Source organism: Oncorhynchus mykiss, chromosome 11 (assembly GCF_013265735.2).
Source record: "Oncorhynchus mykiss isolate Arlee chromosome 11, USDA_OmykA_1.1, whole genome shotgun sequence".
NCBI lineage: Eukaryota > Metazoa > Chordata > Actinopteri > Salmoniformes > Salmonidae > Oncorhynchus > Oncorhynchus mykiss.
In genome coordinates, this window is record NC_048575.1 from 78,440,145 (window position 1) to 78,509,085 (window position 68,941).

At 42.9% G+C, this 68,941-nt stretch overlaps 2 protein-coding genes across 2 annotated transcripts; both read right to left on the bottom strand.

The window, feature by feature from the left end:
* Positions 1–28,388: 28,388 nt before the first annotated feature.
* Positions 28,389–36,176, bottom strand: LOC110536449 (C-C motif chemokine 19). The gene is made up of 4 exons (XM_036936451.1): positions 35,875–36,176; positions 31,032–31,155; positions 30,546–30,660; positions 28,389–29,879 (listed from the first exon to the last, which is right to left on the bottom strand). Exons 1-4 carry the CDS (start codon positions 35,939–35,941, stop codon positions 29,841–29,843), a joined length of 345 nt encoding a protein of 114 aa, XP_036792346.1. The 5' UTR covers positions 35,942–36,176; the 3' UTR covers positions 28,389–29,840.
* Positions 36,177–44,971: 8,795 nt separating this feature from the next.
* On the bottom strand, positions 44,972–47,058 carry LOC110536450 (C-C motif chemokine 4). Its single transcript, XM_021622215.2, has 4 exons — positions 46,843–47,058; positions 46,152–46,275; positions 45,694–45,825; positions 44,972–45,434 (listed from the first exon to the last, which is right to left on the bottom strand). The coding sequence occupies exons 1-3, from the start codon at positions 46,901–46,903 to the stop codon at positions 45,723–45,725; spliced, it is 288 nt and encodes a 95-aa protein (XP_021477890.1). The 5' UTR covers positions 46,904–47,058; the 3' UTR covers positions 44,972–45,434; positions 45,694–45,722.
* Positions 47,059–68,941: the final 21,883 nt, after the last annotated feature.

The following is a 68,941-nucleotide window of genomic DNA, read 5'->3' on the forward strand; positions in this document are numbered from 1 at the left end:
CTATTTAGGCTTATATAGAATTTGCTGTGTCATCAACAGCTATTGTTTCAATTCAACCCAGAATTCACCTAAAAATAGACAGTACAATAGGCCCTAGAGTTTCAAGCTCTGGTTGATTTAAAATGTAATGATATAGTGATATTGAATTGTGTTTGGTTGTCAACACAACCAAAAATCTAAATTTGAAGGATTTACATCTCCTGATTGGATAGTTCTCTCTGTGTCACAAACTTAATATATCTTTAATTCCAGTTTGTCTACAAATTAATTGTTTTTTTATTGCTTTGGTACTATTTTCAGAAGATTGTGGTGAATTTTCAAAACTCTAAACTGGTAACTCTAGTAACACAGCCAGTCTAACATTCAAAACTCTAAACTGGTAACTCGTGTAACACAGCCAGTCTAACATTCAAAACTCTAAACTGGTAACTCGTGTAACACAGCCAGTCTAACGTTCAAAACTCTAAACTGGTAACTCTAGTAACACAGCCAGTCTAACATTAAAAACTCTAAACTGGTAACTCTAGTAACACAGCCAGTCTAACATTAAAAACTCTAAACTGGTAACTCGTGTAACACAGCCAGTCTAACATTCAAAACTCTAAACTGGTAACTCGTGTAACACAGCCAGTCTAACATTCAAAACTCTAAACTGGTAACTCGTGTAACACAGCCAGTCTAACATTAAAAACTCTAAACTGGTAACTCGTGTAACACAGCCAGTCTAACATTCAAAACTCTAAACTGGTAACTCGTGTAACACAGCCAGTCTAACATTCAAAACTCTAAACTGGTAACTCGTGTAACACAGCCAGTCTAACATTCAAAACGTTTCACTGTGCTTTCATTTTGTTTGTAGACATCTTTCACCACACAACCATTGATCCAAAATATATGTTTACTGTGAAATATAATGAGTACATTGGTTTAATCACCAAAACACAACATAATGATACAGTATCTTCTCAATGTAGTTATTTTAACAAGCAGTTAATCCAAAATTGCCCATTGAATGTAGTATGCTACAGTACTGGAAATGACTGTTTTCACATTAGGCAATACACTAGCACAACCTTTAAAAAATGACTGAACATTACATTTCCATATTTTCTATGTGTGATATAGATGTGTGATCAAAGGTGTGATAATTGAAGACATGTAATCAAATGAAGTAAATAAAAGATACTATCTTGAGCATTTGGCCAGAGGTTCTCATCAACATCACAGTAAATATCCACATTGTCCATTCGCCAAAACATCCATGGTGAATCCAAGAATGACGTAGGCGTGGATCTAAATCATTGCGTGTGTCACGACTTCGGCCGAAGTTGGTCCCTCTCCTTGTTCGGCCGGTGTTAATTTTTTGTTTTGTTTTGTCTTAATCATACACACCTGGTTTCCATTCCATTAATTAAGGGATAGGGGGCTGCGTTTTTCGCTTTTGGATAAATAGCGTGCCCAATTTCAATTTCCTGCTACTCATGCCAAGAATATGAGATATGCATAGTATTAGTAGATTTGGATGGAAAACACTCTGAAGTTTCTAAAACTGTTTGAATCATGTCTGTGAGTGTAACAGAACTTATGTAGCAGGCAAAACCCCGAGGACTAACCGTTCAGAATTGGGTTTTTTGAGGTCTCTGTCCAGTGAGTTCTCGTTGGCAAACAATATTTCTAATGAACTGGTTTTCAGTTCCTACAGCTTCCACTGGATATCACCAGTCTTTGGAATGTGGTTGAGGTTATTCATTTGTTCAATGAAGAAGTAGGCCAACTAGGACCTGGGTAACACTGTTGAGAGTTACGCAAGATGTGAAAAGTAGCGTTGGTTTGTTGTCTTCCTGTATTGAACACAGATAGACCCGTCTACAATTTGATAGATTATTAACGTTTAAAAATACCTAAAGTTGTATTACAAAAGTAGTTTTAAATATTTTGGCAAAGTTTATAGGCAACTTTTGAAATATTTTCTAGTGACGTTGCGTTTTTTGGAAGCTGTTTTTTTCTGGATCCAACGCGCTTTATAAATTGACATTTGGATATATATGGATGGAATTAATCGAACAAAAGGACCAATTGTGATGTTTATGGGACATATTGGAGTGCCAACAAAAGAAGCTTGTCAAAGGTAATGCATGTTTTATATTTTATTTCTGCGTTTTGTGTAGCGCCTGCAGGGTTAAAATACAGTATGTTACCCTCTTTGTTTACTGGTTGTGCTATCATCAGGTAATAGCTTCTTATGCTTTCGCCGAAAAGCCTTTTTGAAATCTGACATGTTGGCTGGATTCACAACGAGTGTAACTTTAATTGAGTATCTTACATGTGTGATTCACAACGAGTGTAGCTTTAATTGAGTATCTTACATGTGTGATTCACAACGAGTGTAGCTTTAATTGAGTATCTTACATGTGCGATTCACAACGAGTGTAGCTTTAATTGAGTATCTTACATGTGTGATTTAATGAAAGTTTGATATTTTTTATTTGTTTTTGCCACGCTGCATTTTCCCTGTTTTTTGCCCAAGTGGGACGTGACTGTCCCGCCTATACCATATTAATGTTCCTTATTTAATCCTCTGGCTTCCCTCTCTGTTTTGTGAGTTATTGTTTGTCGATGTGGGTTCGTGTTTTGTGCTCTGGGATATTACGTTTTTCCTTCTTGGAACATTACTTCTATTTCTGAGTAAATTTTCGGGTTATTACTCATATCTGTGTCCTGCGCCTGACTCCACATTTTTCCATTCACCGACACCCTCACAGCGTGGCCATAAGGAGAGTGGTAAAGTTGTTGGGATCATCTTCCAACTGTATTGTAACCGCGTATTGTATTTTACAGTATTATATTGTACTTCTTTATTTTAGTGGTCCTATATACAGCACATTCGGAAAGTATTCAGACCCCTTGACCTTTTCCACATTTTGTTAAATTACAGCCTTATTCTAAAATGGATTAAATAGTTTTTTTTCCCACATCAATCTACACACAATACCCAATAATGACAAAGTAAAAACGTCGGTTCAACCATAGGTTAACTACCTTATCTGTTTACTTAATCCACAACCCATTAGTTTCTGCCTAGTTGGAATGGTGTTCATTAACTTTAATTACTCCTTGTCCGTGTCACACAATCCCTTCTTATGAACTCATATAGTTAATCAGATATAATAAAACAGAGTATAAGTTTACTTAGTTACAGTTCCATTTAAAATGATTAGTTCAGTCATTTAATCATAATTTTCCCAACAAGTGGCTTCCGTCTAGCCACTCTACCATAAAGGCCTGATTGATGGAGTGCTGCAGAGATGGGTGTCATTGGGATCACGCACCAAAATGTGTGGACTGTTGTCACTTTGGGTCAAAGCGTATGCTAGGTAAATGTGGTATATTACAGATTTACAGTACTGTATTTGCTAATGTAATATAATTAAAGCCACATTTTATAAAATGGTATTTGTCACACGCGCCAAATACAACAGGTGTAGATTACCGGGAAATGCTTGCTTAAAAGCCCTTCCCAACGATGCAAATAACTTTTTACTGCAGTGGGCTAAATCAGGGTCACACAGAGTGTTTCTTGGAAGTCTTAACTAAATCTACTTTGAAAGTACACATCTCACACACATGGTTATCAGATTCAGAAAACTAGACACCTGTACGTTGTCAGAGAGTTCAAATGTAAAATATTGAGTTTGGATACGAATAATACACTTCATATACATCACAGAAGACTGAAATTGTAACAACATCAAAACATGTTGACTATTTATGAAATAAGGAAAAATATAAATAATATTCCACCCGTGAGGACACTTGACTGCAGGATTAAAAAGTAAAAACAGTAACAAAAAGGGACTAAAAATATATATACAAGAACAGAGCGTATATACAGGAAGTAGCAGATCAATGTGGAGCTATATACAGGAAGTAGCAGATCAATGTGGAGCTATATACAGGAAGTAGCAGATCAATGTGGAGCTATATACAGGAAGTTCCAGATCAATGTGGAGCTATATACAGGAAGTACCAGATCAATGTGGAGCTATATACAGGAAGTAGCAGATCAATGTGGAGCTATATACAGGAAGTACCAGATCAATGTGGAGCTATATACAGGAAGTACCAGATCAATGTGGAGCTATATACAGGAAGTACCAGATCAATGTGGAGCTATATACAGGAAGTACCAGATCAATGTGGAGCTATATACAGGAAGTACCAGATCAATGTGGAGCTATATACAGGAAGTATCAGATCAATGTGGAGCTATATACAGGAAGTAGCAGATCAATGTGGAGCTATATACAGGAAGTACCAGATCAATGTGGAGCTATATACAGGAAGTAGCAGATCAATGTGGAGCTATATACAGGAAGTACCAGATCAATGTGGAGCTATATACAGGAAGTACCAGATCAATGTGGAGTTATATACAGGAAGTACCAGATCAATGTGGAACTATATACAGGAAGTAGCAGATCAATGTGGAACTATATACAGGAAGTAGCAGATCAATGTGGAGCTATATACAGGAAGTAGCAGATCAATGTGGAGCTATATACAGGAAGTACCAGATCAATGTGGAACTATATACAGGAAGTACCAGATCAATGTGGAGCTATATACAGGAAGTAGCAGATCAATGTGGAGCTATATACAGGAAGTAGCAGATCAATGTGGAGCTATATACAGGAAGTAGCAGATCAATGTGGAGCTATATACAGGAAGTACCAGATCAATGTGGAGCTATATACAGGAAGTACCAGATCAATGTGGAGTTATATACAGGAAGTAGCAGATCAATGTGGAGCTATATACAGGAAGTACCAGATCAATGTGGAGCTATATACAGGAAGTACCAGATCAATGTGGAGCTATATACAGGAAGTACCAGATCAATGTGGAGCTATATACAGGAAGTAACAGATCAATGTGGAGCTATATACAGGAAGTACCAGATCAATGTGGAGCTATATACAGGAAGTACCAGATCAAATCAAATTTTTTATTTGTCACATACACATGGTTAGCAGATGTTAATGCGAGTGTAGCGAAATGCTTGTGATCAATGTGGAGCTATATACAGGAAGCACCAGTACCAGATCAATGTGGAGCTATACACAGGAAGTACCAGTACCAGATCAATGTGGAGCTATACACAGGGAGTACCAATAGGGAGTACCAATACCAGATCAATGTGGAGCTATATACAGGAAGTACCAGTACCAGATCAATGTGGGGCTATATACAGGGAGTACCAGATCAATGTGGAGCTGTATACAGGGAGTACCAGTACCAGATCAATGTGGAGCTATATACAGGGAGTACGAGATCAATGTGGAGCTATATACAGGGAGTACCAGGAACAGATCAATGTGGAGCTACAGTGGGGAGAACAAGTATTTGATACACTGACGATTTTGCAGGTTTTCCTACTTACAAAGCATGTAGAGGTCTGTCATTTTTATCATAGGTACACTTCAACTGTGAGAGACGGAATCTAAGACAAAAATCCAGAAAATCACATTGTATGATTTTTAAGTAAATCATCTACATTTTTTTGTATAAGTAGGAAAACCTGCAAAATCGGCAGTGTATCAAATACTTGTTCTCCCCACTGTATATGTATTTTCTGATATAATTGCAACATGTGTGCTGTCTGTAATCAAATTTAAGAAATTACATGAATGAATGAAATGAAATGAATGAAAATAAAACATTTAGCATGCATTAACTTGCATCAAGCCTGTACTGAACTTTTGGCCATAAATTCTCATTCACAGTGAATGTCCTCGTTATTCAACCACCGCAGGAAAAACATTTGGCGAATCCTGCTCTGTCTACCCTACCTGCCCTCACCTGCTCTGTCTACCCTACCTGCCCTCACCTGCTCTGTCTACCCTACCTGCCCTCACCTGCTCTGTCTACCCTACCTGCCCTCACCTGCTCTGTCTACCCTACCTGCCCCCACCTGCTCTGTCTATCCTACCTGCCCTCACCTGCTCTGTCTATTCTACCTGCCCTCACCTGCTCTGTCTACCCTACCTGCTCTGTCTACCCTACCTGCCCTCACCTGCTCTGTCTAACCTACCTGCCCTCACCTGCTCTGTCTATCCTACCTGCCATCACCTGCTCTGTCTAACCTACCTGCCATCACCTGCTCTGTCTAACCTACCTGCCATCACCTGCTCTGTCTACCCTACCTAACCTCACCTGCTCTGTCTATCCTACCTGCCCTCACCTGCTCTGTCTATCCTACCTGCCCTCACCTGCTCTGTCTATCCTACCTGCCCTCACCTGCTGTGTCTAACCTACCTGCCCTCACCTGCTCTGCCTATCCTACCTGCCCTCACCTGCTCTGTCTATCCTACCTGCCCTCACCTGCTCTGTCTATCCTACCTGCCCTCACCTGCTCTGTCTACCCTACCTGCCCTCACCTGCTCTGTCTATCCTACCTGCCCTCACCTGCTCTGTCTATCCTACCTGCACTCACCTGCTCTGTCTATCCTACATGCCCTCACCTGCTCTGTCTATCCTACCTGCCCTCACCTGCTCTGTCTACCCTACCTGCACTCACCTGCTCTGTCTATCCTACCTGCCCTCACCTGCTCTGTCTAACCTACCTGCCCTCACCTGCTCTGTCTATCCTACCTGCACTCACCTGCTCTATCTATCCTACCTGCCCTCACCTGCTCTGTCTATCCTACCTGCCCTCACCTGCTCTGTCTACCCTACCTGCCCTCACCTGCTCTGTCTGTCCTACCTGCCCTCACCTGCTCTGTCTACCCTACCTGCCCTCACCTGCTCTGTCTATCCTACCTGCCCTCACCTGCTCTGTCTATCCTACCTGCCCTCACCTGCTCTGTCTATCCTACCTGCCCTCACCTGCTCTGTCTATCCTACCTGCCCTCACCTGCTCTGTCTACCCTAACTGCCCTCACCTGCTCTGTCTATCCTACCTGCCCTCACCTGCTCTGTCTATCCTACCTGCACTCACCTGCTCTGTCTATCCTACCTGCACTCACCTGCTCTGTCTATCCTCCCTGCCCTCACCTGCTCTGTCTATCCTACCTGCTCTGTCTATCCTACCTGCCATCACCTGCTCTGTCTATCCTACCTGCACTCACCTGCTCTGTCTATCCTACCTGCACTCACCTGCTCTGTCTATCCTACCTGCACTCACCTGCTCTGTCTATCCTACCTGCACTCACCTGCTCTGTCTATCCTACCTGCCCTCACCTGCTCTGTCTATCCTACTTGCACTCACCTGCTCTGTCTAACCTACCTGCACTCACCTGCTCTGTCTATCCTACCTGCACTCATCTGCTCTGTCTATCCTACCTGCACTCACCTGCTCTGTCTATCCTACCTGCACTCACCTGCTCTGTCTATCCTACCTGCACTCACCTGCTCTGTCTATCCTACCTGCACTCACCTGCTCTGTCTATCCTACCTGCACTCACCTGCTCTGTCTATCCTACCTGCCCTCATCTGCTCTGTCTATCCTACCTGCCCTCACCTGCTCTGTCTATCCTACCTGCACTCACCTGCTCTGTCTATCCTACCTGCACTCACCTGCTCTGTCTATCCTACCTGCCCTCACCTGCTCTGTCTATCCTACATGCACTCACCTGCTCTGTCTATCCTACCTGCCCTCACCTGCTCTGTCTATCCTACCTGACCTCACCTGCTCTGTCTATCCTACCTGCCCTCACCTGCTCTGTCTATCCTACCTGCCCTCACCTGCTCTGTCTATCCTACCTGCCATCACCTGCTCTGTCTAACCTACCTGCACTCACCTGCTCTGTCTATCCTACCTGCCATGTCTACCCTACCTGCTCTGTCTATCCTACCTGCCCTCACCTGCTCTGTCTACCCTACCTGCACTCACCTGCTCTGTCTAACCTACCTGCCATCACCTGCTCTGTCTATCCTACCTGCCCTCACCTGCTCTGTCTATCCTACCTGCACTCACCTGCTCTGTCTATCCTACCTGCCCTCACCTGCTCTGTCTATCCTACCTGCCCTCACCTGCTCTGTCTATCCTACCTGCCCTCACCTGCTCTGTCTACCCTACCTGCCCTCACCTGCTCTGTCTATCCTACCTGCCCTCACCTGCTCTGTCTATCCTACCTGCCCTCACCTGCTCTGTCTATCCTACCTGCCCTCACCTGCTCTGTCTATCCTACCTGCCATCACCTGCTCTGTCTAACCTACCTGCACTCACCTGCTCTGTCTATCCTACCTGCCATGTCTACCCTACCTGCTCTGTCTATCCTACCTGCCCTCACCTGCTCTGTCTACCCTACCTGCACTCACCTGCTCTGTCTAACCTACCTGCCATCACCTGCTCTGTCTATCCTACCTGCCCTCACCTGCTCTGTCTATCCTACCTGCCCTCACCTGCTCTGTCTAACCTACCTGCCCTCACCTGCTCTGCCTATCCTACCTGCCCTCACCTGCTCTGTCTATCCTACCTGCCCTCACCTGCTCTGTCTATCCTACCTGCCCTCACCTGCTCTGTCTACCCTACCTGCCCTCACCTGCTCTGTCTATCCTACCTGCCCTCACCTGCTCTGTCTATCCTACCTGCACTCACCTGCTCTGTCTATCCTACATGCCCTCACCTGCTCTGTCTATCCTACCTGCCCTCACCTGCTCTGTCTACCCTACCTGCCCTCACCTGCTCTGTCTACCCTACCTGCCCTCACCTGCTCTGTCTATCCTACCTGCACTCACCTGCTCTGTCTATCCTACCTGCACTCACCTGCTATGTCTACCCTACCTGCCCTCACCTGCTCTGTCTATCCTACCTGCCCTCACCTGCTCTGTCTATCCTACCTGCCCTCACCTGCTCTGTCTATCCTACCTGCCCTCACCTGCTCTGTCTATCCTACCTGCCCTCACCTGCTCTGTCTATCCTACCTGCCATCACCTGCTCTGTCTATCCTACCTTCCCTCACCTGCTCTGTCTATCCTACCTGCCCTCACCTGCTCTGTCTATCCTACCTGCCCTAACCTGCTCTGTCTATCCTACCTGCCCTCACCTGCTCTGTCTATTCTACCTGCACTCACCTGCTCTGTCTATCCTACCTGCCCTCACCTGCTCTGTCTATCCTACCTGCCCTCACCTGCTCTGTCTATCCTACCTGCCCTCACCTGCTCTGTCTATCCTACCTGCCCTCACCTGCTCTGTCTACCCTAACTGCCCTCACCTGCTCTGTCTATCCTACCTGCCCTCACCTGCTCTGTCTATCCTACCTGCACTCACCTGCTCTGTCTATCCTACCTGCACTCACCTGCTCTGTCTATCCTCCCTGCCCTCACCTGCTCTGTCTATCCTACCTGCTCTGTCTATCCTACCTGCCATCACCTGCTCTGTCTATCCTACCTGCACTCACCTGCTCTGTCTATCCTACCTGCACTCACCTGCTCTGTCTATCCTACCTGCACTCACCTGCTCTGTCTATCCTACCTGCACTCACCTGCTCTGTCTATCCTACCTGCCCTCACCTGCTCTGTCTATCCTACTTGCACTCACCTGCTCTGTCTAACCTACCTGCACTCACCTGCTCTGTCTATCCTACCTGCACTCATCTGCTCTGTCTATCCTACCTGCACTCACCTGCTCTGTCTATCCTACCTGCACTCACCTGCTCTGTCTATCCTACCTGCACTCACCTGCTCTGTCTATCCTACCTGCACTCACCTGCTCTGTCTATCCTACCTGCACTCACCTGCTCTGTCTATCCTACCTGCCCTCATCTGCTCTGTCTATCCTACCTGCCCTCACCTGCTCTGTCTATCCTACCTGCACTCACCTGCTCTGTCTATCCTACCTGCACTCACCTGCTCTGTCTATCCTACCTGCCCTCACCTGCTCTGTCTATCCTACATGCACTCACCTGCTCTGTCTATCCTACCTGCCCTCACCTGCTCTGTCTATCCTACCTGCCCTCACCTGCTCTGTCTATCCTACCTGCCCTCACCTGCTCTGTCTATCCTACCTGCCCTCACCTGCTCTGTCTATCCTACCTGCCATCACCTGCTCTGTCTAACCTACCTGCACTCACCTGCTCTGTCTATCCTACCTGCCATGTCTACCCTACCTGCTCTGTCTATCCTACCTGCCCTCACCTGCTCTGTCTACCCTACCTGCACTCACCTGCTCTGTCTAACCTACCTGCCATCACCTGCTCTGTCTATCCTACCTGCCCTCACCTGCTCTGTCTATCCTACCTGCACTCACCTGCTCTGTCTATCCTACCTGCCCTCACCTGCTCTGTCTATCCTACCTGCCCTCACCTGCTCTGTCTATCCTACCTGCCCTCACCTGCTCTGTCTACCCTACCTGCCCTCACCTGCTCTGTCTATCCTACCTGCCCTCACCTGCTCTGTCTATCCTACCTGCCCTCACCTGCTCTGTCTATCCTACCTGCCCTCACCTGCTCTGTCTATCCTACCTGCCATCACCTGCTCTGTCTAACCTACCTGCACTCACCTGCTCTGTCTATCCTACCTGCCATGTCTACCCTACCTGCTCTGTCTATCCTACCTGCCCTCACCTGCTCTGTCTACCCTACCTGCACTCACCTGCTCTGTCTAACCTACCTGCCATCACCTGCTCTGTCTATCCTACCTGCCCTCACCTGCTCTGTCTACCCTACCTGCCCTCACCTGCTCTGTCTATCCTACCTGCACTCACCTGCTCTGTCTATCCTACCTGCACTCGCCTGCTCTGTCTATCCTACCTGCCCTCACCTGATCTGTCTATCCTACCTGCCCTCACCTGCTCTGTCTACCCTACCTGCCCTCACCTGCTCTGTCTATCCTACCTGCACTCACCTGCTCTGTTTATCCTACCTGCACTCACCTGCTATGTCTACCCTACCTGCCCTCACCTGCTCTGTCTATCCTACCTGCCCTCACCTGCTCTGTCTATCCTACCTGCCCTCACCTGCTCTGTCTATCCTACCTGCCCTCACCTGCTCTGTCTATCCTACCTGCCCTCACCTGCTCTGTCTATCCTACCTGCCATCACCTGCTCTGTCTATCCTACCTTCCCTCACCTGCTCTGTCTATCCTACCTGCCCTCACCTGCTCTGTCTATCCTACCTGCCCTAACCTGCTCTGTCTATCCTACCTGCCCTCACCTGCTCTGTCTATTCTACCTGCACTCACCTGCTCTGTCTATCCTACCTGCACTCACCTGCTATGTCTACCCTACCTGCCCTCACCTGCTCTGTCTATCCTACCTGCCCTCACCTGCTCTGTCTATCCTACCTGCCCTCACCTGCTCTGTCTATCCTACCTGCCCTCACCTGCTCTGTCTGTCCTACCTGCCCTCACCTGCTCTGTCTATCCTACCTGCCCTCACCTGCTCTGTCTATCCTACCTGCCCTCACCTGCTCTGTCTATCCTACCTGCCCTCACCTGCTCTGTCTATCCTACCTGCCCTCACCTGCTCTGTCTATCCTACCTGCCCTCACCTGCTCTGTCTACCCTACCTGCCCTCACCTGCTCTGTCTATCCTACCTGCCCTCACCTGCTCTGTCTATCTTAATTGATGTATTTTTACTTCATGGATAATATGTGTATTGTTTGGTATTACTGCACCGTTGGCGCTAGAGTCACAAACACCTGCGATAACATCAGCAAATCTGTTTATGCGACCCAAAAACTTTGATTTGATTAGATTTTTGATTTTGCATTGACCTGAGGCTGGTAACCCTTAACGACATCGCTGAGGAATGATCTCTTTTTGACAAACAAAACAAGTAAACACCCAGACAAAGAGAAACAAATATTGTTTCAAAAGTTGTTATGGAGAGAGAAAGAGAGAGACGTTTTGAGAAAAATAAAGAAAAATTGGGGGATGATGCAGCATTTTATTGACAACAGAATAGAGAGGAGGAGAGAGAGAGAGAGAGAGAGAGAGAGAGAGAGATCATTATTGAGGGAAAGAAATAAATATTTGGATATAAGACAGCATTTGATTGACAACAGAATAGAGAGGAGAAGAGAGAGAGAGAGAGAGAGAGAGAGAGATCATTATTGAGGGAAAGAAAGAAAGATTTGGACATCAGACAGCATTTTATTGAAGACAGAAAGAGAGGGAAGGGAACAAAAGACAAGCTATGTGTATTATTATTGCTGAGAAATGTATTGCCTCTTTGAGAGCATTAATGTTTTATGTATCTGAACCTCTATGGTATTGTATATTGTATATTGATATAAAGAAGGAAGGTCAAGGTCAAGGCACCTAATGTAATTGTCAAATCTTGCCACTAGATAGAGCCATTATTGCACTCGATGGAAATCAATACACTCCAACAACACTGCTGCCAAGGAAAAGAAAGTCAGGTCCAACATTTTTGGCACCCTTGATAAAGATGAGCACAAAATACTGAATCAAATAAATCATACAAATACTGAGAGATATTGTTTTGCTACTTGTTATATTGTTATAGTATTTTATACTTATACAATTGTTCAAACAAAGATATTTTGTTCAACAAGTATTTCTTGAACTGCACTGTTGGTTAAGGGCTTGTAAAGTAAGCATTTCACAGTAAGGTCTTAAACCTGTTGTATTCGGCGCATGTGACTGATAAAGTTTGATTTGATTTAATATATACAGTATATCACAAAAGTGAGTACACCCCTAACATTTTTGTAAATATTTGAGTATATCTTTTCATGTGACAACACTGAAGAAATGCCACTTTGCTACAATGTTAAGTAGTGAGTGTACAGCTTGTATAACAGTGTAAATTTGCTGTCCCCTCAAAATAACTCAACACACAGACATTAATGTCTCAACCGCTGGCAACAAAGTGTCATTTCTTCAGTGTTGTCATATGAAAAGATATACTCAAATATTTACAAAAATGTGAGGGGTGTACTCACATTTGTGATATAATGTAAATAATATTCTCCCCAAAAATTGCATACGATATAGCTCAGTATTTTTATTATTTATTTTATACAGTATTTGTTGCTCGTCTTTATCAGGGTGACCAATAATTATGGACATGACTGTACATCCAGCCAGGCTGTGTAGGTAAATATCAGAATGAGAAGAGAGCCGAGAGGCACTGCTGATTTGAAAGATGCAGCATAATGAACTGGAAGGGAAGTGGTAGAAAAAAAACACTTTCCACACCGTTTACTTGGTTCCACTTCTCTCTCTTTGACACAAGTTTTCTGTTAAAATAATCTGCTTATTCAGGATTAATTGGATGTGGGGTGCTCGGATTCTGAGTGTTTGTGTGTGTGTGCTGTGTGTGTGTTTCAATGAGTGCACTTCAGAATTTGATGGACCGTGTAAAAATAAATGTGATTTCCTCTTTATGCTACAACTCATTTTCCTCAGAATCCACACATTCTAGAAGGAAAAAGGGAAGCCATTAAATTACATTAAATTTAACATTACAGACCTGCTGTATCCCTGTACACCCAGAATGTTGAACAGCTTCTATCACCATCAGACTGTTGAACAGCTTCTATCACCATCAGACTGTTGAACAGCTTCTATCACCATCAGACTGTTGAACAGCTTCTATTACCAGACCATCAGACTGTTGAACAGCTTCTATTACCAGACCATCAGACTGTTGAACAGCTTCTATCACCATCAGACTGTTGAACAGCTTCTATCACCATCAGACTGTTGAACAGCTTCTATCACCAGACCATCAGACTGTTGAACAGCGTCTATCAACATCAGACTGTTGAACAGCTTCTATCATCATCAGACTGTTGAACAGCTTCTATTACCATCAGACTGTTAAACAGCTTCTATCACCATCAGACTGTTGAACAGCTTCTATTACCATCAGACTGTTGAACAGCTTCTATTACCATCAGACTGTTGAACAGCTTCTATTATCATCAGACTGTTGAACAGCTTCTATCACCATCAGACTGTTAAACAGCTTCTATCTCCATCAGACTGTTAAACAGCTTCTATCACCATGAGACTGTTGAACAGCTTCTATCACCATCAGACTGTTTGAACAGCTTCTATTACCATCAGACTGTTGAACAGCTTCTATTACCATCAGACTGTTGAACAGCTTCTATTACCATCAGACTGTTGAACAGGTTCTATCACCATCAGACTGTTGAACAGCTTCTATTACCATCAGACTGTTGAACAGCTTCTATCACCATCAGACTGTTGAACAGCTTCTATCACTATCAGACTGTTGAACAGCTTCTATCACCATCAGACTGTTGAACAGGTTCTATCACCATCAGACTGTTGAACAGCTTCTATTACCATCAGACTGTTGAACAGCTTCTATCACCATCAGACTGTTGAACAGCTTCTATCACCATCAGACTGTTGGACAGCTTCTATCACCATCAGACTGTTTGAACAGCTTCTATTACCAGACCATCAGACTGTTGAACAGCTTCTATTACCATCAGACTGTTGAACAGCTTCTATCACCATCAGACTGTTGAACAGCTTCTATCACCATCAGACTGTTGAACAGCTTCTATCACCATCAGACTGTTGAACAGCTTCTATTACCATCAGACTGTTGAACAGCTTCTATTACCAGACCATCAGACTGTTGAACAGCTTCTATTACCATCAGACTGTTGAACAGCTTCTATCATCATCAGACTGTTGAACAGCTTCTATCACCATCAGACTGTTGAACAGCTTCTATTACCATCAGACTGTTGAACAGCTTCTATCACCATCAGACTGTTGAACAGCTTCTATCACCATCAGACTGTTGAACAGCTTCTATTACCATCAGACTGTTGAACAGCTTCTATCACCATCAGACTGTTGAACAGCTTCTATTACCATCAGACTGTTGAACAGCTTCTATTATCATCAGACTGTTGAACAGCTTCTATCACCATCAGACTGTTAAACAGCTTCTATTATCATCAGACTGTTGAACAGCTTCTATCACCATCAGACTGTTGAACAGCTTCTATCACCATCAGACTGTTGAACAGCTTCTATCACCATCAGACTGTTGAACAGCTTCTATCACCATCAGACTGTTGAACAGCTTCTAGTACCATCAGACTGTTAAACAGCTTCTATCACCATCAGACTGTTGAACAGCTTCTATTACCAGACCATCAGACTGTTGAACAGCTTCTGTCATCATCAGACTGTTGAACAGCTTCTATCACCATCAGACTGTTGAACAGCTTCTATCAGCATCAGACTGTTGAACAGCTTCTATCACCAGACCATCATACTGTTGAACAGCTTCTATCTCCATCAGACTGTTGAACAGCTTCTATCACCAGACCATCAGACTGTTGAACAGCTTCTATCTCCATCAGACTGTTGAACAGCTTCTATCACCAGACTATCAGACTGTTGAACAGCTTCTATCTCCATCAGACTGTTGAACAGCTTCTATCACCATCAGACTGTTGAACAGCTTCTATCACCATCAGACTGTTGAACAGCTTCTATCACCATCAGACTGTTGAACAGCTTCTATCACCATCATACTGTTGAACAGCTTCTATCACTATCAGACTGTTGAACAGCTTCTATCACTATCAGACTGTTGAACAGCTTCTATCACCATCAGACTGTTGAACAGCTTCTATCACTATCAGACTGTTGAACAGCTTCTATCACCATCAGACTGTTGAACAGCTTCTATCACCATCAGACTGTTGAACAGCTTCTATCACCATCAGACTGTTGAACAGCTTCTATCACCATCAGACTGTTGAACAGCTTCTATCACTATCAGACTGTTGAACAGCTTCTATCACTATCAGACTGTTGAACAGCTTCTATCACCATCAGACTGTTGAACAGCTTCTATCACCATCAGACTGTTGAACAGCTTCTATCACCATCAGACTGTTGAACAGCTTCTATCACTATCAGACTGTTGAACAGCTTCTATCACCATCAGACTGTTGAACAGCTTCTATCACTATCAGACTGTTGAACAGCTTCTATCACCATCAGACTGTTGAACAGCTTCTATCACCATCAGACTGTTGAACAGCTTCTATCACCATCAGACTGTTGAACAGCTTCTATCACCATCAGACTGTTGAACAGCTTCTAGTACCATCAGACTGTTAAACAGCTTCTATCACCATCAGACTGTTGAACAGCTTCTATCACCAGACCATCAGACTGTTGAACAGCTTCTATCTCCATCAGACTGTTGAACAGCCTCTATCACCAGACTATCAGACTGTTGAACAGCTTCTATTACCATCAGACTGTTGAACAGCTTCTATCACCATCAGACTGTTGAACAGCTTCTATCAACATCAGACTGTTGAACAGCTTCTATCACCATCAGACTGTTGAACAGCCATCACTAGCCAGCTACCTGCCTGGTGTTCTGTCCTGCACCTTCAGACTAATGCCGCATGTATAGATAGATGTTGAAAACTGATCACTAGATATAGTGTTTATATACTGTTATATACTCACTATGTGTGTATATACTGCATTTTTCATATAACCCATCCTAATGTACCTACCATTTTATTTTCCAAATTATATTCAGTTTATACACACCACATACAGTATTTATAATGTGTCATTATGACATTTCTTCATTTCTTGTATTGTATTGTATTTGCTAGACATTCTGCACGTTTGGAGCTAGTAACATAAGCATTTCACTGCACCTGCTACAACACCTGCAAATTTATGTAATCGACCAATACAATTTGATCTGATTTAATGACATGCCTATTTCCTTTAATAATGTACATGTGTTTCCTCATCTGCCCCTCTTCCTCCTCCTCCTCCTTGTCCTCCTCCTCCTCTTCCTCCTCTTTATCCTCCTCTTCTTCTTCAATGTGTGTAAGCAACACTCATCCCTCCAGCAGAAATATCTGACGAGCGTCTGACTATAAAGAATCTGACTATAAAGTAACCAACTATAAAGTACCTGTAAAGTAACTGACTATAAAGTATCTGACTATAAAGTAACTGACTGTAAAGTATCTGACTATAAAGTAACTGACTGTAAAGCATCTGACTGTAAAGTAACTGACTGTAAAGTATCTGACTGTAAAGTAACTGACTGTAAAGTATCTGACTATAAAGTAACTGACTGTAAAGCATCTGACTGTAAAGTAACTGACTATAAAGTAACTGACTGTAAAGTATCTGACTGTAAAGTATCTGACTGTAAAGTAACTGACTGTAAAGTATCTGACTATAAAGTAACTGACTATAAAGCATCTGACTGTAAAGTATCTGACTATAAAGTAACTGACTATAAAGTAACTGACTATAAAGTAACTGACTATAAAGCATCTGACTGTAAAGTATCTGACTATAAAGTAACTGACTATAAAGTAACTGATGTAAAGCGTCTGACTGTAAAGTATCTGACTATAAAGTATCTGACTATAAAGTAACTGACTGTAAAGCATCTGACTATAAAGTAACTGACTATAAAGCATCTGACTGTAAAGTATCTGCCTGTAAAGTGACAAACTATACCTGTAAAGTAACTGACTATAAAGTAACTGATGTAAAGCGTTTGACTGTAAAGTATCTGACTATAAAGTAACTGACTATAAAGTATCTGATTATAAAGTAACTGACTATAAAGCATCTGACTGTAAAGCATCTGACTGTAAAGTGTCTGACTGTAAAGTATCTGCCTGTAAAGTGACCAACTATAAGGTATCTGACTATAAAGTAACTGACTATAAAGCATCTGACTGTAAAGTATCTGACTATAAAGTAACTGACTATAAAGTAACTGACTATAAAGTAACTGACTATAAAGCATCTGACTGTAAAGTATCTGACTATAAAGTAACTGACTATAAAGTAACTGACTATAAAGTAACTGACTATAAAGCATCTGACTGTAAAGTATCTGACTATAAAGTAACTGACTATAAAGTAACTGATGTAAAGCGTCTGACTGTAAAGTATCTGACTATAAAGTATCTGACTATAAAGTAACTGACTGTAAAGCATCTGACTATAAAGTAACTGACTATAAAGCATCTGACTGTAAAGTATCTGCCTGTAAAGTGACCAACTATACCTGTAAAGTAACTGACTATAAAGTAACTGATGTAAAGCGTTTGACTGTAAAGTATCTGACTATAAAGTAACTGACTATAAAGTATCTGATTATAAAGTAACTGACTATAAAGCATCTGACTGTAAAGCATCTGACTGTAAAGTGTCTGACTGTAAAGTATCTGCCTGTAAAGTGACCAACTATAAAGTACCTGTAAAGTAACTGACTATAAAGTAACTGATTGTAAAGTGTCTGACTGTAAAGTAACCAACTATAAAGTACCTGTAAAGTATCTAACTATAAAGTAACTGACTGTAAAGTATTTGACTGTAAAGTATCTGACTGTAAGGTATCTTTCTGTAAAGTATCTGACTATAAAGTACAGTAACTGACTATAAAGTTTCTGATTGTAAAGTATCTGACTATAAAGTATCTGACTGTAAGGTATCTTTCTGTAAAGTATCTGACTGTAAAGTATCTGACTATAAAGTAACTGACTGTAAAGTATTTGACTGTAAAGTATCTGACTGTAAGGTATCTTTCTGTAAAGTATCTGAGTATAAAGTAACTGACTGTAAAGTTTCTGATTGTAAAATACACTATACAGTACCAGTCAGAAGATTGGACACACCTACTCATTCAAGGGCTTTTCTTTCTTTTTTACTATTTTCTACTTTCAAAGTTCTTGAAATTTCCTCAGATTGACTGACCTTGAGCTGTTCTTACTATAATATGGACTTGGTCTTTTACCAAATAAGGCTATCTTCTGTATACCACCCCTACCTTGTCACAACACAACGAATTGGCTCAAACGCCAATCAGTTGAAGGAAAGAAATCCCACAAATTAACTTTTAACAAGGCCCACCTGTTAATTGAAATGCATTCCAGGTGATTACTTCATCAAGCTGGTTGAGAGGATGTCAAGAGGGTGCAAAGCTGTCATCAAGGAAAAGGGTGTCTACTTTGAAGATTATATTCTACAATGTAGAAAATAGTAAAAATAAAGAAAAAGCCTTGAATGAGTAGCTGTGTCCAAACTTTTGACTGGTACTGTATATACAGAAGTATGTGAACACCCCTTCAAATTAGTGGAATTGGCTATTTCACCCACACCTGTTGCTGACAGGTGTATAAAGTTGAGCGCATTGCCATGCAATCTCCATAGACAAACAATGACAGTAAAATGGCCTTTTCTGAAGAGCTCAGTGACTTTCAACGTGGCACCTTCATAGGACCTCAACCCCTTCGAACACATTTGGGATGAATTGGAACTCTGACTGCCAGCCAGGCCTAATCCCCCAACATCAGTGCCTGACATCACAAATGCTCTTGTGGCTGAATGGAAGCAAGTCCCTGCAGCAATGTTCCATGTCTTGTGGAAAGCCTTTCCAAAAGACTGGACACTGTTTTAGCAGCAGAGGGGGGACCAACTCTGTATTAATGCCCATGATTTTGCAATGAGATGTTCAACGAGCATTTTGGTCATGTAATGTACATGACTGTAAAGTGTCTGACTATAATGGACTGTTTATTCTGACGTAGTGTGGATGAGTATTTTGCTCAGCCCACACATGTTGTGTTTCTCTCTCATCTCTACCAAAGGAGGTGTATGAAAACTCCCACATGCCATGGCCTGGAGTTCTATGGAAAAGCCCACCTTGGGAATGTTGAAAAAAAATCCAGTTTGTGTGTTAAGATGAAATATGAGGAAATACTCCTAGTCTGTACAGTATGGCCCCGTTCCCATGTATTTTAGCCCAGATAAGGAGGATGAGCATCTATAATACAGCCAGGTCGCTCAAGATCCAAAATTAGGGGATCTATCCCATCTGTACCTCTCGAAGTTCAGCGTTACAGCGTGATTGAAATTTAAAGGCAAAATGTTCCTGTGTTGGCAGAGACTGCATTCACCGTAAACACTCGGCAACACAGATTGAGTCGAGGTGTAAGACGTCTGTCCAAGTAAGCGGGACGTCAGGAGACTACATTAAAACCCGGCCACTAGGGTCAACATTGAGAGCTATTACAATCGAGGAAACTTGTGCGTGAGCCGCGAGCTCCGGCTCTGAGGGTCTCATTGTTCAAGCCCAGTACTAGGCTATTTAGTTTTTCCCTATGCCAATCCTTAGCTTAACCATTCAGAATTAATCAATGAATTCATTTAACCTTTGAAATTTGACAAACATCTGTTGTGAGACCGGACAGCTTGTTGCTTTAACTTCTTATGGCTACAGGGGGCAGTATTGAGTAGCTTGGATGAAAGGTGCCCAGAGGTGTCCAGAGTAGACGGCCTGCTCCTCAGTCCCAGTTGCTAATATATGCATATTATTATTAGTATTGGATAGAAAACAGTCTGAAGTATGTTCTGTTGTCACAGTTTTACAAGTATCCTAACATATTGCATCTGTTTCTAAGGATATGCTAATGTCTCAGAAATGTTCATTTTTTTTGCAATCGCAACACTTGTGGAATTTGCCTCATTGTGTCATCTCAACACACAAGCCAAATAAGACACAACACTTGGAGAATAACATCTCACTTCTATGTCAAAATGAAACTCTTGTAATGGATTTCCTCCTCTTCGTCTGAGGTGTAGCAAGGATCTGACCAAAACACAGTGTCCATAATGATTTAGTCACAAAAAACAACTGAACACTCGAACAAAACAAAAATAACGTGCATAAACAAAACAGTCCCGCGACAAACACTGACACGGAAAACAAACACCCACGAAAACACAGGTGGAAAAGGGCTACCTAAGTATGATTCTCAATCAGAGACAACTAACGACACCTGCCTCTGATTGAGAACCATACTAGGCCGAACACAGAAACCAAACATAGAAAAACAAACATAGACTGCCCACCCCAACTCACCCCCAACTCACGCCCTGACCATACTAAATAAAGACAAAACAAGGTCAGAATGTGACAACTCTGCAAACAAAACCTAACAATCGTTTTTCAAAAGGGCATTTTTTGCTACAAAATGATACACACATGCACCATTTGAATTACTCTTCCAAAGCAGCAACACACTGATGTACTTTCATACAAAACACTAGCGTCTTCCGTACTTTGTATACCTTTGATGTTTTCATACACAGGCTTCTGTTAAAGATTGTTCCAGAACATCTACTCACATTTCAATGAACACAAAAATAGAAAGGCTTTACAACAACAAAAAAATACAGTAGAATTACATTACAGTAATCAATACAATACATTACTGTAAACTCACAGAAAGAAAAATAACTACAGTGGTAAACAAAAGTATTGTAAAAGGGATTGTAAGAGATGGAGTTGTCAGGGATTTCCTCCTCTTCTTCCGAAGAGGAGAGGCGAGAAGGATCGGAGGACCAATATGCGGCGTGGTAAGTGTCCATGGTTCTTTTAATAAGAAGTACTACACATGAACACGACTGAAATACAAAAACAATAAATGTGGAACGAACGAAACCCAAAACAGTACCGTGTGGTGAAAAACACAGACACGGAAACACACTGTACAAAAACAATAAACGAAATAACGACCGTGAAGCTAATGAGAACTGTGCTGACACAAGCAATCAACATAGACAATCACCCACAAACAAACAGTGCAACCCAGGCTACCTAAGTATGATTCTCAATCAGAGACAACTAATGACACCTGCCTCTGATTGAGAACCATACTAGGCCGAAACATAGAAATCCCCAAATCATAGAAAAACAAACATAGACTGCCCACCCCAACTCACGCCCTGACCATACTAAATAATGACAAAACAACTGAAATAAAGGTCAGAACGTGACAGGACAGGACGGTTTATGGATCCTGCCTTCTGTTAGGGTCTGGCCACATCACCTCATCCACGTCACAAGCAACGTCATCCCTGGATAAAATGTTGCATTGCGTGCCGTATCCAACCCTGGACTGTGTCCACCTCAATGTCTCTGCATGCCTCTTCCATTGTTTACAGAAGAGGCAGGCGGTTGTGGTTGGCGGTCAAACACTTTCCAACCCCAAGCCGAAAATAATTCCTCAATCAGATTGAGAAATAGGGAGTGAGGGGGGCAAGTATACAAATGTGAAGTTATTGTGGTTGGTGAACCAGTCCCTGACCAGAGCAGCCCGGTGGAAACTAACAATATGATTATGTGTTGCAGTATTGTAGGGACCGAGGGTGGCATGGTGATACATCCAGAAATATGATTATGTGTTGCAGTATTGTAGGGACCGAGGGTGACATGGTGATACATCCAGAAATATGATTATGTGTTGCAGTATTGTAGGGACCGAGGGTGGCATGGTGATACATCCAGAAATATGATTATGTGTTGCAGTATTGTAGGGACCGAGGGTGGCATGGTGATACATCCAGAAATATGATTATGTGTTGCAGTATTGTAGGGACCGAGGGTGGCATGGTGATACATCCAGAAATATGATTATGTGTTGCAGTATTGTAGGGACCGAGGGTGGCATGGTGATACATCCAGAAATATGATTATGTGTGCAGTATTGTAGGGACCGAGGGTGGCATAGTGATGGAGAATTCCTTGCAGACTAAAGGCGGCACACAAGGTGATATTTCCCCCCCGTGCTGCCCAGGGACATTCACAACGGCTCTTTGGCCTGTAACATTTTGGCCCCGACGCCTGGTTTTAGCTAGATTGAACCCAGCTTCAATGGAAAATAAACTCATGAGGCGGCTGCATCGAAGCCCAGGTCTCTAACAGAAGATGCTGTACCGCGGTGTAACTTAAAACACAGGACTACAAAGTCTACATTTTCACACAAGGATGGGGGGTGGGAGGTGGGTTGGGTCAGACACATTCAGTCAAAACTACAACAGGCAAGGCAAGGCAGGTGTGCCCCCCACACCCCCCATCCTTGTGTGAAAATGTAGACTTTGTGCCTAGGTCACATAATGCTGCCTGAATGTGTCCTATTGGCACTGCATTGAAACAATCTCCTGCCATTACTGTATCACAGTATAGTACAGTGACACTTACTTCCACATAATCATAGCAAAGGTCTGACTAATGCTGTTCCTCTCAGATTAGCCCTGTACAGCTACTTCATTGTAAGTTGTTGTTGACGCAAGATGCGGCAGAGTGTCGACATACTGACGCGGTTGATATTATGGAATGCTGTGGGTTCTGTGATGATTTGCTCTTGTGGTTTATGTAGGCAGATGGTATGGTTTGCCAACACTAGATTGACAACGGCCAGTTCCTGTTCATGAAGAACAGACGTCATCTTCCACCCAGTTCTGTAGAAAATGCAAGAATGTCATTGAATTGGTTAGTTTATTTTTTTTACGTACTGTAGTGTAATACTGTACACAGTAACGTCACAACGGTATTACATGTACTTCACAGCACTATACCTATTTTTTATGTTCACTGAGTATAGACCTAATATTGTAGGACTACATTATACTGTGATGCAGATTGATGTGCAACAATTCCATAGGTACAGTCTGGTGTAGAAAGTTGAAGACATATCTGTTCTCCAGTCTAAATGTCCGTATTCTGGATGCTACCGTGTAGCGACTCAGGTTGGGCTGGACTCTCATCGTAAAGGCCATGATTTATGACACGGTCCACCAAAGTTGCCCTTAATGTTGTCGGAAATATGTCTCCGTCTATTGGTGCCCTTTGGCCTCTGCCTTTGCCTCTCACTGCCTCCATGTTTGTAAAGTTCTCACCAAAGAGGTGATCTTACCTGAGGTCTATTTGTAGTGGTAAGGTTCAGACTAATTGGTGTTCAATTACTGTAGAAGTGTTTTCGTGTGTGTGTGTGTGTGTGTGTGTGTGTGTGTGTGTGTGTGTGTGTGTGTGTGTGTGTGTGTGTGTGTGTGTGTGTGTGTGTGTGCGTGCGTGCGTGCGTGCGTGCAAGCACAATTCCTGCTTTACACTCAGTTTTCAATTATATATCACACTTTTTTGCAAAACATTACACACAGTTCTCTACATGAGGCACAACATTCAAAATGAAGATCTCTTTAGTTCCTTTGGAAAGCAACACCGATCCCAATGCCAAGCTCTATATACTAGTTGGCAACACCCACTCCTCACAGGTGTAAACACTAGCTGCTAAGTTGTTCACTTAGAAATCAGAGCTTTAGCACTATAAAAGGCCACAGATGAGCTCTGCTGTTCTGGAGGAAAATGGAAGTCAATGGTGAAGAAAGAGCTGGAGGTGAAGGGAGTGAGACGAGGACAGTTGTCTCAGATGAGATCAGGGCCTCATTGGTTGACCATGTGCTCATCCATGGATTGAGTATGAGGGAGGCTGGGCAGAGAGTTCAGCCCAACCTGAGCCGCTACACGGTTGCATCTATCATCTGTACATTTAGAAATGAGATCCGGTAAGTTGCCTACTATATACTCTATGGTCTTTATGTATTTATACTGTAGTCCGACATATCAGTAGGCCTATGTTACCCAGTGGTTGTTGGCCAATGTTACGGTAATGTCATTTCATATTGAAAGAAAATAGATTATTTTATCTTACTGTAACCAATCATGTTTGGGTCTTGTTCAGAACTGAGAGATGGCCAGGCCATGATGGAAGACACCGGCTGTTCACACCAGAACAGGAGACCGGCTAGTGTGAACATGGTGGTGGCAAACAATACCATTAGACTACGAGAAATCCAGAACCACATCATTGCAGACAAAACAATATTCAATAACATTCACCAGGTGGGCTTTTCTACATTGGACTGTGTATTACAATTCAACCGAATTCGGCTGAAACCGGTCTACAGGGTGCCATTTGAGCAAAACTCAGAGGGTTAACGTGAGTTTCCACCGGGCTGCTCTGGTCCGCAACTGGTTCATTAACCACCCACAATGTATTGTTCTATACCTCCCACCATATTCCCCATTCCTACACACAATTGAAGAGTTTTTTTTCGGCATGGTGATGGAAGGTGTGTGACCGCCATCCCCTTGCACGCCTGCCTCTTCTCCAGGCAATGGAGGATGGATGTGGTGACGTTGATGTGGGGGCTTTGGGCGGCTGGATCCGTCACTCCAGAAGAGTCTTTCTCTGCTGTTTAGCCAGGGAGAACATGGCTTGTGATGTAGATGAGGTGCTGTTGAGCCAGGGAGAACATGGCTTGTGATGTAGATGAGGTGCTGTTGAGCCAGGGAGAACATGGCTTGTGATGTAGATGAGGTGCTGTTGAGCCAGGGAGAACATGGCTTGTGATGTAGATGAGGTGCTGTTGAGCCAGGGAGAACATGGCTTGTGATGTAGATGAGGTGCTGTTGAGCCAGGGAGAACATGGCTTGTGATGTAGATGAGGTGCTGTTGAGCCAGGGAGAACATGGCTTGTGATGTAGATGAGGTGCTGTTGAGCCAGGGAGAACATGGCTTGTGATGTAGATGAGGTGCTGTTGAGCCAGGGAGAACATGGCTTGTGATGTAGATGAGGTGCTGTTTAGCCAGGGAGAACATGGCTTGTGATGTAGATGAGGTGCTGTTGAGCCAGGGAGAACATGGCTTGTGATGTAGATGAGGTGCTGTTGAGCCAGGGAGAACATGGCTTGTGATGTAGATGAGGTGCTGTTGAGCCAGGGAGAACATGGCTTGTGATGTAGATGAGGTACTGTGGTCAGACCAAAATAGGAGGCAGGATGCAGCCTAATGTCTTCTATTCTTACATTTTGCATGCATTTTTGTCTTTGTTTTTAGATTTTTTTAAAGAATGAGCTACTTTCATTTTTTGTTCTTGTACAGAAAGCCCTTTATCTTACTGAATTGTTTTCCTGGTTTTCTCCTCTTGGGTAAGTGATACATAGGGTGCCAAACACAAGTGTTCAAAAATACTATATTTTGGAAATCAATTACAATGTTTTTGTTACTGTAGTGCATTTGAGTGTTTTATTTATGTATATTTGCGTAGTCATACATGACTGTAACAATATTTTACAACCGGCTACAGTGTCACACTGAAAATGCAAAAGACATAACTGATGGGATATTCATAGTAGTGGTTTGTGTTGAACACATCAGTGTGTTGGTAGACAGCTCTATTCATAGTAGTGGTTTGTGTTGAACACATCAGTGTGTTGGTAGACAGCTCTATTCATAGTAGTGTTTTGTGTTGAACACATCAGTGTGTTGGTAGACAGCTCTATTCATAGTAGTGTTTTGTGTTGAACACATCAGTGTGTTGGTAGACAGCTCTATTCATAGTAGTGGTTTGTGTTGAACACATCAGTGTGTTGGTAGACAGCTCTATTCATAGTAGTGGTTTGTGTTGAACACATCAGTGTGTTGGTAGACAGCTCTATTCATAGTAGTGTTTTGTGTTGAACACATCAGTGTGTTGGTAGACAGCTCTATTCATAGTAGTGGTTTGTGTTGAACACATCAGTGTGTTGGTAGACAGCTCTATTCATAGTAGTGTTTTGTGTTGAACACATCAGTGTGTTGGTAGACAGCTCTATTCATAGTAGTTATTTGTGTTGAACACATCAGTGTGTTGGTAGACAGCTCTATTCATAGTAGTGTTTTGTGTTGAACACATCAGTGTGTTGGTAGACAGCTCTATTCATAGTAGTTATTTGTGTTGAACACATCAGTGTGTTGGTAGACACCTCTATTCATGTGGCGTGTTGCAAAATAAAAACATTTTGTAAAGAGAACAGTTTTCAATGTAGCGTTTGCTTTTGCTAGAGATTTGTAGCGTTTTATATTTAGTGGTTTGGGGGGAAAATGGCCCAAAGATTCAGCAAACGGGTGTAAACAGTTGTGGGAAATGAATGCATTTCCTACTTGTATTTATCCTCTGTCTTTATACAGAGGATAATCTTCCATTGTGCACAGAGCCGCAACCAAAACTTCCCCACGAGGATAAAGTTATTATTATTATATTATTATTATTATTATTATATTATTATTATTATTATTATATTATTATTATTATTATTATTATTTATTATTATTATTATTTATTATTATATTATTATTATGTATTATTATTATTATTTATTATTATTATATTATTATTATTATTTATTATTATTATTATTTATTATTATTATATTATTATTATTATTTATTATTATTATTATTTATTATTATATTATTATTATTATTTATTATTATTATTATTTATTATTATTATAATATTATTATTATTTATTATTATTATTATTTATTATTATTATTATTTATTATTATTATTATTTATTATTATTATATTATTATTATTATTTATTATTATTATTATGTATTATTATTATTATTTATTATTATTATTATTTATTATTATTATTATTTATTATTATTATATTATTATTATTATTATTATTTATTATTATTATTATTTATTATTATTATTATTTATTATTATTATATTATTATATTATTATTATATTATTATTATTATTTATTATTATTATTATTTATTATTATTATATTATTATAATTATTTATTATTATTATATTATTATTATTATTTATTATTATTATTTATTATTATTATATTATTATTATTATTTATTATTATTATATTATTATCTTATTGTGTGTTTCATTTAACGGCACAACATGTTATGGACTTGTAATTAATTGTCAATCTAGATGACATGCTAGAAGGAAAACAGGATGCGTGAACCCCTTCGCTGGAAAGGAAGTCATGACATGCCGGTTTTTCCCATCCACCCCCATTCTCAAGATGTTTGCACACACCTCCTAAAGAAAAATACTATTAACTGTGTATTCTGACGTATTGTGTTCCCCAATGTTTTCTTTCATCGCTCCCAAAGGTGGGAAAACTCCCAGATGTCATAGCCTGGAGTTCTATGGAAAAACACACCTTTTAAATGTTGCAAATGTGGTATGAAGCAATACTCCTACAGTCTGGCCCAGTTCCCATTTAGTGTGTGTGTTCCAGTATTCTTTGTTGTCTCTCAGTTCACAGATTTCTAATCACAAGGTGGCTGAACTCTACTCTTGTTTGCCATAACTTCTTCTTTTGTTTGGCTGTAGCCTCTATTTTGGTAAGGCTTTAGCTTTCACATGCCTTTCTTTGTGGAATAGGGTTGGAATAGGCTTTTGGAAATAGCCCTTAGATGTAAAAAAATATGCAGCAATCTTAAACAGTGTAGATAAAGATGGATTTTTTTTTTTGATTCTGGGGACTTTTATCTGGACTCTCAAATCAATGTCTGATATCTTAATCAAACTTATCCGTATCCCAACATATTCCCTCCATAGTGCACTTATTTTAACCAGGACCCATAGGGCGCATAGGGTGCCAATTAGGATGCACTCTAAACCTGCATCAATAACTGTAGCTAGGGACCACAACACGTTTTATAAATGTTACACCCATAAATGGACCAGTCACTTTACAGTTCCTTTAATTTAATCTACTCACAGTTTAATCCATCAAAATAGACAAGAGCAAGGTATCAATGAACTACAATATTTTACCTTTTGAGGTTAGTCATTAAAGGTCTCATTTAATTAAAAAATGAATTCAAGTTCACTGAAAATCTTGATTTGACAGTCATTGTTAAAAAGATCAATGAAAAATATATATTAATTAAATGCAAAGTTCACAAAAAGTTAGCAAATGTTTGATTGTCTCTGAGTTTAATTTAAAGATGGGTGTTTGAACCAGCTGCCAGTACATTTTGACCCCTGACCTTTAACCCCTGACTTATGACCTTAAAGCTATAGGGCACTCTCCTCAGCCCAGGCGTTGCTGAAACCTTAACTTGCCTGGATAGGTATTTCACATATCAGCTAGCTAAACACGTTATAGCTTTGTGATCTAAAGGCGCCATTGAAAATGAGTCCCTGGTCTCAATGTGGCTCCCCTGATTAAATACATGTTAATAAAATAGTTGTTTTATTACTTTTCCAATCCCAGACTGTAGCTTTAAGGTTCCCAGGTGGAATCAAAGCTAATTTACTCTTTCTGGAATGTTATTTATCATTTTGTCACATAAAATATATAAAAGATATAGTACATGAATGTGCCACTGAGAAACAACATGGTCTGCTGGGTAAAAACTGAAGACAGAAGGAAACAACATGGTCTGCTGGGTAAAAACTGAAGACAGAAGGAAACAACATGGCATGCTGGGTAAAAACTGAAGACAGAAGAAAAAAACATGGTCTGCTGGGTAAAAACTGAAGACAGAAGGAAACAACATGGTCTGCTGGGTAAAAACTGAAGACAGAAGGAAACAACATGGCATGCTGGGTAAAAACTGAAGACAGAAGGAAACAACATGGTCTGCTGGTTAAAAACTGAAGACAGAAGGAAACAACATGGTCTGCTGGGTAAAAACTGAAGACAGAAGGAAACAACATGGCATGCTGGGTAAAAACTGAAGACAGAAGGAAACAACATGGTCTGCTGGGTAAAAACTGAAGACAGAAGGAAACAACATGGTCTGCTGGGTAAAAACTGAAGACAGAAGGAAACAACATGGCATGCTGGGTAAAAACTGAAGACAGAAGGAAACAACATGGTCTGCTGGGTAAAAACTGAAGACAGAAGGAAACAACATGGTCTGCTGGGTAAAAACTGAAGACAGAAGGAAACAACATGGCATGCTGGGTAAAAACTGAAGACAGAAGGAAACAACATGGCATGCTGGGTAAAAACTGACAGAAGAAACAACATGGTCTGCTGGATAAAGACTGAAGATGGAAGGAAACTGAAAAAGTGCACTAGTGGTAGGAGGAATCACATTTTTCCATTCATTTAAAAAAAAAAAACTCCCATGGACCAGGAGAAGGGGGGTGGAGGTGGCAGTGAGGTGGCAGTGAGGGTGGAGGGAGGGCGTCCAATTGGGACTTTAGGACTGCTTGGACATCAACTTCTTACAGTGTTTACCCTGCAAACACACAGATACACACAGACAGTGTTAGATCAGTTGGAGTTTGAACGTTAGGACTGGATTTGATCCGAATCACAGACGTATTGCAGAAGATCCTAGTTGATGATAGATTTAAATTTAAAAAGGCAATGTGTCTGGAGACCACATTCCCTGTAAACGCTGCATGTCTAGGCTCAATCAGAAATTACTATCACATGTTTTCTTGGCAGATCGTCCGCGATAAGGATTAAATCCAGCCCTTAGTCTTCAGGACAATGACACAACGTAAGAGTAACGTAACATGTTGCTAAAAGATAGAGTCTAAGAGACCATTTACACTTGATCTGAATATGTGGTCAGAGGCTCCCTATAGATGGCGCCTCAGGAGGCACGCAGAGGCCAAATTTAGCTCTGAATCCCCTTCGCCGTGCGCCTCTCAAATGCTGCAATAACACAGACAACTCCGCGTTGGTCACGATTGGTTGACAGAAGGTGGGGGAGGGAGGTACTGTATAAACACAAACTCACTTCCTTGACAACTTCATTCAAAACAGCTCTGCGCTGCTCGGCGAAGCGCAAGAGGTATGAATGTCCTGACTTCTGCAGAGGCCGTATCCCTGTAAATGCTGTACGGCCCAATGCAAACGTTGAACTGAGCGTGCAGTCTAAGTGAGAACAGCATACCTTGAAGTTGGTGTCATCGCACATCTTGATCAGCTTGTCCATGTGTTTCATCAGGTTAGTAACCCAGGCAGGGCCGGTGGGGGCACACAGCCTACGTCCCTTTCTGGTGTTGAAGCTGGAACACAATACAAGCACCACATCAGTACAGACCATCGTCTATATACAACCATAACGTCAGTTGGAGTTTTCACCACACTGCTTTTAGGCCAATCCAATCCTCTCTGATCTCCAGGAAGAGTTTTGGATTGGACACTGGTGGCATTCCGGGGCGACCTCATTGCAGTCGTGTGGTTACATGCCATGTCATTGGCTGTTGAGTCAGATATCCAATTGCTGTATCATCTGAAGAGTCTAGCTAATATGTTAAAGACTTATTCAGGCATTGTGAAATCTGTCAGTTGACTGCAATGTGGTCAGCCTGGAACGCGGCCTAAGTCTTTAAGCGAATACCTGAACCTCCGGTCTCTCAGTCAATAGGATACTCACACCATGGCGTCAATGGAGCAGCCTTGACCCCTAACCTGAGGCTGGTAACCAGTGACAATGCGTTGTGGGATCTCTTTTTTGTTGACCTCCAGACAGCAGTCCATCACCATCTGGCCATGAGTCACTGAAAGAGGAGAGAAAGAGAATTTACAAAAACATTGAATTCTGTTAAACAGTCAAGCAGATAATTGCCCCAACAACAACTAATGTTGTAAAGTTATAGAGAATTAGTGATGGAGAAATAAGGAGACAGCTGGAGGGATAGGAGACCGATGGAGGGATAGGAGACCGAGGGAGGGATAGGAGACCGATGGAGGGATAGGAGACCGAGGGAGGGATAGGAGACCGAGGGAGGGATAGGAGACCGAGGGAGGGATAGGAGACCGATGGAGGGATAGGAGACCGAGGGAGGGATAGGAGACCGATGGAGGGATAGGAGACCGAGGGAGGGATAGGAGACAGCTGGAGGGATAGGAGACCGAGGGAGGGATAGGAGACCGAGGGAGGGATAGGAGACCGAGGGAGGGATAGGAGACCGATGGAGGGACAGGAGACCGATGGAGGGACAGGAGACCGATGGAGGGACAGGAGACCGAGGGAGGGATAGGAGACCGATGGAGGGATAGGAGACCGATGGGGGGATAGGAGACCGATGGGGGGATAGGAGACCGAGGGAGGGATAGGAGACCGATGGAGGGATAGGAGACCGATGGGGGGATAGGAGACCGAGGAAGGGATAGGAGACCGATGGAGGGATAGGAGACCGAGGGAGGGATAGGAGACCGATGGAGGGATAGGAGACAGCTGGAGGGATAGGAGACTGAGGGAGGGATAGGAGACCGAGGGAGGGATAGGAGACCGATGGAGGGATAGGAGACCGATGGAGGGACAGGAGACCGATGGAGGGACAGGAGACCGATGGAGGGACAGGAGACCGATGGAGGGATAGGAGACAGCTGGAGGGATAGGAGACCGATGGGGGGATAGGAGACCGAGGGAGGGATAGGAGACCGATGGAGGGATAGGAGACCGAGGGAGGGATAAGAGACCGATGGAGGGATAGGAGACCGAGGGAGGGATAGGAGACCGAGGGAGGGATAGGAGACCGAGGGAGGGATAGGAGACCGAGGGAGGGATAGGAGACCGAGGGAGGGATAGGAGACCGATGGAGGGATAGGAGACCGAGGGAGGGATAGGAGACCGATGGAGGGATAGGAGACCGAGGGAGGGATAGGAGACCGAGGGAGGGATAGGAGACAGCTGGAGGGATAGGAGACCGAGGGAGGGATAGGAGACCGATGGAGGGATAGGAGACCGAGGGAGGGATAAGAGACCGATGGAGGGATAGGAGACCGAGGGAGGGATAGGAGACCGAGGGAGGGATAGGAGACCGATGGGGGGATAGGAGACCGAGGGAGGGATAGGAGACCGATGGAGGGATAGGAGACCGATGGGGGGATAGGAGACCGAGGAAGGGATAGGAGACCGATGGAGGGATAGGAGACCGAGGGAGGGATAGGAGACCGATGGAGGGATAGGAGACCGAGGGAGGGATAGGAGACCGATGGAGGGATAGGAGACCGATGGAGGGATAGGAGACCGAGGGAGGGATAGGAGACCGATGGAGGGATAGGAGACCGAGGGAGGGATAGGAGACCGGTGGGGGGATAGGAGACCGAGGGAGGGATAGGAGATAGATGGAGGGATAGGAGACCGAGGGAGGGATAGGAGACCGATGGAGGGATAGGAGACCGAGAGAGGGATAGGAGACCGAGGGAGGGATTGGAGACCGATGGGGGGATAGGAGACAGCTGGAGGGATAGGAGACAGCTGGAGGGATAGGAGACAGCTGGAGGGATAGGAGACAGCTGGAGGGATAAGAGACCGATGGGGGGATAGGAGACCGAGGGAGGGATAGGAGACCGAGGGAGGGATATAAGACCGAGGGAGGGATAGGAGACCGAGGGAGGGGTGGAGACCGAGGGAGGGATAGGAGACCGATGGAGGGATAGGAGACCGAGGGAGGGATAGAAGACCGAGGGAGGGATAGGAGACCGATGGAGGGATAGGAGACAGCTGGAGGGATAGGAGACCGAGGGATGGATAGGAGACCGAGGGAGGGATAGGAGACCGAGGGAGTGATAGGAGACCGAGGGAGGGATAGGAGACCGAGGGAGGGATAGGAGACCGAGGGAGGGATAGGAGACCGAGGGAGGGATAGGAGACCGAGGGAGGGATAGAAGACCGAGGGAGGGTTAGGAGACCGATGGAGGGATAGGAGACAGCTGGAGGGATAGGAGACCGAGGGATGGATAGGAGACCGAGGGAGGGATAGGAGACCGAGGGAGTGATAGGAGACCGAGGGAGGGATAGGAGACCGAGGGAGGGATAGGAGACCGAGGGAGGGATAGGAGACCGAGGGAGGGATAGGAGACAGCTGGAGGGATAGGAGACCGAGGGAGGGATAGGAGACCGAGGGAGGGATAGGAGACCGAGGGAGGGATAGGAGACCGAGGGAGGGATAGGAGACCGAGGGAGGGACAGGAGACAGCTGGAGGGATAGGAGACCGAGGGAGGGATAGGAGACCGAGGGAGGGATAGGAGACCGAGGGAGGGATAGGAGACTGATGGAGGGATAGGAGACCGAGGGAGGGATAGGAGACCGATGGAGGGATAGGAGCCCGAGGGAGGGATAGGAGACCGAAGGGGGATAGGAAACAGATGGGGGGATAGGACACAGAGCACTGAGTCAAAAGAACAACGTGTGACAAAGAGGGAGGACAGGAAACAGAAAGGAGGGAGAGAACCGGAGGTGAATATGTCACACATATTACAGTGTGTCCTTGTGGGAGAGATTTGGGTATCCCACAACTGAAATATGAAATACTAGTTTTGAATGGGTTTTAGCCTACATTTGAAATGTAATACTCCCTTCGCTGTGACCATGATTAGTTATGGCTTGAGTGTCTCAGGGTTGATGTAGTATAGTAGTGGGAAACAGGGTCATTGACACTGTCCAATGTTATCCTTGCTATTTCAGTCCAAAATGTGGATGTTTCTATGGAAGGGCCTTTGAGTCAAGTGCAGCGCGCCCACACACACACACACACACACACACACACACACACACACACAGAGAGAGAGAGAGAGAGAGAGAGAGAGAGAGAGAGAGAGAGAGAAATTGTTTAAGATTGATAAGAGAGAGAGATAAAGAGACACTAGGTAAGGATGGATGCTGTCTGCCTGGGGATTCCCACCATGGAAGCATTTTCTAGTGTTCGTGTGTGTGCGTTTGTGTGTGTTTGTGTGTGTTTGTGTGTGTGTTTGTGTGTGTTTGTGTGCGTGTGTGTGTGTTTGTGTGTGTGCGTGTGCGTGCAGTGTTGGAAAAAGTACCCAATTGTCATACTTGAGTAAAGGTAAAGATACCTTAATAGAAAATGACTCGAGTAAAAGTGAAAGTTACCTAGTAAAATACTACCTGAGAAAGTCTAAAGGTATTTTGTTTTTAAATATACTTAAGTATCAAAAATACATGTAATTGCTAAAATATACTTAAGTTTCAAAAGTAAAACTATAAATCTTTTAAAATTCCTTATATTCAGAAAACCAGACGGCACAATTTTCTTGCTTTTTAAATGTACAGATAGCAAAGGGGGACACTCTAACATCATCTACAAACTAAGCATGTGTGTTTAGTGAGTCTGTCAGATCAGAGACAGTAGGGATGACCAGGGATGTTCTCTGTTTAGTGAGTCTGTCAGGTCAGAGGCAGAAGGGATGACCAGGGATGTTCTCTGTTTAGTGAGTCCTCCAGATCAGAGGCAGTAGGGATGACCAGGGATGTTCTCTGTTTAGGGAGTCTGTCAGATCAGAGGCAGTAGGGATGACCAGGGATATTCTCTGTTTAGTGAGTCCTCCAGATCAGAGGCAGTAGAGATGACCAGGGATATTCTCTGTTTAGGGAGTCTGTCAGATCAGAGGCAGTAGAGATGACCAGGGATATTCTCTGTTTAGGGAGTCTGTCAGATCAGAGGCAGTAGAGATGACCAGAGATGTTCTCTGTTTAGTGAGTCCACCAGATCAGAGGCAGTAGGGATGACCAGGGATGTTCTCTGTTTAGTGAGTCTGTCAGATCAGAGGCAGTAGAGATGACCAGGGGTGTTCTCTGTTGAGTGAGTCTGTCAGATCAGAGGCAGTAGGGATGACCATGGGTCTTCTCTGTTTAGTGAGTCTGTCAGATCAGAGGCAGTAGAGATGACCAGGGATGTTCTCTGTTTAGTGAGTCTGTCAGATCAGAGGCAGTAGGGATGACCATGGGTCTTCTCTGTTTAGTGAGTCTGTCAGATCAGAGGCAGTAGAGATGACCAGGGATGTTCTCTGTTTAGTGAGTCTGTCAGATCAGAGGCAGTAGGGATGACCATGGGTCTTCTCTGTTTAGTGAGTCTGTCAGATCAGAGGCAGTAGAGATGACCAGGGGTCTTCTCTTGATAAGTAGGTGAATTGGACCTTTTTCCTGTCCCGCTAAGCATTCAAAATTATACTTTTGGGTGTCATGGTAAATGTATGGATTAAAAAGTACATTATTTATTTAGGAATGTAGTGAATTAAAAATAAAAGTTGTCAAAATTAAAGTACAGATACCCCAAAAACTATTTAAGTAATACTTTAGTGTATTTTTACTTAAGTACTTTACTCCACTGCGTGCATGTGTGTGTGTGTACCTGTGTGTACTAGTTTATCTGTGTACCTTGTCTTCCAGTAATGAACAGCATAAAAAAAGACATATCTGCATCCCATCATGATGATAAAGTAACCAACCTGTCCAGGAACAGAGAGGACTTACCCTGGTAGCAGACGTAGAGAAACAGAACAGAGAAGAGGATCTTGGCACTGTCCATGGTAGACGCCATGATAGGTCACTGATAAACTGAGCCGTACGGAGGTGTCTGGACTAACACTGAGTGAAGATGTCTTCCAGAGAACGGAGGAGAGATGTGTGAAATGTAGATTATGTCTGTTTGTGATTCTCTGTAAAGGTTTCCTCTGTCTGTCTGTCTTCTCTTCTCTGCTGTGTGATAAGACTATCTCTGCTCTGTGATGAGATTATCTCTGCTCTGCGATGAGAACCTCTCTGTTAATCTGTGTTTATAGACTCGTTTAAGTTTCACTTTTAGTCACACCCCCGTGCGTGTGCGTGTGTTTGTGAGAGTGTGTGTGTGTGTGTGCGTGTGCGTGTGTTTGTGAGAGTGTGTGTGTGTTTGTGCGTGTGTGTGTGTGCGTGTGTTTGTGAGAGTGTGTGTGTGTATGTGCGTGTGCGTGTGTTTGTGAGAGTGTGTGTGTGTTTGTGCATGCGTGCAATCTAGCTTCAGGGCAATTCCCAAGATTTGGTATGTAAATCTGTGCCTCTCCATTTCTTATAATCCATTACCTTACTTTAGATTACATTCTGTATATAATAGCAGCCGTACAATATAATACAAATTAGAGGACGTATAGTATTATACGTCTTACCTGGTCGTACAATATCACACGAATTGGATGATGTAAACTGATCATACATCTTGGAGATTTTATAGGTTTTTCTCTGAGACCAGGCTGCTTGTTGCATCATAACAAAGGAAATGTACGGGGAGAATTTATATTGGTAGTTAGGAGAACTTCTCTGCACTACATTAACTGCCTGTAAAGTATCAATCTGATGTCAAGATCTTACACGTAACTTTTAAGGCACTGCCGTGCCCCCTCTTATCTGATAGACATGCACCTTTCATACAGTGAGGGTTCTCCAATGCCAAGGAGTCGGTCTGTTTAATGTACCTAGATGCAGGACCAAGGAGTCGGTCTGTTAAATATACCTAGATGCAGGACCAAGGAGTCGGTCTGTTTAAATATACCTAGATGCAGGACCAAGGAGTCGGTCTGTTTAAATATACCTAGATGCAGGACCAAGGAGTCGGTCTGTTTAAATATACCTAGATGCAGGACCAAGGAGTCGGTCTGTTTAATGTACCTAGATGCAGGACCAAGGAGTCGGTCTGTTTAAATATACCTAGATGCAGGACCAAGGAGTCGGTCTGTTTAAATATACCTAGATGCAGGACCAAGGAGTCGGTCTGTTTAAATATACCTAGATGCAGGACCAAGGAGTCGGTCTGTTTAATGTACCTAGATGCAGGACCAAGGAGTCGGTCTGTTTAATGTACCTAGATGCAGGATCAAGGAGTCGGTCTGTTTAAATATACCTAGATGCAGGACCAAGGAGTCGGTCTGTTTAAATATACCTAGATGCTGGACCAAGGAGTCGGTCTGTTTAAATATACCTAGATGCTGGACCAAGGAGTCGGTCTGTTTAAATATACCTACATGCTGGACCAAGGAGTCGGTCTGTTAAATATACCTAGATGCTGGACCAAGGAGTCGGTCTGTTTCAATATACCTAGATGCAGGACCAAGGAGTCGGTCTGTTTAAATATACCTAGATGCTGGACCAAGGAGTCGGTCTGTTAAATATACCTAGATGCAGGACCAAGGAGTCGGTCTGTTTAAATATACCTAGATGCAGGACCAAGGAGTCGGTCTGTTAAATATACCTAGATGCAGGACCAAGGAGTCGGTCTGTTTAAATATAGCTAGATGCAGGACCAAGGAGTCGGTCTGTTTAAATATACCTAGATGCAGGACCAAGGAGTCGGTCTGTTTAAATATACCTAGATGCAGGACCAAGGAGTCGGTCTGTTTAATGTACCTAGATGCTGGACCAAGGAGTCGGTCTGTTAAATAGACCTAGATGCAGGACCAAGGAGTCGGTCTGTTTAAATATACCTAGATGCAGGACCAAGGAGTCGGTCTGTTTAAATATACCTAGATGCAGGACCAAGGAGTCGGTCTGTTTAAATATACCTAGATGCTGGACCAAGGAGTCGGTCTGTTTAAATATACCTAGATGCAGGACCAAGGAGTCGGTCTGTTTAAATATACCTAGATGCAGGACCAAGGAGTCGGTCTGTTAAATATAGCTAGATGCAGGACCAAGGAGTCGGTCTGTTAAATATACCTAGATGCTGGACCAAGGAGTCGGTCTGTTTAATGTACCTAGATGCTGGACCAAGGAGTCGGTCTGTTTACTGTACCTAGATGCTGGACCAAGGAGTCGGTCTGTTAAATATACCTAGATGCAGGACCAAGGAGTCGGTCTGTTTAATGTACCTAGATGCTGGACCAAGGAGTCGGTCTGTTTAATGTACTTAGATGCTGGACCAAGGAGTCGGTCTGTTTACTGTACCTAGATGCTGGACCAAGGAGTCGGTCTGTTAAATATACCTAGATGCAGGACCAAGGAGTCGGTCTGTTTAAATATACCTAGATGCAGGACCACGGTGTCGGTCTGTTTAGTGTACCTCGATGCTGGACCAAGGAGTCGGGCTCTTAAATATACCGAGATGCTGGAACAAGGAGTCGGTCTGTTTAAATATACCTAGATGCAGGACCAAGGAGTCGGTCTGTTAAATATACCTAGATGCAGGACCAAGGAGTCGGTCTGTTTAATGTCCCTCGATGCTGGACCAAGGAGTCGGTCTGTTTACTGTACCTAGATGCTGGACCAAGGAGTCGGTCTGTTAAATATACCTAGATGCAGGACCAAGGAGTCGGTCTGTTAAATATACCTAGATGCAGGACCAAGGAGTCGGTCTGTTAAATATACCTAGATGCAGGACCAAGGAGTCGGTCTGTTTACTGTACCTAGATGCTGGACCAAGGAGTCGGTCTGTTAAATATACCTAGATGCAGGACCAAGGAGTCGGTCTGTTTAAATATACCTAGATGCAGGACCACGGTGTCGGTCTGTAAAATATACCTAGATGCAGGAACAAGGAGTCGGTCTGTTTAGTGTACCTCGATGCTGGACCAAGGAGTCGGGCTCTCAAATATACCGAGATGCTGGAACAAGGAGTCGGTCTGTTTAAATATACCTAGATGCAGGACCAAGGAGTCGGTCTGTTTAATGTCCCTCGATGCTGGACCAAGGAGTCGGTCTCTTAAATATACCGAGATGCTGGAACAGGGAGTCGGTCTGTTTAAATATACCTAGATGCAGGACCAAGGAGTCTGTCTGCTTAATGTACCAAATTCAAGACCAAGCATAATGTACCTACAGTAGATGCAGGACCAATTAGGGGGGTTTTGCATTCTCTATTAAAGCCCCTCAGTTGTGGAAAAGCTTGACCTCAGGTAGGAGGGACAGACACCATTGAGGGTTTTAAATCGCCGTTTCAGCAGGCTGGTAATAATGGATTGTTTTACAGATCCTGTGCAACCTACCTTGTTATCCAGGCTGGTAATAATGGATTGTTTTACAGATCCTGTGCAACCTACTTTGTTATCCAGGCTGGTAATAATGGATTGTTTTACAGATCCTGTGCAACCTACCTTGTTATCCAGGCTGGTAATAATGGATTGTTTTACAGATCCTGTGCAACCTACTTTGTTATCCAGGCTGGTAATAATGGATTGTTTTACAGATCCTGTGCAACCTACCTTGTTATCCAGGCTGGTAATAATGGATTGTTTTACAGATCCTGTGCAACCTACCTTGTTATCCAGGCTGGTAATAATGGATTGTTTTACAGATCCTGTGCAACCTACCTTGTTATCCAGGCTGGTAATAATGGATTGTTTTACAGATCCTGTGCAACCTACCTTGTTATCCAGGCTGGTAATAATGGATTGTTTTACAGATCCTGTGCAACCTACCTTGTTATCCAGGCTGGTAATAATGGATTGTTTTACAGATCCTGTGCAACCTACCTTGTTATCCAGGCTGGTAATAATGGATTGTTTTACAGATCCTGTGCAACCTACCTTGTTATCCAGGCTGGTAATAATGGATTGTTTTACAGATCCTGTGCAACCTACCTTGTTATCCAGGCTGGTAATAATGGATTGTTTTACAGATCCTGTGCAACCTACCTTGTTATCCAGGCTGGTAATAATGGATTGTTTTACAGATCCTGTGCAACCTACCTTGTTATCCAGGCTAGTAATAATGGATTGTTTTACAGATCCTGTGCAACCTACCTTGTTATCCAGGCTAGTAATAATGGATTGCTTTACAGATCCTGTGCAACCTACCTTGTTATCCAGGCTGGTAATAATGGATTGTTTTACAGATCCTGTGCAACCTACCTTGTTATCCAGGCTGGTAATAATGGATTGTTTTACAGATCCTGTGCAACCTACCTTGTTATCCAGGCTGGTAATAATGGATTGTTTTACAGATCCTGTGCAACCTACCTTGTTATCCAGGCTGGTAATAATGGATTGTTTTACAGATCCTGTGCAACCTACCTTGTTATCCAGGCTGGTAATAATGGATTGTTTTACAGATCCTGTGCAACCTACCTTGTTATCCAGGCTAGTAATAATGGATTGCTTTACACATCCAGTAACCTACTATCTTTAGTAGCCTACTGTCTTCTGTATCATATTGTCTTTGGTAAACTACTGTCTTTGGTAAACTACTGTCTTTTGGTAAACTACTGTCTTTGGTAAACTACTGTCTTTGGTAAACTACTGTCTTTAGTAACCTGCGGCCTTTAGTAACCTACTGCCTTTAGCAACCTACTGCCTTTAGCAACCTACTGCCTTTAGCAGCCTACTGTCTTTAGTAACCTACTGTCTTTAGCAACCTACTGTCTTTAGTAATCTACTGTCTTTAGCAACCTACTGCCTTTAGCAGCCTACTGTCTTTAGTAACCTACTGCCTTTAGCAGCCTACTGTCTTTAGTAACCTGCTGTCTTCAGTAGCCTACTGTCTTCAGTAGTCTACTGTCTTCAGTAACCTGTCTATGGTAACCTACTGTCTTTGGCAACCTACTGTCTTTAGCAGCCTACGTTCTTTAGTAACCTACGGTCTTTAGTAACCTACTGTCTTTAGTAACCTACTGTCTTTAGTAACCTATTGTCTTTAGTAACCTACTGTCTTTAGTAACCTACTGTCTTTAGTAACCTACTGTCTTTAGTAGCCTACGGTCTTTAGTAGCCTACGGTCTTCAGTAGCCTGTCTATGGTAACCTACTGTCTTTAGTAACCTACTGTCTTTAGTAGCCTACAGTCTTTAGTAGCCTACGGTCTTCAGTAACCTGTCTATGGTAACCTACTGTCTTTGGTAAACTACTGTCTTTGGTAACCTACGCTCTATGGTAACATTGTCTTTAGTTGACTACTGTGTTTAGTAACCTACTGTCTTTAGTAACCTGTGTGTGAGGCTTAGCCTAATTCCTTCTCTTCCAACACTGATTACTACCTTTTTTTTTAGATGATTTGTAGATGATTTGTAGATGATTTGTAGATGATTTGTAGATGATTTGTAGATGATTTGTAGATGCTCAAACTGTCAACTAACAGCAGTTTCGCACAACAAAAAAAAAAACATGTTGCTGCGCCAAAACTGATCAAAAAAATAATATAGTTTTCTCAGCCAGGTCACCCGTCAGTATTCAACATCGATCTGTGTCTGAAGACGCTGGGATATTAGGTGGAAAATAAGGGCAACTGAATGCTGTTACCATCTAGTAGGTTTCCTAAGGCGTTGTGGACGTGGATGGGTGTAAGTATCTGCTTCTGATTACAAAGGTTTCAAGTTTGAGTCCAGTAATAGAATGTTATTTTTGAGATGTTTGTTTTAAGCCTATCCCAAACCTTAACCCTTACCTTAACCATTCTGAGTTAATGCCTAAATTTAACCTTTGAAATTCAGAGTTAGTGGCTGAACTTAACCTTGAACACTTTGAAATTTGACGTTCCTCTCAAGTCGAGAGAAATAAGCACAAATATTTGCTCATTCGCAGCGTGTTGCAGGATTTACAGTAAGTATTTTTTAAAGGTAATAAAACCGCAATTTACTCTACAGAGATAGTTGCATTTTCATAGAAACGTTTCTTAGAAGTGGAAGTGGTTTCTCTAAAACTGAGTTGGGTAATTCCCCAGACTCCAGTCTGTTTTGTTCTCAAACAGGATCAGATAAGCCAGTGGCTCCAACAACAGGAGAATATAACCCCAGACAAGTGTCAGGTCATGAATCTAGGTACAGTATGTGTAGGCCATATATCATATGGGGAGTGATTGCGCATAAGGGAACTGCACAGTGTCTGGATCATTGGCTCTATATCAATTTATCTTTATGCAATCCCTTGTGTCCTCTCTCCTTGTCTCCTTCTCTAAACACAGTGGGGGAGGGACCTTGGACTCCAATCAGAGTATGTGAGTGGAGCTGGAGCAGAGCATGCCCAATTTGACTCGAGCGCGGAGTGAGATTCCCAAAGGCTGGAGTGCTGGCTTTCTCTTCTTCCCCAATTTCGCTCCAATAGAGCTCACTTCACGAGCTGAAGGCATGCCTGGCCCAGCATGCATTTGTAGTCTACTTCTGTGCTGCTACAGAATAAGCGACACCTGGAGGGGGGTGGAGACAATCACAAGATCAGGTGAAACAGATCAGGGCGTGACATGAGGACCAAGAGAAAGAGAGGGAGTGCTGTGATGTAGTGTCCACAACTAAAGATGACACATCTCATTAAGTGTGTCATTGTAGCAAAGTATTTTTTAAACAACAAAAAAAAACAGATCCCTTTAGTTTCATTCATTTTTGTTCTATTACCGTTTACCAGAGGTATTGAACTCTGACCCTACGAGGTACAGAGCCTGCTGGTTTCATCTTCTACCTGATCCTTAATTGCACCCACCTGGTGTCCCAGTGTCACGTTCGTCGTATGAATCGGACCAAGGTGCAGCGTGGTATGCGTACATTCTTCTTTATTTTTTAGACTGAACACTGAACAGAATAACAAAATGAACCGTGACGCTAATATGAATAGTGCAGCCAGGCAACTAAACATAGAACAAGAACCCACAAACACAAAAGGGAAAATGGCCACCTAAATATAATCCCCAATCAGAGACAATGATAAACAGCTGCCTCTGATTGGGAACCATATCAGGCCACCATAGACATACATATTACCTAGACCTACCAAACCCCTAGACATACAAAAACCCTAGACAATACAAAAAATAGCATACCCACCCTCGTCACACCCTGACCTAGGATCATGCCTCAGGACTACCTGGCTTGATGACTCCTTGCTGCCCCCAGTCCACCTGGCCGTGCTGCTGCTCCAGTTTCAACTGTTCTGCCTGCGGCTATGGAACCCTGACCTGTTCACTGGAAGTGCTACCTGTCCCAGACCTGCTGTTTTCAACTCTCTAGAGACAGCAGGAGCGGTAGAGATACTCTGAGTGATTGGCTATGAAAAGCCAAATGACATTTACTTCTGAGGTGCTGACCTGTTGCACCCTCAACAACCACTGTGATTATTATTATTTGACCCTGCTGGTCATCTATGAACATTTGAACATCTTGGCCATGTTCTGTTATAATCTCCACCCGGCACAGCCAGAAGAGGACTGGCCACCGCTCATAGCCTGGTTCCTCTCTAGGTTTCTTCCTAGGTTCTGGCCTTTCGAGGGAGTTTTTCCTAGCCACTGTGCTTCTACACCTGCATTGCTTGCTAATTTGGGTTTAGGCTGGGTTTCTGTACAGCACTTTGAGATATCAGCTTTATAAATACATTTGATTTGATTTAGGGGCTTCATAGCGAATGGGGTGAATACATATGCACGCATCCCTTTTACATTTTTTTTTTTTTAGAATTAATTATTAACTTGTCATTTTTTTCATTTCACTTCACCAATTTGGACTATTTTGTTTAAAATGGATAAATGGGGCCAATTTTGACATTTTCACTTAGGGGTGTACTCACTTTTGTTGCCAGCGGTTTAGACATTAAAGGCTGTGTGTTGAGTTATTTTGAGGGGACAGCAAATTTACACTGTTATCCAAGCTGTACACTCACTACTTTACATTGTAGAAAAGTGTCATTTCTTCAGTGTTGTCACATGAAAAGATATACTCAAATATTTACAATAATGTGAGAGGTGTACTCAGTTTTGTGATATACTGTAAATACTGTATATACTGTATATACTGGCACTGTTATACAGTTGAAGTCGGAAGTTTACATACACTTAGGTTGGAGTCATTAAAACTCGTTTTTCAACCACTCCACAAATGTCTTGTTAACAAACTATAGTTTTGGCAAGTCGGTTAGGACATCTACTTTGTGCATGACATAAGTAATTTTTCCAACAATTGTTTACAGACAGATTATTTCACTTATAATTCACCATATCACAATTCCAGTGGCTCAGAAGTTTACATACACTAAGTTGACTGTGCCTTTAAACCTGCTTGGAAAATTCCAGAAAAAGATGTTATGGCTTTAGAAGCTTCTGATAGGCTAATTGACATAATTTGAGTCAATTGGAGGTGTACCTGTGGATGTATTTCAAGGTCTACCTTCAAACTCAAGCCTCTTTGCTTGACATCATGGGAAAATCAAAAGAAATCAGCCAAGATTTCACAAAAAATGTTAAGAACTCAACAGGTCTGGTTCATCCTTGGGAGCAATTTCCTAACGCCTGAAGGTACCACATTCATCTGTACCACCAATAGTATGCAAGTATAAACACCATGGGACCAAACAGCCGTCATACCGCTCAGGAAGGAGACGTGTTCTGTCTCCTAGAGATGAACGTACTTTGGTGCAAAAAGTGCAAATCAGTCCCATAACAACAGAAAAGGACCTTGTGAAGATGCTGGAGGAAACAGGTACAAAAGTATCTATATCCACAGTAAAACGAGTCCTATATCGACAAAACCTGAAAGGCCACTCAGCAAGGAAGAAACCACTGCTCCAAAACTGCCATCAACTTTATTATGCATACTAGACCATGTTAGTGTAAATGATTAAATGGGTCTTATGAGCTCTGGTCAGTTACTCGGAACAATTCAAACCATTTTGGAAGATTCATGGCTCAGATAAGGCAAAAGTTTTTTTTTTACTTCATCTTTTATTGAAATAGTAATTTGTACTTTTATTCACAGACAGAGTTAAAAAAAATAATAGTTTTAAAACGTCAGTAGCACCAAAAACAAATGTGGATATACACATCAGGCATTGGGAAAATCTTATCAGTTGTGTGGTCCATATTTCAGTTACTCATCACAATCAAAAACCACCGAACCATATAAACACATTTTACTACATGAATATCCAATTTTTAAATCCAGTTTGATGTATTTTCTTCCTGTTCTATGCATTTACATCATGTACTGCTGACGAATAGTCTACTACAGTATCTGGTTAAAAAAAAAGGTTGAAATGAATGTGGCTGAAGACAGGACAATTGTGTATCGTCTTCAGTTGTCCCCATCAAATAACATCCTCCATTCCTCTTCTCCACTCCTCTCCTTCATTCCTCTTCTGGTCTCAATCTGCTGTTTTCATCCTGTGTGGAAGACCGGCACAAGGGATAAGAATTCTTAACAAACAGGATATGTAGTCCTACAGAGCTGGTTAAAGGGGAGAGCTGTGAATGAAAACACTGCAGAACATTAAAACAACTATATAATTTAGCCTAAATATGAGCCTAGGGGAAAGAGACAAGAACAGAAAGCAAATAATAAAGTCTGACGTAGAAACACACTCAGGAATAAATCTCGAAAGGTTTTGTACATATTTATCTCGTTGGTATAGTAAATGCTTACCTCATTTACTGCTGAGGTGTATCAGCTATTCAGAGGGAGATGGTTCGCTCCAGACGTTTGATGTAGTCTGCCACCCACTTGCTCTTTGTGGGATGGGGCGTGCACAATCTCACCCCTGTCTTAGTGATGAACCTGGAGGGAACAGATCAGAAGTTGACAATCGTTAAGGTTCAGAGTGATATCAGACTAAGTGGTTGCCAAAAAGTGCTCCAGAGACCACATAAGGAGATCAGTGAGCCGCTGACGGAGAGCAGAATCTGGCAGGCCTCCAAACTGCTTAGGAGTGTAAGACAACACCAGAAACTTGCCTTAACTGTAAGTAATGTGGTTTCTAAACATAGGGATTGTACTACACTTGGAATCGTGTTCTTGTTATAATGTGTGTCGTATAAAAGTTGAATTCAGCCTGAGTATCAGGTGGAAGAGAAGTAATTTGTCTTAAAGAGCAAGACACTCACACAGTGGCATCGATGTCACAGCCTTTCTCTGTGGTCTGCAGGAGGTAGGAGACCATCTTGAAGTGGCGAGGGAAACGTGTCTCAGTGGTGAGGAGACAGCAATCCACGGGTACCTCAGAGAATGCTGAGGTAGGGAGAGAGGGAGAGAGAGAGAGAGAGAGAGAGAGAGAGAGAGAGAGAGAGAGAGATCAATATGAGTGACCCTCGCTGATGAGAAACAACATAATTTACCAGAAAACTCATTAAAGGCCAAACACATGTTTAATGGAACTGAGTAAAACCCTTTTACAGATATAAACTGCCTCTGGAAGAGCTGCACTTCCTCAAGGAGGTCATGTAGTTTAAGCCAATGTCCTCTTAAGTGTTGAAGATGATTTCACACAGGATTCGTCTGTGTGGAAGCCAATATAGTATTATCCTAGTCAGACACAGACCAGGCTCTATTTCTAGATTCTAAAGTCTAGCGGCAGTTTCGAAATCAATCACAGAACGGAATACTTCTCTGTGTGTGTGTGTGTGTGTGTGTGTGTGTGTGTGTGTGTGTGTGTGTGTGTGTGTGTGTGTGTGTGTGTGTGTGTGTGTGTGTGTGTGTGTGTGTGTGTGTGTGTGTGTGTGTGTGTGTGTGTGTGTGTGTGTGTGTGCGTGTGTGCGTGCGTGCGTGCGTGCGTGCGTGCGCGCGTGCGTCTATTACCTGATGCATAGCCCAAGCACACTGTCGCGACGAAGAGAAGTGCTGCCACTTGAGATGTCATGTTGCTGCTGATTGTGCTGTGTTTCAGGCAGGTCGTTCAGGTGTGTGAAGCTGAGAGAGAGAGTGAGGACGCTGCCAGGTGATGCTGCTGATTGTGCTGTGTTTCAGGCAGGTCGTTCAGGTGTGTGAAGCTCAGAGAGAGTGAGGACGCTGCCAGGTACTACAGGTGTATTTATACTGTCTTTTTCACTTTCACTCTGACTTGGAACAAAGTGAAAGTCTCCGCCTTCGTCCCGTAAATGCATCTCATCCAAGGCCGTTTAATTTCTTCTTCTTCTCTCTCTCCCTCCCTCCCTCCTTTCTTTCTTTCTTTCTTTCTTTCTTTCTTTCTCTCATGTTTTTTTCCTTCTGTGACTTTCTCTTCATTTACTGTCAATCTGTCTCGTCCGCCTCTTTAACAGTGACAGAGCATTGCACTCCTACAGTATCTGTTAAAATAAACCCTTAACCTGTCTAGGACTGGGGTTCCGCTAGCGGAAATTGCAGGGCGCCAAATACAAATCAACAGAAATCTCATAAATCTAATTTCTCAAACATACAAGTATTAGGCACCATTTTAAAGATAAAATTCTCATTAATCCAGCCACAGTGTCTGAATTCAAAAATGCTTTACAGCAAAGCTCCACAAACGATTCTGTTAGGTCACCACCAAGCCACAGAAAAACCCAGCCATTTTTCCAGCCAAAGAGAGGAGTCACAAAAAGCACAAATAGAGATCAAATTAATATCTAAACTTTGATGATCTTCATCAGATGACACTCATAGGACTTCATGTTACACAATACATGTATATTTCATTCGATAAAGTGCATATTTATATAACAAAATCTAATTTTACATTGGCGCGTTACGTTCAGTAGTTTTAAAATATGCAGTGATTGTGCAGAGAGCCACATGAATTCACACAAATACTCATTATAAATGTTCATGAAAATTCAAGTGTTATGCATGGAACTTTAGATACACTACTCCTTAATGCAACCACTGTGTCAGATTTCAAAAAAACTTTACAGAAAAAACATAATCTGAGTACGGCGCTCAGAGCCCAAAACAGCCAAAAGAAATATCCGCCATGTTGAGCAGTCAACATTAGTCAGAAATAGCATTATAAACATTCACTTACCTTTTATGATCTTCATCAGAATGCACTCCCAGGAATCGCAGTTCCACAATAAATGTTTTGTTCGATAATGTCCATCATTTATGTCCATTTATGTCCAAATAGCTTCTTTTGTTAGGGCGTTTAGTAAACAAATCCAAATGCGCGTTCAGTTCCAGACGGACGAAAAGTTCAAAAAGTTATATTACAGGTCGAAGAAACTTGTCAAACTAAGTATAGAATCAATCTTTAGGATGTTTTTATCATAAATGTTCAATAATCTTCCAACCGGAGAATTCCATTGTCTGTAGAAAAGTAATGGAACGCAGGTCGCTCGCATGTGAAATGCGCGTGTCCAGCGCGTGGCTCTCTGCCAGACCACTGACTCAAAGAGCTCTCATCCGGTCCCACTTCACAGGAGCAGCCTGAAACAACGTTCTAAAGACGGTTGACATCTAGTGGAAGCCTTAGGAAGTGCAACATAACCCATATCCCACTGTGTATTCGATAGGGGCTGAGTTCAAAAACTACAAACCTCAGATTTCCCACTTCCTGTTTGGATTTTTTTTCTCAGGTTTTTGCCTGCCATATGAGTTCTGTTATGCTCACAGACATCATTCAAACAGTTTTAGAAACTTCAGTGTTTTCTATCCAAATGTACTAATAATATGCATATATTAGCAACTGGGACTGAGGAGCAGGCCGTTTACTCTGGGCACCTGTGGGCACCTTATCTAAGCTACTCAATACTGCCCCTGCAGCCATAAGAAGTTAATAATCCATATCCCACTGTGAATTCGATAGGGGCTGAGTTCAAAAACTACAAACCCCAGATTTCCCACTTCCTGTTTGGATTTTTTCTCAGGTTTTCGCCATATGAGTTCTGTTATACTCACAGACATCATTCAAACAGTTTTTAGAAACTTCAGAGTGTTTTCTATCCAATACTAATACAACTAATACATACTAATACATCTGGGACTGAGTAGGAGGTAGTTTACTCTGGGCGCTTTTCATCCAAAAGTGAAAATGTTGCCCCCTATCCCAAAGAAGTTTAAAGTAAAAAAAAAAAATTTAAATTAATTTTTTATATCTCAAATGAGATGTTCAATCATCCATGCAAAGTTACATTGTGTGTGTGTGTGTGTGTTGCAGGTCTTTTGGAGTACAGTCATGAGAAGGGAGAGAAAGGAGGGAGCGTCTCCTTCTCAGGTTCAACCTGGTGGATTCAGAGGGCAACAAACTGATCAACCAGTCTTTCCTCGCCTGTGTACCTGTCCTTCTACATCAGTGTAGTAGGTAGGTATCAGCCACACCACACTAAGACCACCCCAGACTAGTTAACACAGCACACTGAGACTCCCCCTCCAGACTAGTTAACACAGCACACTGAGACCCCCCCCCCCACTCCAGACTAGTTAATACACAACACTGAGATCCTCCCCCCTCCAGACTAGTTAACACACCACACTGAGACCCCCCCTCCAGACTAGTTAACACAGGTCTGGAACCTGCCACTTCCCCATAACCACAGGGCTGGAAGCTGCCACTTCCCCATAACCACAAGTCTGGAAGCTGCCACTTCCCCATAACCACAGGTCTGGAAGCTGCCACTTCCCCAAAACCACAGGTCTGGAAGCTGCCACTTCCCCATAACCACAGGTCTGGAACCTGCCACTACCCTATAACCACAAGTCTGGAAGCTGCCACTTCCCCATAACCACAAGTCTGGAAGCTCCCACTTCCCCATAACCACAGGTCTGGAACCTGCCACTTCCCAATAACCACAGGGCTGGAACCTGCCACTTCCCCATAACCACAGGTCTGGAACCTGCCACTACCCTATAACCACAAGTCTGGAAGCTGCCACTTCCCCAAAACCACAGGGCTGGAAGCCTCACATGAGAACAAATTAAGACATTTCTGACCTACATCATAGACAGATAGTAGTAACAGGTTTGACACGTGAGGTGAGACAGTCTGACCCAAACAGTCAGGATGCTGATTGTCTAAAGCCCTAAAACTTCAACTCTGGACCTCGAAGCCAGTTCCACTGCTTTTGCTATTAATTATCAGGTAGAACAGAGAACCAGCAGGCTCCGGACCTCGTAGGGTCAGAGTTGAATACACCTGGTCAAGAGGTCCTTAAGCATCCCTCCAGAAGTGTGAATCCACACACACACACCTGAATCCACACACACACACACCTGAATCCACACACACACACCTGAATCCACACACACACACCTGAATCCATAGGTGAATCGGTCACAGCTTTCACGTGGCTCTGCATCACATGTTCTTGACCTAGGAGGTCAACAGCGTTTGTTCGTGTTGGTCCCTAACCAAACCAAATGGATCAAGACCATTACGGTGAAGAGGGAACCACTTGCAGCAAAGTTTCAGCCTCCTGGCAGAGCCAACCAAGTTTTTGGCTAAAATGTCCTGGTACTGGGTAAAGTTCAACAAGGGTCCCAGGACCAGTGGAAGCCCCATAACATCAAAGATCCACCACCATATTAAACAGTAGGTAATGGGGTTATTTTCTGCTCATGCATTCTCACTTCGAAGCCAATCCTAACACTGGTACGCGTGGCCATAGAGCTCTGTGTTCATGTCATCTGACCAACGCACCAGTTCCAATCCCAAGTCCAACTGCCGTTTAGCAAACTCCAGGCGTTTTACATTGGTCGGATAACTATTTTCATGTTATCCAACCAATGTAAAACGCAAAACCCACACCAGTGGTGGGTTTGACATCTAAATGAGAATGCCCTGTTCCAGAATGTCCTTCAGGTGGTTGAGAGCGGGCCGTAGACAGTGTAGTAGGGTTAGTGTTCCGTTTGGACCGAAGACTAAAAATCCAGTTTGAGTCTAGTCACACCTGCGTAGAGTCATGGAATCATCTGATTTACAGGAAACAGGGTTATTCTATTATTCTTGTAGTCTACCTGTGAACACATGAACAAATCTGTATCTCTTCTGTATCAGTACAGGGAATTTCATCAGCGCAAACACAGGAAAAACCCCTTCAGGTAATCGTGTAGAATAGAAGTGAACCAAGCATATCTTTGATAAAGCTTTCCATTGATAGCGGCTGTCTGTCTGTTTGTATTTACCTCCTACATTGGCATCACGACAAACCAGTTCCCATTCAAATAGCACACAATAACCCTGAGCCAAATAACCCTCTGATTGTTTTATGGTGGGAAGGGATGTCATCCCCAGTCTGAAATGATTACCAACAAAGGCCAAGGGAAATTCTTAGCGTCGTCTTTTACAGGAAAAGATAACCAACCGTAAACATAACATTTTAAAAAAAAAATCATAGCATGCAGGTCACAAGCAGAAATCCCCCAGATTGGTCACTGTGTCTTGGCATCTTGTTGGTACGCCAGACATATCCACTGATTATGGAGAGAGAGAGAGAGAGAGAGACAGTATTGTATTGCTGGCGAATGGCATAGTACTAGAATGACTGATTCTAATTCTAGCTTTCACATTTGTATTTGACCAAGGTCTGGTATCTGTTGACGGTCAGGGGTGAGCACATGGTCTGTCTCTCTCTCTGTCTCTCTGTCAATTCAATTTAAGGGGCTTTATTGGCATGGGAAACATATGTTAACATTGCCAAAGCAAGTGAAATAGATAATAAACAAAAGTTAAATAAACAATAACAAATTAACAGTAAACATTACACTCACAGAAGTTCCAAAAGAATAAATACATTACAAATGTCATATTATGTATATACACAGTGTTGTATATATACACTGTTGTAATGATGTGCAAATTAAAGTTAAAGTACAAAAGGGAAAATAAATAAACATAAATATGGGTTATATTTTCAATGGTGTTTGTTCTTCACTGGTTGACCTTTTCTCGTGGCAACAGGTCACAAATCTTGCTGCTGTGATGGAACACTGTGGTATTTCACCCAGTAGATATGGGATTTTATCAAAATTGGGTTTGTTTTAGAATTCTTTGTGGATCTGTGTAATCTGAGGGAAATATGTGTATCTAATATGGTCATGCACTTGGCAGGTCTCTCTGTCTGTCTCTCTCTCTCTGACTGTCTCTCTCTCTGACTGTCTCTCTCTCTAACTGTCTCTCTCCATCTGACTGTCTCTCTCTCTCTGTCTCTTTCTCTCTGTCTCTCTCTGTCTCTCAGTCTCTCTCTCTGTGTGTCTCTCTCTCTCTCTCTCTCTCTCCTGTTGCATTAGCTTGAAGCAAACCTACTTCTTTGTTTCATTATGGCTCAGATATAGATATAAATGAACAGATATTTCGGTCCCCAGAGGACCGTTTTGAAATGGAATGAATAGGTTTCAGAGGCAGACATGGCTGAGGAAGTAAGATGGCGACAGAGACGATTTGTTTCCGATGGTTTTCTGCAGAGATCACTCTCGTTTTCTATCATATGGGAACACTTTGAGCAATCTGCTGCTCATCATGCTCGCACCCTTTGGAATAACATGTGATGGGAAAGAGAAAGTATGAACTGGTGCCAACTGGCACCTCATCACAAAGGGCCATACTACATTATATTATATTGTGACACTACTAGGGGGCCTTCAGGAAAGGCTGTTCTCATGAGGAAAAAAATATTCAAACCAACAATATTGTATTATTGTAATAATATCACACTCAATGGAAAGCCTGTTCATTCAACAGATGTATTCGTATGATGAATCTCTAGAGATTATTTTTATGATATTGCTGCAGGGCAATGGCTGTGAAAATGTGAGTTTCACTTTCCTAGTGTATAAGCTGTGCCAGCACTTACAATACAAGTCAAAAGTTTGGACACAAGTACTCATTCAATGGTTTTTCTTTATTTTTTTAATATTTTCTACAATGCAGAATAATAGTAAATACATACAAACTATAAAATAACACATATGGAATCAGGTAGCAACCAAAAAAGTGTTAAACAAATCAAAATATATTTTATATTTAAGATTCTTCCAAGTAGCCACCCTTTGCCTTGATGACAACTTTGCACGCTCTTGGCATTCTCTCAACCAACTACATGAGGTAGTCACCTGGAATGCATTTCAATTAACAGGTGTGTTAAAAGTTAATTTGTGGAGTTTCTTTCCATCTTAATGCGTTTGAGCCAATCAGTTGTGTTGTGACAAGGTAGGGGTGGTGTACATAAGATATCCCTATTTGGTAAAATACCAAATCAATATTATGGTAAGAACAGCTCAAATAATTAAAGAGAAACGACAGTCCATCATTTCTTTAATACATGAACGTTGAACTTCAAGGGAAGTCGCAAAAACCATCAAGCTCTATAATGAAACTGGCTCTCGTGAGGAAAGGAAGACCCAGAGTTACCTCTGCTGCAGAGGATAAGTTCATTAGAGTTACCAGCCTCAGAAATTGGAGTCCAAAAAAATGCTTCACAGAGTTCAAGTAATAGTATCAACTGTACAGAGGAGATCAGTGTGAATCAGGCCTTCATGGTCGAATTGCTATATATAAACCACTACTAAAGGACACCAATAAGAAGAAGAGACTTTCTTGTGCCAAGAAACACGAGCAATGGACATTAGACCGTTGGAAATTAGCGATTCTTGGTTCCAACCACCGTGTCTTTGTGAGATGCAGAGTGGGTGAATGAATGAACTCTGCATGTGTGGTTCCCACCATGAAGCATTAAGGAGGTGCGATTGTGTGGGGTTGCTTTGCTGGTGACACTGTCAGTGATTTATTTAGACTTTACTTAACCAGCATGTCTACCACAGCATTCTGCAGAGATACGCCATCCCATCTGGTTTGCTCTTAGTGGGACTATCATTGTTTTTCAACAGGACAATGACCCAAAACACACCTCCAGGCTGTGTAAGGGCTATTTGACCAAGAAGGAGAGTGATGGAGTGCTGCATCAGATGACCTGGCTTCAACAGTCACCTGACCTCAACCCAATTGAGATGGTTTGGGATGAGTTGGACTGCAGAGTCAAGGAAAAGCAGCCAACAAGTGCTCAGCATATGTGGGAAAGTCATAGGTTTGATGTCTTCACTATTATTCTACAATGTAGAAAATAGTAAAAATAAAGACAAACCCTTGAATGAGTAGATGTGTCCAAACTTTTGACTGGTACTGTATATATATATATATATGTATATATGTTTTGGTCATTTAGCAGATGCATACTTGTTCTCGTACTGGGCCCCCGTGGGACTAGAAACAAACAACCCACAAGTGTCATGCTCTACCAACTGAGCTGAGGTCATGCATGGTTTGCAGCTTGCATAGGGAGCAAAAGTCCGTACTTCACACATTGTCTGCCCGTAAGTGCTGCACTTTGGGATGGAGGATCGGCTTGTCCCTAATAACAACCAGTACTAGTAAACTAGACCACTGCTGACAGGGGCGGCAGGGTAGCCTAGTGGTTAGAGCGTTGGACTAGTAACCGGAAGATGCCCGAGCTGTCATTCTGCACCTGAACAGGCAGTTAACCCACTGTTCCTAGGCCGTCATTGAAAATAAGAATTTGTTCTTAACTGACTTGCCTGGTTAGAAAACATCTAGTGGTTAATACTATAAGGAAAGGAAGCTCCTTCATAATTTTGCAAACTTGTTTCTTTTTAACAAATGTAAGGAAACGTACAGTATTATACATAGCTATGAGTACAGTATTATACAGTATTATACATAGCTATGAGTACAGTATTATACATAGCTATGAGTACAGTATTATGCAGTATTATACATAGCTATGAGTACAGTATTATACATAGCTATGAGTACAGTATTATACAGAGCTATGAGTACAGTATTATACAGTATTATACATAGATATGAGTACAGTATTATACAGTATTATACATAGCTACGAGTACAGTATTATACATAGCTATGAGTACAGTATTATACAGAGCTATGAGTACAGTATTATACAGTATTATACATAGCTATGAGTACAGTATTATACATAGCTATGAGTACAGTATTATGCAGTATTATACATAGCTATGAGTACAGTATTATACAGTATTATACATAGCTATGAGTACAGTATTATACAGTATTATACATAGCTATGAGTACAGTATTATACATAGCTATGAGTACAGTATTATACAGTATTATACATAGCTACGAGTACAGTATTATACATAGCTATGAGTACAGTATTATGCAGTATTATACATAGCTATGAGTACAGTATTATACAGTATTATACATAGCTATGAGTACAGTATTATACAGTATTATACATAGCTATGAGTACAGTATTATACATAGCTATGAGTACAGTATTATACAGTATTATACATAGCTACGAGTACAGTATTATACATAGCTATGAGTACAGTATTATACAGAGCTATGAGTACAGTATTATACATAGCTATGAGTACAGTATTATACAGTATTATACAGAGCTATGAGTACAGTATTATACAGAGCTATGAGTACAGTATTATACAGTATTATACATAGCTATGAGTACAGTATTATACAGAGCTATGAGTACAGTATTATACAGTATTATACATAGCTATGAGTACAGTATTATACATAGCTATGAGTGCAGTATTATACATAGCTATGAGTTTATGGAACTCTTATATAGTGCAAGTGAACAGCAAACCTGGTTTCAACAAACAAATAAAGCAACACCTCACGGCACAACGCCTCTCCCCCATGTGACCTACTGGTTGTCTGTACTGACATGTGACCTACTGGTTGTGTTTATGTACTGACATGTGACCTACTGGTTGTCTGCACTGACATGTGACCTACTGGTTGTGTGTACTGACATGTGACCTACTGGTTGTATGTCTGTACTGACATGTGACCTACTGGTTGTGTGTCTGTACTGACATGTGACTTACTGGTTGTGTGTCTGTACTGACATGTGACTTACTGGTTGTGTGTCTGTACTGACATGTGACTTACTTGTGGTGTGTGTGTACTGACATGTGACCTACTTGTTGTGTGTATGTACTGACATGTGACTTACTTGTTGTGTGTATGTACTGACATGTATGTGTAACTGACACACACACACACACACACACACACACACACACACACTACATGTTAACGTTTTTAAATGTATCTAAATTGTGAAGTATTTTGTCAGTAATGTATTTTTCGTTATGTGTCGGACCCCAGCAAGACTACCTGTCACAATTGGCGTTGGCTAATGAGGATCCTAATAAATCAAATCAAAAACTAATACCAGCAGCGATATCTCATTGTCGTTGAGTTCCATTACATACTGTAGGCTATACAGACAATAGATGGAAAGGACTGTCTGTGTGGTGTTTGGTTTTGAAAAAGGCACAACAGCGGCACCTGGTGGTTGTGATATCACAGCACAGCTGTTCTACACAGGCAGATGTTTATCGGCTAACAGTCTACATGTGTAAACTTATTTGTGTTTAATATAAGAAGTATCAATAAATACAAATCCATGTGTGGGTAGTCACTATGATACTGAAAGTTGTTTCACCAGTTGAGTCATTGACGGTGAGAGAAACAGGTAATTCAAGCTTATAAAGTATGTTACACCTGTCAAAACCACCTGTCAAAACCAGGTCAGTGCGTAGGAGGGAGGGAGGGAGGGAGGAAAAGAGGGAGGGAGGGAGGGAGGGAGGAAGGGAGGGAGGGAGAAAAGGAGGGAGGGGGGAGGGAGAGAGGGAGGGAGGGAGGAAAGGAAGGAGGGGTGGAGGGAGGGATGGTATTGGAAGCATGCAGGGAGGGTATTGGAAGCATGCAGGGAGGGTATTGGAAGCATGCAGGGAGGGTATTGGAAGCATGCAGGGAGGGTATTGGAAGCATGCAGGGAGGGTATTGGAAGCATGCAGGGAGGGTATTGGAAGCATGCAGGGAGGGTATTGGAAGCATGCAGGGAGGGTATTGGAAGCATGCAGGGCAGGAGTCTGTCTTTCTTAAATAACTGTTTTTTAAAGAAAATAAAGGGACCAGGTCTGTTTCTATGGCTGATGGCAGAGTGTGTATGAATGAGAGTGATGCAAATTAATTAATTAATTAATGAGTGGGCAGCACTAGTAAATAGTTTAGGATACTCAAAACCTTTTGATACTTATCTATATTTTAAACGAAATACTTGTAGACTTTTACTCAAGTAGTAATTTTCTATTAAGGTATCTTTACTTTTACTCAAGTAGTAATTTTCTATTAAGGTATCTTTACTTTTACTCAAGTAGTAATTTTCTATTAAGGTATCTCTACTTTTACTCAGAGTATGTAAATTTCATACTTTTTCCACCACTGAAAAGTACCTGTCAAACCATGGAGTCATGACAAGATAGATGCCTTCCCCTCAAAACCTCCAGGGGTTCATTGTGGATATGATAGCATGATAGAACAGGATATATTGATATTTTAGTGCTTGGACACAGCCCTTAGCCGTGGTATATTGGCCATATATGTCAAGCCCTGACCATAGAGAGCTGTTTATTGGGGAGTGATAGTGACTAGGGTGGGTCATCTAGGTGTTTAATGGTTCATGTTGGCCTGGTATGGTTTCCAATCAGAGACAGCTGTTTATTCTCTGTTGGTTGGGGAGTGATAGTGACTAAGGTGGGTCATCTAGGTGTTTAATGGTTCATGTTGGCCTGGTATGGTTTCCAATCAGAGACAGCTGTTTATTGTTCTCTCTGATTGGAGATCATATTTAGGCAGCCATTTCCCCTTTGTGTTTTTGTGGGATCTTGTCTACAGATGTGTGCACAGCAGTAGCTTCAGGTTTCGTTTGTGCTTTTGTTGTTTTGTTTGGTGAGTTTCTATTAATTAAAATATGTGGAACTCTACGCACGCTGCGCCTTGGTCCAATCATTACGACGAACGTGACAATCGAGTGGTTGGTTTTATTGTTTTATGCTTTTGGCATATTAAACAATTTGCACATCTGTGCTGCTAATGAGAAACGTTTTGGTGCAAACCATTCTTGTTTGCATAATCTTACCATCCCCGTTTTGGACACATGATTAATTCCGTGAAACATGAGTACAAGACAGGGCAACAATGTTGGTGGCACCACCTGGTGGCCGTTCTGGTGACGCCAGAGACCATCATCGCGTAGTTTGTAGCCCGCCTCCATCCAACGCCACTGTACCCTTTCAGGTGTGTCAGATAGCATTTCTGCAGCGCCATCGAGTGGGCAGATGAGGAGGAGAGTTACAGACCATCTGGAAACCCAGATGAGGAGGAGAGTTACAGACCATCTGGAAACCCAGATGAGGAGGAGAGTTACAGACCATCTGGAAACCCAGATCAGGAGGAGAGTTACAGACCATCTGGAAACCCAGATCAGGAGGAGAGTTACAGACCATCTGGAAACCCAGATCAGGAAGAGAGTTACAGACCATCTGGAAACCCAGATGAGGAGGAGAGTTACAGACAATCTGGAAACCCAGATGAGGAGGAGAGTAACAGACCATCTGGAAACCCAGATCAGGAGGAGAGTTACAGACAATCTGGAAACCCAGATCAGGAAGAGAGTTACAGACCATCTGGAAACCCAGATCAGGAGGAGAGTTACAGACCATCTGGAAACCCAGATCAGGAAGAGAGTTACAGACAATCTGGAAACCCAGATGAGGAGGAGAGTAACAGACCATCTGGAAACCCAGATCAGGAGGAGAGTTACAGACAATCTGGAAACCTAGATGAGGAGGAGAGTTACAGACCATCTGGAAACCTAGATGAGGAGGAGAGTTACAGACCATCTGGAAACCCAGATGAGGAGGAGAGTTACAGACCATCTGGAAACCCAGATGAGGAGGAGAGTTACAGACCATCTGGAAACCCAGATCAGGAGGAGAGTTACAGACCATCTGGAAACCCAGATGAGGAGGAGAGTTACAGACCATCTGGAAACCCAGATGAGGAGGAGAGTTACAGACCATCTGGAAACCCAGATGAGGAGGAGAGTTACAGACCATCTGGAAACCCAGATGAGGAGGAGAGTTACAGACCATCTGGAAACCCAGATCAGGAGGAGAGTTACAGACCATCTGGAAACCCAGATTAGGAGGAGAGTTACAGACCATCTGGAAACCCAGATGAGGAGGAGAGTTACAGACCATCTGGAAACCCAGATGAGGAGGAGAGTTACAGACCATCTGGAAACCCAGATGAGGAGGAGAGTTACAGACCATCTGGAAACCCAGATGAGGAGGAGAGTTACAGACCATCTGGAAACCCAGATGAGGAGGAGAGTTACAGACCATCTGGAAACCCAGATGAGGAGGAGAGTTACAGACCATCTGGAAACCCAGATGAGGAGGAGAGTTACAGACCATCTGGAAACCCAGATGAGGAGGAGAGTTACAGACCATCTGGAAACCCAGATCAGGAGGAGAGTTACAGACCATCTGGAAACCCAGATGAGGAGGAGAGTTACAGACCATCTGGAAACCCAGATGAGGAGGAGAGTTACAGACCATCTGGAAACCCAGATCAGGAGGAGAGTTACAGACCATCTGGAAACCCAGATGAGGAGGAGAGTTACAGACCATCTGGAAACCCAGATGAGGAGGAGAGTTACAGACCATCTGGAAACCCAGATGAGGAGGAGAGTTACAGACCATCTGGAAACCCAGATGAGGAGGAGAGTTACAGACCATCTGGAAACCCAGATGAGGAGGAGAGTTACAGACCATCTGGAAACCCAGATGAGGAGGAGAGTTACAGACCATCTGGAAACCCAGATGAGGAGGAGAGTTACAGACCATCTGGAAACCCAGATGAGGAGGAGAGTTACAGACCATCTGGAAACCCAGATGAGGAGGAGAGTTACAGACCATCTGGAAACCCAGATGAGGAGGAGAGTTACAGACCATCTGGAAACCCAGATCAGGAAGAGAGTTACAGACCATCTGGAAACCCAGATGAGGAGGAGAGTTACAGACCATCTGGAAACCCAGATGAGGAGGAGAGTTACAGACCATCTGGAAACCCAGATGAGGAGGAGAGTTACAGACCATCTGGAAACCCAGATCAGGAAGAGAGTTACAGACCATCTGGAAACCCAGATGAGGAGGAGAGTTACAGACCATCTGGAAACCCAGATGAGGAGGAGAGTTACAGACCATCTGGAAACCCAGATGAGGAGGAGAGTTACAGACCATCTGGAAACCCAGATGAGGAGGAGAGTTACAGACCATCTGGAAACCCAGATCAGGAGGAGAGTTACAGACCATCTGGAAACCCAGATGAGGAGGAGAGTTACAGACCATCTGGAAACCCAGATGAGGAGGAGAGTTACAGACCATCTGGAAACCCAGATCAGGAGGAGAGTTACAGACCATCTGGAAACCCAGATGAGGAGGAGAGTTACAGACCATCTGGAAACCCAGATGAGGAGGAGAGTTACAGACCATCTGGAAACCCAGATGAGGAGGAGAGTTACAGACCATCTGGAAACCCAGATGAGGAGGAGAGTTACAGACCATCTGGAAACCCAGATGAGGAGGAGAGTTACAGACCATCTGGAAACCCAGATGAGGAGGAGAGTTACAGACCATCTGGAAACCCAGATGAGGAGGAGAGTTACAGACCATCTGGAAACCCAGATGAGGAGGAGAGTTACAGACCATCTGGAAACCCAGATCAGGAGGAGAGTTACAGACCATCTGGAAACCCAGATGAGGAGGAGAGTTACAGACCATCTGGAAACTCGTTACCATCTGGAAACTCGTTACAGACCATCAATTCGTTACCTAATGAAACAACATCCTGACCACAGCTTCACGTTTGATTATAGCTAGTTCTCTGGGTAACTGGATGCTTTCTAGTAATTGCCCAATATACTGTGTGTTTGCTACTTTGTTTTTACCCTGAACTGGTAAGGAAAACTCTCTCCTTCCAAATCATAGACCTCCAAGCATAGCGGGAGTCAGTAAAAATGTGTGCAATTTTGTCTTGGGAGAGAGCACAGGCTCTAGTGAGAATAACTAGTTTAGCAGCTTGTGTATGTCCTAAATACATGTTCCATGTCCCCCTTGTTACACCTGTATACGGTGAGAATGTCGTTTGCCCATTCAAAGCATTTGGCAGCTCCGTCACGGAGCTGGGCCATGTTTTGTTTAAACCCCATTGACTCAGAAAGGACGACTGGATGGTGTACTAATCTCTCCCGTGCTTCATCTATAGAAGTTTCATCCGCTTGCCGGACAGCTGTGACTGACACCTGGTAATATGCTCTATGGGTGTTGAGACAGTTTTTCCTCGTGGGGATTTGCTAGATAGTATTACACGGTCTGGGTGTCTTGTTAGTGCTGCCTATTTGTGTTGTAACTTCTTCCAGCTGTTCATTGAGTTGTTTATGAGTTCTGAATGCCGTCACAGTTTGGCTGGGGATCTTTTTATTTTGTTGTTTTATTTTTTGGGGGGGCTTGGGATATTTTAATAGCTCTAGGTTTGGATAGACTGATGGGATTTCCTCTCATCATGCTGCCTCGTGGGACTGGAGTAGTGCTTGGTGTAGAAACGGATCCCTGTTTGGAACTACATCTCTAGCTTGCCATAAGATCCTCTGTTGCTGGGGGAGAATAGTCAAGGGGGTGCTATTATGGGTGGAGAGCTGAGAGCCTGACACATGTTTGTCACGGCGTCTCTTTTTCTGTAGGAACTAAACCTCTCTTCGCTGACATTTATTTTGTTCACATTTCACACTGACTTTATCTACGGATAAGTAGTCCAGAGATGTGGAGCCTTTAGTTTCTGCGTTGTGTTTCTCTACGGCTGTTATATCTTCCTGTCTTACAGACCTTTTAGCTGGCCATGCGGGCCATGCGGGCCAGTTTTATCCATGCGTTTGGACCACTGTGTTACATCTGTGTTGGCGTATCGTAACACAGCTTTTATTTATTCCTGCTGGGATGTCGGATGTTCCTGGAGGAACTCCCCCCCCCCCCCCCCCCCCACACACACACCATTATTCCGAACAAAACAAGGAGAGGCATTGATTATCAGTCCATATGGGAATATCACTCCAAAAAAACAGTTATCTTTCTTTCAGGACACATATATTCTTCGTTTTGTTTTACCCGTTCTGTTAGCTCTCTGCTATCGGCCTACTTACTCTAACCTTCAAGTGTCGTTTAATCCTGAATACATTTCCTTAGATTCCAATGTAGGAGCCAATAAACGTTCAGCTTCCTAATCCTGGAACAAATGTCCTTATGTTTCAAAATAACTAATTTCTTTATGTTCTAATAATCTGAAATCTATTTCCTTAGATTCCAATGTAGGAGCCAATAAATGTTCAGCTTCCTAATCCTGGAACAAATGTCCTTATGTTTCAAATATCCGGAATCAATTTCTTTATGTTCTAATAATCTGAAATCAATTTCCTTAGATTCCAACTCAGGAGCCAATTAAGCTAAGGTTTCCTATCTGATGAACCAGTTAATATATATATATTCATATATATACAGTGCCTTGCGAAAGTATTCGGTACCCTTGAACTTTGCGACCTTTTGCCACATTTCAGGCTTCAAACATAAAGATATAAAACTGTATTTTTTTGTGAAGAATCAACAACAAGTGGGACACAATCATGAAGTGGAACGACATTTATTGGATATTTCAAACTTTTTTAACAAATCAAAAACTGAAAAATTGGGCGTGCAAAATGATTCAGCCCCCTTAAGTTAATACTTTGTAGCGCCACCTTTTGCTGCGATTACAGCTGTAAGTCGCTTGGGGTATGTCTCTCAGTTTTGCACATCGAGAGACACATTTTTTTTCCCATTCCTCCTTGCAAAACAGCTCGAGCTCAGTGAGGTTGGATGGAGAGCATTTGTGAACAGCAGTTTTCAGTTCTTTCCACAGATTCTCAATTGGATTCAGGTCTGGACTTTGACTTGGCCATTCTAACACCTGGATATGTTTATTTTTGAACCATTCCATTGTAGATTTTGCTTTATGTTTTGGATCATTGTCTTGTTGGAAGACAAATCTCCGTCCCAGTCTCAGGTCTTTTGCAGACTCCATCAGGTTTTCTTCCAGAATGGTCCTGTATTTGGCTCCATCCATCTTCCCATCAATTTTAACCATCTTCCCTGTCCCTGCTGAAGAAAAGCAGGCCCAAACCATGATGCTGCCATCACCATGTTTGACAGTGGGGATGGTGTGTTCAGCTGTGTTGCTTTTACGCCAAACATAACGTTTTGCATTGTTGCCAAAAAGTTCAATTTTGGTTTCATCTGACCAGAGCACCTTCTTCCACATTTTTGGTGTGTCTCCCAGGTGGCTTGTGGCAAACTTTAAACGACACTTTAAGAAATGGCTTTCTTCTTGCCACTCTTCCATAAAGGCCAGATTTGTGCAATATACGACTGATTGTTGTCCTATGGACAGAGTCTCCCACCTCAGCTGTAGATCTCTGCAGTTCATCCAGAGTGATCATGGGCCTCTTGGCTGCATCTCTGATCAGTCTTCTCCTTGTATGAGCTGAAAGTTTAGAGGGACGGCCAGGTCTTGGTAGATTTGCAGTGGTCTGATACTCCTTCTATTTCAATATTATCGCTTGCACAGTGCTCCTTGGGATGTTTAAAGCTTGGGAAATATTTTTGTATCCAAATCCGGCTTTAAACTTCTTCACAACAGTATCTCGGACCTGCCTGGTGTGTTCCTTGTTCTTCATGATGCTCTCTGCACTTTTAACGGACCTCTGAGACTATCACAGTGCAGGTGCATTTATACGGAGACTTGATTACACACAGGTGGATTTTATTTATCATCATTAGTCATTTAGGTCAACATTGCATCATTCAGAGATCCTCATTGAACTTCTGGAGAGAGTTTGCTGCACTGAAAGTAAAGGGGCTGAATAATTTTGCACGCCCAATTTTTCCGTTTTTGATTTGTTAAAAAAGTTTGAAATATCCAATAAATGTCGTTCCACTTCATGATTGTGTCCCACTTGTTGTTGATTCTTCACAAAAAAATACAGTTTTATATCTTTATGTTTGAAGCCTGAAATGTGGCAAAAGGTCGCAAAGTTCAAGGGGGCCGAATACTTTCGCAAGGCACTGTAAATAGGACAAATTAGCTACCAAGTGCAAGCTAACTAGCTAAATTGCCATAAATGTTTAATGCATTTCGACCTGTCCCCAAATTAATATAATTGGTTCAGAGTTTGTTTTGATATTTTAACCTGCGTATCGTGATCGCGTTTGGTGTGGGGGGACAAAATACATTCATGCACGATGGCGCAACCGTGCAGTCGGTTTGGGTTCCGTGTTAGGCTTCCTAACCCTGGAACAAATGTCCTCATGTTCCAAATATCCAGAAAAAATGTTCTTAGATTGCAATTCAGGAGCCAAATGTACCTTAGGCTTACTAACCCTGGAACATATGTCCTTATGTTCTAATAATCAGGACTACCTAATGGTCTACCAAACAGACTACCAAATGGTCTACCAAACAGACTACCTAATGGTCTACCAAGCAGACTACCTAATGGTCTACCAAACAGATTACCTAATGGTCTACCAAACAGACTACCTAATGGTCTTTCAAACAGACTACCTAATGGTCTTTCAAACAGACTACCTAATGGTCTACCAAACAGACTACCTAATGGTCTACCAAACAGACTACCTAATGGTCTACCAAACAGACTACCTAATGGTCTACCAAACAGACTACCTAATGGTCTACCAAACAGACTACCTAATGGTCTACCAAACAGACTACTTAATGGCTTACCAATCCACTTACCAAACAACCTACTAAGTGGTCTACCATGTAGTTTTAACAAACCGCCTACCAAAAGCCTACCATGCATTCTACCAAAGGCTTAACAAACAGCCTACCAAGCACCCTAACAACAGGCCTACCAAGAGCTCTACCAAAGGCCTAGCAAGTGGGCAACAATGCCATCTACCAAATGGTCTACCAAAGGCATACCAAACAGCCTACCTGGAACAAATGTCCTTATGTTCCAACAATCCTAAATCAATTTCCTTCGATTCCACATCAGGTGTCAATAAACCTTAGGCTTCCTAACCCTGGAACACATTTCCTCATGTTCCAATAATCCTTTATCAATTTACTGAGATTTAAATTCAGGAGCCAATTAACCTTAGGCATCCTAACACTAGAACAACTTTCCTTATGTACCAATATTTTGGAATCAATTTCCTTAGATTCAAATTCAAGCGCCTGTTGGTCAATTTATTCAACAAATGATCAGGTTTATATAATTATCATACACAGATATTAGTAATGGAAAGAAAACACAGCCTCTTTGTTTAAGTGCTAAAATACTCCTTTAGTAATACAGTTGTAGGCAGAAGTTGGTACAGAGTACAGTATATAATAGCTCTCCCCAGGTTCTGCAAAATGTCTAAGACATCCTGTAACTCACATATCCTCTCCCAGTCCTCCTTGCGTGACATGATACATAGAACAATTATAAAATACATAGAACAATTGCAGAATACCATAATAGAAAAATATTAAAAACCTTAACTTTATCACAACAATCGGCATTTATACTTGGAATTTCGTCCTAAATCCTATCACCAAGTCTCATCACAATAATCTCAACAATCGCCGATTAATACTTGAAATTATAAAAGAAGAATAAACAGAAGAAGAAGAAGAAGAAACATATGGGGTCGCCTACCAAACAGCCTTCCAAACGGTCCACCAAACGGCCTACCAAACAGCCTACCAAAAGACCAACCAAACGCCCTACCAATCGGCTTACCAAAAGACCAACCAAACGCCCTACCAAACGGTCTACAAAAGGCTTACCAAAGCGATCTATTCAGCAGTTACCCCGGCCTATCCGATGGCTGTGCACTGGCCCTATAGCTGTGTTGACCTGTATTCTTAGCCGGCATGTCCTCCTTAGTTTTACCATGCCACACACCTCCAAACATTTCCATAGAGCTGTTCAGAAGATGTGGCCCTATTCCTCCACTGAAATATAAAAGAGGAAGAAACAGAAGAACAAGAAGAAGACGAGGTGGCATCATTCCTCCTCTACCAAACTGGCTACCAAACGCCTACCAATCAGCCTACACAAAGCCCACCAAACGAACTACCAAGCGGGCTTTGAAACGGCCTTCCAAACAGCCTAACAAATGACCTATCAAACAAACTACCAAAGGCCTACCAAATGGCTTTACCAAAGGGCCTACTAAGTGGGCTACCATGAGGTTTACCAAACAGTCTACCATAGGCCGACCAAACAGCTTTCCAAACGACATACCAAGTGGCCTACCAAATGGACTGCCAAACGGCTTACCAATAGGTCTACCAAACAGCCCGCATAGCTATGTTGACCTGTATTCTTAGTTGGTATGTCCCCCTTAACTTCACCAGGCCGTACACCTCCAACCGTGTCCATAGAGCTGTTCAGCCTTCACCCAGAGGGCACCTTAAGATGCCCCAAGCCAGTTATTATGTCACACAGTCTCTCAAAAGAAACAGAAGAACAACTACTAAACGGTCTACCAAAATCCTACCAATCAGCCTTCCAAACGGCCTACCAAAGGTCTACCAAACGGCCTTCCATTTTGTAGAAGAAGAAGATGAAAAATTATAAAAGTATAAGAAACAGAAGAAGAAGAAGAAGAAGAAGAAGGAGCAGTGACCCCACTCCTCCACTTTGCTGGCAAGAAGAAGAAGAAACATAAGAAGAAGATGAAGAAGAAGGGGTGGCATCATTACCCCTCTACTAAATGGCCTACCAAAGGCCAACCAAACTGGCTACCAAATGTCTACCAATCAGCCTACCAAAGGCCTAGCAAACATACTACCAAGCGTTCTATGAAACGGCCTATCAAAAGGCCTACCAAATGGCCCACCAAAAGACCCACCAAACGGCCTACCAAAAGACCCACCAAATGTCCTACCAAAAGACCCACCAAATGGCCTACCAAAAGACCCACCAAATGGCCTACCAAAAGACCCACCAAATGGCCTACCAAACGGCCTACCAAAAGACCCACCAAATGGCCTACCAAACGGCCTACCAAAAGACCCACCAAACGGCCTACCAAAAGACCCACCAAATGGCCTACCGAAAGACCCACCAAATGGCCTACCGAAAGACCCACCAAATGGCCTACCGAAAGACCCACCAAATGGCCTACCAAAAGACCTACCAAATGGCCTACCGAAAGACCCACCAAATGGCCTACCAAAAGACCCACCAAATGGCCTACCGAAAGACCCACCAAGTGGCCTACCGAAAGACCCACCAAATGGCCTACCAAAAGACCCACCAAATGGCCTACCAAAAGACCCACCAAGTGGCCTACCAAAAGACCCACCAAGTGGCCTACCAAAAGACCCACCAAGTGGCCTACCAAAAGACCCACCAAGTGGCCTACCGAAAGACCCACCAAATGGCCTACCAAAAGACCCACCAAGTGGCCTACCAAAAGACCCACCAAGTGGCCTACCAAAAGACCCACCAAGTGGCCTACCAAAAGACCCACCAAGTGGCCTACCAAAAGACCCACCAAGTGGCCTACCAAAAGACCCACCAAATGGCCTACCAAAAGACCCACCAAGTGGCCTACCAAAAGACCCACCAAGTGGCCTACCAAAAGACCCACCAAATGGCCTACCAAAAGACCCACCAAGTGGCCTACCAAAAGACCCACCAAGTGGCCTACCAAAAGACCCACCAAATGGCCTACCAAAAGACCCACCAAGTGGCCTACCAAAGGGCTTACCAAACGCCCTAACAAAGCGACCTACTCAGCAGTTGCCTGTCCAATTGCTGTGCACAGGCCCTCATAGCTGTGTTGACTTGTATTCTTAGTTGGTATGTCCCCCTTAGCTTCACCAGGCCGTACACCTCCAACCATGTCCATAGAGGTGTTCAGCCTTCACCCACAATGCACCTTAACACACCCCAAGCCAGTTATTATGTCACACAGTCTCTCAGAAGAAGAAGTGGCCCCATTCCTCCACTAGGCCGGCATCCTGACTGCCAGGTAACAATGGGTGTGACATCCAGCACTATGCTCATCTCAGTCACCTCAGCCCCGTCGCTCATCCACTTTGAGTGGACCAATCTGTCAAGCTGTCCACTGGCCCCAAGGCAGTGTTTACCTGTTTTCTCAGTTGGCGTGTCCCCCTCATCTTCACCAGGTCACACTCCTCCAACCATGTCCATAGAACTGGTCAGCCTTCATCCACAGAGCAAATTAACACAGCCAGTTCAGTTATGATGTCACACAGATTCCCGTCACTGTCACCTCAGCCCCACAGCTCATCCTCTTGAGTGGACCAATCTGTCCGGCTGTCAGCTGACCCCCATGGCATTGTTGACCTGCCTGCTTAGCTGGCATGTCTCCCTCAGCTTCATTAAGTCACAAGTGAACAAGAACGTTAACTACAAAGTAACTTTCTGAAGATGAATGCAGAGGACGTAGAAATGCTCCTGTCCCTGTGTGTGTGCTGTGCCGTTCTACCTTGCTTAGACGTGAGCGACGATACTAATGATAACCGCCTCCTGGTAGATGGAAAGAATTCTCCAAAAACTTTCTCAATTAAATGTTAACTACAATGTAGCCTATGCCTACCTGGAAGACATATATCCGGATTGTTTACATCAATCCATTGGGCATTTGTTTAGCAATCTCTACACACGTGGGCTCCAGAAACACAGGTAACCAAACAACATTCTACTGCTATATGTCCATGGTGCATACTTGAATGAAACTACAACAACAAACAACATTCTATTGCTATATGTCCATGGTGCATACTTAAATGAAACTACAACAACAAACAACATTCTACTGCTATATGTCCATGGTGCATACTTGAATGAAACTACAACAACAAACAACATTCTACTGCTATATGTCCATGGTGCATACTTGAATGAAACTACAACAACAAACAACATTCTACTGCTATATGTCCATGGTGCATACTTGAATGAAACTACAACAACAAACAACATTC

Bases quoted from the DNA above. Each gene is read 5' to 3' on its own strand.
- LOC110536449 (XM_036936451.1), bottom strand. From the start codon at position 35,941: ATGGCGTCTACCATGGACAGTGCCAAGATCCTCTTCTCTGTTCTGTTT. The intron at 31,156-35,874 runs GTAAGTCCTCTC...CTCCTCTTTCAG, and splicing joins TCTCTACGTCTGCTACCAGG to TGACTCATGGCCAGATGGTG. The intron at 29,880-30,545 runs GTATGCTGTTCT...GTGTGTTTGCAG, and splicing joins GCGATGACACCAACTTCAAG to GGTAAACACTGTAAGAAGTT.
- LOC110536450 (XM_021622215.2), bottom strand. From the start codon at position 46,903: ATGACATCTCAAGTGGCAGCACTTCTCTTCGTCGCGACAGTGTGCTTG. The intron at 46,276-46,842 runs GTAATAGACGCA...TCCCTACCTCAG, and splicing joins GTGCTTGGGCTATGCATCAG to CATTCTCTGAGGTACCCGTG. The intron at 45,826-46,151 runs GTGAGTGTCTTG...TGTTCCCTCCAG, and splicing joins TGTGACATCGATGCCACTGT to GTTCATCACTAAGACAGGGG.